The 72,089-nt window shown below is 47.0% G+C and overlaps 1 protein-coding gene across 1 annotated transcript; it reads left to right on the forward strand.

Annotated features, from left to right (window-relative positions):
• The first annotated feature begins 259 nt into the window (after positions 1 to 259).
• LOC144798141 (cocaine- and amphetamine-regulated transcript protein-like) lies at positions 260 to 37,193 on the forward strand. Its single transcript, XM_078668893.1, has 5 exons — positions 260 to 266; positions 8,410 to 8,436; positions 9,108 to 9,118; positions 18,261 to 18,341; positions 34,633 to 37,193. The coding sequence occupies exons 1-5, from the start codon at positions 260 to 262 to the stop codon at positions 34,738 to 34,740; spliced, it is 234 nt and encodes a 77-aa protein (XP_078525019.1). The 3' UTR covers positions 34,741 to 37,193.
• Positions 37,194 to 72,089: the final 34,896 nt, after the last annotated feature.

Genomic DNA, 72,089 nt, shown 5'->3' on the forward strand with positions numbered 1-72,089 from the left:
AAATGCGCCTCCTGGTCGGCTGCTTGTTTGGGGATGAAGTCCCCTTCCCTCCTGAGGGTCCTTACAGGCCAGAAACCCCTCCTTCTACCTCTAGTAAGTCCCACACAGCCGCAGTGGCGTAGCTATCCCTCTGGCCGCCCGTGGCGGTCCCAGTGTTTGGCGCCCTGCAGCGGCTGCAACGGGGAGCGGGGGTGCTGGTGAGTTTTCTTAATTTGCCACCCAGCGACAAATGCATTGAGGAGGCTTTTGACGCTCCGAGATGGCAGGTAAGACAGGGGAGAGGCCGCCTCCCAAAAACTCGTACCCCCGGGGGCAGACTGCCCCCCCCCCCCCAGCTATGCCACTGCACAGCGGGATTGCTGAGTGGTTGCCGGAGGCTCGCCCCCTTTTCCCACCACTCTGCAAACGCACCTTCAGGCACACTACAAGTTAGGGGTTGAAGTCTCCTTGGATGCTGAGGGTCCTTGGGTGCCAACAAGCCCTCCTGTTACCTCCAGTAAGTTCCAAACAGCTGGATTGCTGAGAGTATTTCTGAGGCCACGCCCCCTTTTTCCACCACTCTACAAACACGCCTCCTGGCGCACTGCTGGTTGGGGGATGAAGTTCCCTTAGCTGCTGAGATTCCTTGGGGGCCAACTACCCCTCCTGTTAACTCCTACGCTGCGGGATTGCTGGGAGGTTGTCGGAGACCATGCCCCCCTTTTCCCACCACTCTGCAAACGCGCCTCCTGGCACCCTGCTGGTTGAGGGATAAACTCCGCTTGGATGCTGAGGGTCCTTGGGGGCCAGGAACCCCTTCTGCTCCCTCCAGTAAGTCTCAGATAGTGGAATTGATGAGAGCAGGTCGAAGTCCCTGTCCCCTATTTCTCCACCACAGTGCAAATGTAACTACTAGTTAAAAAAAACATAGAAATTCACTGAAAAAAACAAAGATTACAGGGATGTTATAGTTAGGAATTAGTATTTAAAAAACCTTACAAATTAACTGAGAAAACCAAAGGTTACAGGAACATTATAGTTAGGCTCAAATTTCACTCCTATAAAACCAGCGGTATTCAGCAGTTATAGTTACCTGAGCTAGCTATAACTCCCCTCCCCGCAATGCACTGCTTTTGACCGCCCATATTACATCACTCATGACATCATTGATGATATCTCAAATTACATCACTGATGACATCATCTACAGAACCACTCACACCCCCATAGAACCTCTCATACACCCACTCCCACACAGCCCCTCACATACCCATACCAGTACTCACACAACCAATCACTTATCCATAGAGCCACTCACACATCCACTCACTCATACAGCCACTCACACACACTCACTATCTCACCCATACAGCCACTCATGCACCCACTCACCAATACAGCCGCTTACACATTCAATCATTCATACACACAGACACTTACACACCCACTCACACACTCTTACAGCCATTCACACTCCCACTCAATCACCAATACAGAAACTCACACAGCCACTCTCTAATTCATACAGGTACTCACACAGCCACTCACTTACCCATACAGCCACTCACACAGACATTCACTTCACTATGGTTGTGAGTGGTGTAATATGGGCAGTCATAAGCAGTGCATTGAGGGTGCAAGTTATAGGTAGCTCAGCTAACTGTAACTGCTGAATTTCACTGGTTTTGCACGAGTGAAATCTTAACCTAATCATAACATCCTGTAACATTTGGGGAAGGGGTGAGAGAAAGTAAGAGAGAAAGAGAGAGAGAGAGGGAGAGAGAAAGAGAGAAAGAGAGAGAGAGAGAGAGGGAGGGAGAAAGAGAGAGAAAGAGAGAAAGAGAGAGAGAGAGGGAGAGGGAGGGAGAAAGAGAGAAAGAGAGAGAGAGAAAGAGAGAAATAGAGAAAGAGAGAGAGAGAGAGAGAGAGAGAGAGAGAGAGAGGGAGGGAGAGGGAGGGAGAAAGAGAGAAGAGAGAGAAAGAGAGAGAGAGAGGGAGAGGGAGGGAGGAAGAGAGAAAGAGAGAGAGAGAGAGAGAGAGAGAGAAAGAGAGAAAGAGAGAGAGAGGGAGAGGGAGGGAGAAGAGAGAAAGAGAGAGAGAGAGAGAAAGAAAGAGAGAAAGAGAGAGAGAGAGGGAGGGAGAAAGAGAGAAAGAGAGAAAGAGAGAGAGGGAGGGAGAGGGAGGGAGAAAGAGAGAAAGAGAGAAAGAGAGAGAGAGAGAGAAAAAGAGAGAAAGAGAGAAAGAGAGAGAGAGGGAGAGGGAGGGAGAAAGAGAGAAAGAGAGAGAGAGAGAGAGAGAGAGAGAGAGAGAGTGAGAGAGAAAGAGAGAAAGAGAGAGAGAGGGAGAGGGAGAGGGAGGGAGAAAGAGAGAGAGAGAGAGAGAGAGAGAGAGAGAGAGAAGAGTGAGAGAGAAAGAGAGAAAGAGAGAGAGAGGGAGAGGGAGGGAGAAAGAGAGAAAGAGAGAAAGAGAGAGAGAGAAAGAGAGAAAGAGAAAAGAGAGAGAGGAGGGAGGGAGAAAGAGAGAAAGAGAGAAAGAGAGAAGAGAAGAGAAGAGAAGAGAAGAGAAGAGAAGAGAAGAGAAGAGAAGAGAAGAGGGGAGAGGAGGGGAGGGGAGGGGAAGGGAAGGGAGGGGAGGGGAGGGGAGGAGAGGAGGAGGAGAGGGAGAGGAGAGGGGGGAGAGGAGAGGGAGAGGAGAGGAGAGAGAGGAGAGAAGGGATGGGAGGGGCGGGAGGGGAGAGGGGAGGAGAGGGTAGGAGAGGGGAGAGAGGGAGAGGGAGAAGGAGAGGGAGAGGAGAGGAGAGGAGAGGAGAGGGGAGGGAGAGGAGAGGAGAGGAGAGGGAGAGCAGAGGAGAGGGAGAGGAGAGGAGAGAAGAGAAGAGAAGAGAAGAGAAGAGAAGAGAAGAGAAGAGAAGAGAAGAGAAGAGAAGAGAAGAGAAGAGAAGAGAAGAGAAGAGAAGAGAAGAGAAGAGAAGAGAAGAGAAGAGAGGTATTACCCAGCTCAATGGAACTTGCATTACGAGTTTCAAATCTGTGGTCAGCTCAGCCATTCATCCTTTGTGAGACTGATAAAATGAGTACCATTGATACTTTTTCGCTGCAGACTAATCTGCTGCCACGTCTTGGAGCGCGGTTTGGTGTCTAGAGAGTGTGTGTGTGTGATGGGGGAGCATATTTAAACCATTTCTTCTCAATGTTCCAAGTACCACCACCCCTGCGCACGAGGGGGCGGGAGGAGAAGAGTCGGTCCTCTTGGGGTGGGGGAGGGGTGAGCCAGGGGGAGCTGAAGTATAAAAGGATGGAGAGAGAGCCATGGTTCACTCCAGCTCTGCTTGAAGACGCCCCGCTCTCCTCACGCAGGACCAGCGCTGCCAGCCTCTGATGGAGCCCAGAAGCGCCCGCCCCCTGGGGGGCCCCTCCGCGGGGCTCCGCGCCCTGCTGCTGGGGCTGCTCCTGTCCTTCATCCTCCTGGGCTGCCGGGCGCAGGGGTCCGAGGAGGGGGCGTCGCAGGAGGACCAGACGCCGCAGCACGGCTACCCGGCCAGGACCCTGGTGAGTCCGGAGGACCGGGGGAGAGGGGTGGGGGCACGCAGCGGGAGACGGGGAGGGGGGGGGGGGGGGGTGCGTCCGTTCTGAAGCCTTGAGAGGACCCGGTGGAGTACCGCGGGGTGGGGGGCGGCTAGGAGACAGCTGATGGTGAACAGCCAAGCTGCACCCTTGTGTGCGGGGTAATAGTGAAACTATTGGACAGCCGATAGTGAACAGCTCAGCTGCACCCACGTATGCCCAGTAATAGTGAAACTAAACTATGGGGCAGCTGATGGTGAACAGCCAAGCTGCACCCTTGTGTGCGGGTCGGGGTAATAGTGAAACTATGAGGCAGTTGATGGTGAACAGTGCAACTGCCCCCTCGTGTGCAGGGCAATAGTGAAATTATGGGAGAGCTCGTGGCGAACAGCGCAGCTGCCCCATCGTGTGCTCCGTGGCGTACACTCACCTGGTGGTTAGTTGGCATGGTTTGTTCATTCGTTCTGTCGCTTGTGACTGGAGCGTGGTCACTGCTGGTGAGCAGCGCACCTGCACTGCCCACTTTCCGAGATTAGTGAAACTGCGAGCAACTGCTGGCGCGTGGTGCACGTTCACCAATTTCCATCTGCAGTGTCAGCGCCTTGAGACCCTCGCGGGTGAGCAGTGCGCGCTACAAATCCTATTCTTGACTGTGTGTGTCACGAATGTAGTGCCTGCGGGTCGTGTAGTACGAGGAGGGCACAGGCCGCGGACCCAGAGAGATCCCAGCGGCTGAAGGCACGGGGTACAGCGGCGCCACTGTGTGATCTGAGGCGGAGGGGCGCAGTGACTTCCAGTGTCCGCTTGCATCCTGGGGGGTTTTAAAGCTCTCTCAGTACCGTTTACACATTGAAATAAATGGACTGGGTTTGCCTAAGATCACAACGTGTCGCCGAGGCTACCACAGGCTCGCCATGCGTCCTCGATGCCAGCAGTAGGAGCCCCGTTGGTGACTACTTTTAAGCGCCGCGAAGCCCCTCTCCATCATCATATAGGAGCTTCCAGGGCCCAGTCCATATATCCATAGGATAAGGCTGCCGAAGGGCCCTAGAGCCCCCCCTGAGGGTGAGTATAGCGCCCCCGCGTGAGATCTCACTGCCTCCCCCGCCCAAAACTGGGCGCTGCTCTCCACCGACCACCCGCCCCCTGTGCGGCGTTTTTTTGTAGCGCCTAGAAGCAGGGCGCTCTTTAGTGCACATTCCTTAATTACTGCACGCGCAGTCCAGCTTCACTTTGGAAGGCGCACAAGACATTTCAATCTAAAAAGGTAAATTGTAATACTGAATTTTTTAATCAGCTGGAGGCTATCAACAAAATAAATAAAACACATAATAACAATAGTAATACAATGTTGATCATATTTGAGCGCTGGTAAGTTAGAAGCATTTTCTTCGTATTTCTGTCGTTGTCTGGGGAGTCTTAGCCCCTAGTATCATCAATATACGTGTTACTTCTATGATTAGGGAACTTTATTAATAGTTTAAGGAGTAGGGCGGTAATATTAAAATATATGGAACAGCAGCATTTAATAATCATTTTAACGTTGTTGGTATCATGATAATGAGATGGATTGGAAACAAATCCCCTGCTCACCGACACTTCTTTTATCAACCCCAGAGGATGAGAGGCTGAGCAGGAACCCGTCATCAGCAGGACCACCAACCCGCCATGCCGCCGTGCCCTATATCATATGATGTGATAGATATGGAATGGGATTATACACTATAATGATCTGATCGAAAAAAGCTTCCTGCCAATGACGAAAGCTTTGGATTAATAAAATAGCGCTTTCTTATGACACCCACATAAATGTCTGATCCCACCTGTGCTCCCCTTCATTTTACAGTGGCTTTTTTCCAGAGGCGTAGCTAGAGCTTGAGGCGCCCGGGGCTAAAATTGTTGCAATTGTTTACCAATCACCGGTTCTTGGTGACATTTTTCTTGGTATTATCGTAAATGTCAGGTGCTTTGAAAGTCTCACAATGAGGTTGTGGATATCTGCATGCGTGCTTCCTAGGTTTAGAAATTCTAATTCGCTAGAAGCATGTGGAAATCCCGCCACCACACAATTCTGTACTGCACCTCTCCTGAAACACAAACTTTCTTTTAAGTAATGTGTTAGTAGAAAGAGGAACATGAGGCACTGTAAAAGTATACTTCATTCCAAACAAATTTTTAACATTGCCCATAATGTTGTTAGCTCTAAAATTTGATGCGTCAATTTCACACTTTTTTTTAAGAAATATTGATTTATAAGTCGCGTAATTGAAGCCAGTTTCCTTTTAATATGTTATATGCCTTAATGACAAAACAGGCAATTTGGCAAATCCAAGTAAATAGTAATACATGAGTGTGCACTAGGTTATTCGTATACTGAGCAGATCACAAAAAATTTAAAGGGATATTCTGCACGCTTTACATTCACAGCAGAGTTGTAAGATATATTGGTCTGACAGTACAGCATTCTGTGGTTTGGGGTAACAAAATCTTGAAAGCACCGGATTGAAACGGATTTCTTTCCCTCAAAAGAGATTCAGAAACATCTTTCATCTTTTTAGCAAATCCCACAAAGGCTTGTCTTTGCCACTTACAAAGCCAAAGGGCAAGAAGTCGCAAAGGGCAACAGCTTATTAGAGACAATTATGCCTTGTGGATGGAATATTTTGCTAGGAATTATTGTCAGACTCTTCTGTTGTGCACATCCATCAGAAATGCGAAAGTCAGTGTCTACTTTATTTGGGGACACTGTGTTCGAATCGTTCCCAAATAAATTATAAAGGCCGCCGTGGCCGCAACGGGCCTCCAGTGGCGGACGCCTCAAAGATGGTGCCGCCTGGGGCAGACCGCCACACCCCCTAGCTACGCCACTGCTTTTTTCCCACTTAGGGCCCGATTCTGATGCGGGTTGGAAAGCTCTCCCACCTAGGGCCTGATTCTGATGCGGTTAGGAAGGCCTCCTAACAGCATTTGCTCCTTCCAAATCGGATCGGGAACGTGTCTTCCCAACCCAGGGCCCAATTATGATGCGGCTAGGAACATATGCTCCCATTGAAGTCAATGGGAGTTCAACCAAATCGTATCGGGAAGCATCCGGATGCATTGTACTCCGTCGGTCGGACTCTCCAGATCCGAGTGGGTCGGCAACCATTTCCAACCCGATTCGGTCGGGAAGCATTTCCAACCTGCATCAGAATCAGTCCCAAAGTGTTAGGTGGCTTACAAAACGTGTCCTATAGTGGAAATAATTATTTACACATTTTATACATGTATTCACCTGTTTAGAAGATTGGGCCTGTGTGTTGCAATATTTTGTACACACCACATGTCACATAACCTCTTTTTACGTAAACTGCAGGTGCGTCACTCTTTGCAATGGCGCTCCTTTTCTCTACCTCGAGGTGCAGGGGCTGAAAGGATGAGCCTGTTCTGCCAGGGTTCGAAGTGCAGACAGACCGAAGACTTGCTGCTTACACAAAATTCCCTTCAGCAGGCGCATTAACCCACTCAGCGGTCTGGCCATCTAGAACCTCTTTATGGATTCACTTTTAAGCTGACAGGAAGCTCCGGTGATTGGCCCCGTATGCGCGCAGAGTCAGCGGCTCACGAGCCCCGGGGAGTTGTGCACTTTGAAGGGTTTCAGTTATTTAATAATGTATTTTATGTTTAGTGCTTTCGCCAGCCCCTGGCGTCACCCTTCAGCACAGCACGGTAAATTAAGGACGTCGCGCCTTCCTAATGTGTGTACTGATACATTTTGAAAGCTTCTCACAACAGAGCTAATGTGCCTCAAACCCTCACACATATATTACAGAAGAAGGGAACCCCGCCATTTCAGAGACTCTGGAGAAATGAACAGTTTAGTAAACAAAAGTAATTCACTTAGGCCATTAATCTCCTGCACAGTGGAGGCTGCTATGGGGCAGGGGTGGTTGGAAGGAAGAGGGGGATAAAAAAATCACTTACCTGCCGGCCGCCACTTCTCCTCCGCGGTGGCGTAATGGAACTTGAGCCCCCCCTGCAAACTACATGGAGGGGGGCCCCCCTCCCATCCTCCGTGCCAGTCTAGAGCTCTCAGGCCAGCGACCCGCCATACTGCAGGGGATGCGGGGCAATTATTACGCCACTGTCACCAATCCAGCCGTTATAAGTAACACTGGATGGTGGAGTCAAAGGTTGGGCTTAGTCTGCCAGCAGGCTGTCATAGGTGGTGGCCAATTCATTACTGGGTCCCTGCCATCAGTAGGCCGGGGGGGGGGGGGAAGTTTGCCCAATTTTAGGTGGGTTTCCTGATGCAGACTCCTGTCATGATATACAACATCGGGCCCACTCATCGTTCAGTTTTGACAAAAGTGCATCCACTGCTCCTTCTCGTTTCCGTTTTAAAACATTAGACAATGCTTCAATGCAGTATTTCAAAAGCAGATGTAACTATAAAGAGCACATTTTGAAAATACATTTTTATTAGTAGACAATAGCAATCTTAAGAGGCATTGCATAGCTCCAGACACACTGTGACCCCAATTCCATCACAGTCTCTCTCTCTCTCTCTCTCTCTCTCTCTCTCTCTCTCTCTCTCTCAATGTGTCAGTCTCTCTCGCTCAGTCGGTGAGTCTCTCTCAGTCAGTCAGTCTGTCAGTCAGTCAGTCTCCCTGTCAGTCTGTCAGTCAGTCGGTCTCTCTCTCTGTGTCAGTCAGTCTCTCTCAGTCAGTCAGTCTGTCAGTCAGTCAGTCTCTCTCTCTGTCAGTCTCTCTAAGTCAGTCCCTCTCTCTGCCAGCCAGTCTGTCAGTCTATCTCTCTCTGTCAGTCAGTCTCTCTCAGTCAGTCAGTCTGTCAGTCAGTCTCTCTCTCTCGCTCTCTCTCTCTGGCAGTCTCTCTCTCAGTCACTCTCTCTCTCAGTCAGTCTCTCTCTCTCAATCAGTCTCTCTCAGTCAGTCAGTCTCTCTCTCTTAGTCTCTCTGTCAGTATCTCTGTCAGGCTCTCTCTCTCAGCCTCTCTATCTAGGTCTCTCTCTCTCAGTCTCTCTCTCTCTCAGTCAGTCTTTCAGACAGTCTCTCTCTCCCTCTGTCAGACTCTCTCAGTCAGTCATTCTCTCTCTCTCGCAGTCAGCCAGTCTCTCTCAGTCAGTCTCTGTCTCTCTGTCAGTCAGTGACTCTCTCTGTCAGTCAGTATCTCTCTCTGGCAGTCAGTCTCTCTCTCTGTCAGTCAGTCTCTCTTTGTGAGTCTCTCTCTCTCAGTCAGTCTCTCTCTGTCAGTCAGTCTCTCTCTCTCTGTTGGCCAGTCTCTCTTTCTCTGTCAGTCTCTCAGTCTCCCTCAGTCAGTCTCTCTCCCAGTCAGTCTCTCTCTCTCTCTTAGTCTCCCCCTCTCTCTGTCAGTCAGCCTCTCTCTCCCAGTCAGTCTCTCTCTCTCCCAGTCAGCCAGTCTCTCTCAGTCAGTCATTCTCTCTCTACCTCAGTCAGTCAGTCTCTCTCTCTGTCAGTCTCTCTCTCAGTCAGTCTCTCTCTCAGTCAGCATCTCTCTCAGTCAGTCTTCTCTCAGTCAGTCTTCTCCGTCAGTCTCTCTCAGTCAGTCAGTCTCTGCCGCGCTCTCTCTGTCTCTCTCTCTCTGTCAGTCAGTATCTCTCTACCTCAGTCAGTCAGTCTCTGTCAGTCAGTCAGTCTCTCTCTCTCTGTCAGTCAGTCAGTCACTCTCTCAGTCAGCCAGTCTCTCTCTCTCAGTCAGTTTATCGGTCAGTCAGTATTCAGTCTCTGAGTCAGTCAGTCAGTCTCTACTCTTTCTCCACTCTCTCCATTCTCTCTCTCAACTCTGTCCACTCTATCGCTACTGTCTCTCTCTCCACTGTCTCTCTATCCACTTTCTCTCTCCACTCTCTCTCCACCCTCTCTATACTCTTTCTCTCTCTCTCCACTCTCTCTCTCCAATGTCTCCCTCCACTCTCTACTCTCTCTCCACTCCACTCTCTCTCTCTACTCTCTCTCTCTACTCTCTCTCTCCACTCTCTCTCTACTCTCTCTCCACCCTCTCCACTCTCTCTCTCTCCTCTCTCTCTCTCCACTCTCTCTCGCTCACTCTCTCCACTGTCTCTCCACTCTCTACACTCTCTCCACTGTCTCCCTCCACTCTCTCTCTCTACACTCTCTCTCCACTGTCTCCCTCCACTCTCTCTCTCCACTCTCTCTCCACTGTCTCTCTCCACTCTCTCTCCACTGTCTCCCTCCACTTTCTCTCTCCACTCTCTCTCCACTGTCTCTCTCCACTCTCTCTTTCTCCACTCTCTCTCCGCTGTCTCCCTCCACTCTCTCTCTCCACTCTCTGTCTCTCTCCACTCTCTCTCTCTCCACTCTCTCTCCACTGTCTCCCTCCACTCTCTCTCTCCACTCTCTCTCTCTACTCTCTCTCTCCACTCTCTCTCTACTCTCTCTCCACCCTCTCCACTCTCTCTCTCTCCTCTCTCTCTCCACTCTCTCTCGCTCACTCTCTCCACTGTCTCTCCACTCTCTACACTCTCTCCACTGTCTCCCTCCACTCTCTCTCTCTCCACTCTCTCTCCACTGTCTCCCTCCACTCTCTCTCTCCACTCTCTCTCCACTGTCTCTCTCCACTCTCTCTTTCTCCACTTTCTCTCTTTCTCCACTCTCTCTCTCCACTCTCTCCCCACTCTCTCCCACTCTCCCTCACAAAGTAGTGTGCGTTCCATGGGCGTCCGCAGAAATGTTTGGGGCGGGACATTTTTAACTTCATCACCATCCCCCTTGCACCCTTCTCCCCTCTGCCTTGCACTCTTCTCACCCTCCCTCTTGCACCCTTCTCCCCCTTCCCCTCCCCTTGTACCCTACTCCACCTCCGCCTTGCACCCTTTTCTACCATGCACCATTCTCCCCTCTGCCTTGCACCCTTCTCCCCTCTGCCTTGTACCCTTCTCCCCTCTGCCTTGCACCCTAATCCTCTCTGCCTTGCACCCTATTCCTCTCTGCCTAGCACCCTACTCCTCCTCCGCCTTGTACCCTTTTCTACCTTGCACAATTCTCCCCTCTCCCTTGCACCATTCTCCCCTCCCCCTTGCACCCTTCTCCCCCCCTTGTACCCTACTTCACCTCCGCCTTGCACCCTTTTTTTTACCTTGCACCATTCTCCCTCTGCCTTCACCCTTCTCCCCTCTGCCTTGCACCCTTCTCCCCCTCCGCCTTGCACCCTTTTCTACCTTGCACAATTTTCCCCTCTGCCTTGCACCCTTCTCCTCTCTGGCTTGCACCCTTCTCCTCTCTGCCTTGCACCCTTCTCCCCGGATGTATGACGTTACAACGCATACTTTTACAGCGCCTACCTTTATATCGTAAGTTTTACAACGCATACCATTACAACGCATAATGCTTTTGGGCGCTGGATAGTGAATAGTTTAATTTACTATTCCAACTCCAGTCCCCGTGGATAGTAGGGAAGGTGTTGGATAGTACATTAAACCTATTCCCTATCCTAGAGCGCCCCCCAGCGCTATGCGTTGTAATGGTTTGCGTTGTAAAAGTTGCGTTGTAATGGTAGTTCGTTGTAAAAGTTTCGTTGTAAAGGCTGTATACCTTCTCCCCTCTACCTTGCACTCTTCTCCTCTCTGCCTTGCACCCTTCTCCTCTCTGCCTTGCACCCTTCTCCCCTCTACCTTGCACCCTTCTCCCCTCTACCTTGCACCCGTCTCCCCTCTACATTTCACCCTTCTCCTCTCTGCCTTGCACCCTTCTCTACCTTGCACCCTTGTCCCCTCTACCTTGCACCCTTCTCCTCTCTGACTTGCACCCTTCTCCTCTCTGCTTTGCCCCCCTTCTCCTCTCTGCTTTGCACCCTTCTCCTCTCTGCCTTGCACCCTTCTCCTCTCTGCCTTGCACCCTCCTCTACCTTGCACCCTTCTCCCCTCTGCCTTGCACCCTTGTCCCCTCCGCCTTGCACCCTTCTCCCATCTACCTTGCATCCTTCTCCTCTCTGTCTTGCATCCTTCTCCTCTCTGCCTTGCACCCTTCTCTACCTTGCACCCTTCTCCTCTCTGCCTTGCACCCTTCTCTACCTTGCACCCTTCTCCTCTCTGTCTTGAACCCTTCTCTACCTTGCACCCTTCTCCTCTCTGCCTTGCACCCTTCTCTACCTTGCACCCTTCTCCTCTCTGCCTTGCACCCTTCTCTACCTTGCACCCTTCTCCTCTCTGCCTTGCACCCTTCTCTACCTTGCACCCTTCTCCTCTCTGCCTTGCACCCTTCTCTACCTTGCACCCTTCTCCTCTCTGCCTTGCACCCTTCTCCTCTCTACCTTGCACCCTTCTCCTCTCTGCCTTGCACCCTTCTCCTCTCTACCTTGCACCCTTCTCCCCTCTACCTTGCACCCTTCTCCCCTCTGCCTTGCACCCTTCCCAATCCCCCTTTCCCCCCTGCGGTGCTTCTAACAGTGCTTACCTGAGTGCACCATTTGCTGCCTCATCCCTTCTCATATGAGCTTTGCCCTGGAGAATGCTCTCTCTGGGGGCCCCCCCTCCCACCCTTGTCAGGGTCTCGAGCAGTGCTCTGTGCTGTCTCCTGCTCTCTGGGGCCCCCACCCCACCCCATCCTTGTCCCTGTCTCTTCTCTTCTCTTGTGGGGTGGGCTTTGCTTATGGAGAGGAGAGAGTGGGGGCCGGGCTCTGGGCTGCCTCAGAGGAGCAGTGTAGACTGCTGTCTCTGGGCCCCCACCCCCATCCTCTTTCCGGGCCTTGCACACTAACTGAAGAGAAACAATGTATGTTGATACTTTGTTTCTCTTCAGTCAGAGGGAGGGGGTGAGGGGCTCCGAGCAGGCTGCACCTGCTTTAGACCAGATGGAGGGAGGCTTAAGCCTCTCTCACATCTCTCAGAGGAGCTGAGGGGGGCCGGCCCCCTTCATTAACTGAAGATAGTGGCCCCCCCACATCGTGGGGGCTGCGGGGGGGGGGGGGGGGGGTTTGTTACACCCCTGCTCCTCCGTCCTCTTCGGGCGAAGCAGGAAGCAGACTACCTTAAGCCAATAGCTATGCTGCTGTCATCAGCATGTCAACAGTGTCATGATTGGTCTGAGTGCTGTGGGTCTGCTCAGATGGGCAGTGGGAGCCGGGGCATGTTCTCCACCCTGGCTGTTCCACCCAGGCTGTGCAATACAGCGGGGTGGAGAACATGCTAAGTCCGCATGACAGTTTGGACCTGCCCAAGACAGCCAGCCAAACCGTCATGCGCAGTAAGAAGTGCTCACGACTCCTCCCCCTGGTCTGTGGGCAGCCCCGCCCACACCTTCAGAGCCAGTACAGAAAAATCAAATGATAATGTGGTGTTATTATTATTTTATTTTTTCTGTGGGGCGCCGCTTCTCGTAAGTGTGAAAACACATAGGGCCCGATTTGGATGTCGGGAGGAGAGCCTCCGACCAGCGGTCGGAAGGTCTCATCCCAACATCCTGAACTTTCCCTCCAACCCCTGTATTTTGATTTTGATTACGGTGGTCGGAGGGAAACCGCTAGGGGATTCAGCTCCTCTTCAATGACGGAGGAGCCAGTCTCGGCTCTGCCATCGGGATTACGATGTCAATTTCTGTCAACCTTTCCATGTCGGCCTTTCCAACATGGGAAAGGCTGTCAGAAAGCGACATTGTGGCCCCCTAGTGGGCTCCCTTCCCCCTGGCTCTCCGCTGAGGTGCCTTTGGGGAACCTACGGTGCCCCGCTGAAAATCCCTCCACCGTTTCTCAATGGGAGTTTGTGCTGCGGGCGGTTTCCGCTTGTCCGCCCGCCGCACAAGCTCTCATAGAGAAATGGGACTTTGCTGCTGAACCAGGTCTGCGGAACCCCGGATCTATGGTTGGGCGGTTCCCTCACCAAAAAGGTGTCGGTTGGAGGCAACTTTGACCGACATCGCAATGAGGGCCATAGTGTCCTAGTTAACATGATGATCAAACAGTACATAGTTTCCAGGCTAAGCAGAGCAGCAGGTCACTGAACAAATTAATTTATTCATTGCATATTATTGAAGCAACATTGCAAATGTATGTGCAGATCTGGTAATGTTATACGTGAGAGGAGAAAAATGATGGGGTATGGGGGGGATCTGCAGCGAGGCTAAGTTCTCGGGACTTGTTATGGTGAGATCACGAATAAGAGTACGGATTAAGGATACGCTTATTGGAGGGTGAGGGTTAAATGTTGTTTCTGGCTCAAGGTTACTAAATTAGAAGTGACACGTGCCGCTGCACAGTGCATGATTCTATGAAAAGGTTGACTTGTCACCTTTATGGCACTTATTCCTGCATTCGGGTGTCAAATGGTACTAATGATGTGAAACCTTCGCCCAGATAATGCACTGCCAGCATGAAAAATTGACGAAATAATGAGGTTATACTGTCACAATATGTGGCGCTATATTCCGCATAATTTGCTTTTCCTTGCCACACAATTCCGTCAAATCTGCCACATAACGTGTTCCTCCCTTGCCACATAATTCTAGTGGCCCTGATTATGCAATGTAGATATTGACATTGCTCAGACCTCTATATGAAAGCAATAAAACTGATCTGAGTGAGATCTTTTTATATTGGCTGGGGCAATATTTGTCTTTTCTGAAACGATACACCGTACTTACAGGTCACTTTTTTTAATTATGACAAGCAGGGCCGGACTGGGAACTGAAAGCAGCCCTGGCAAATTTTGCAAGACCAGCCCCCGTCCGGCGCGTAGCAGACCAGCCCCCGTCCCCCCAAGAAAATTTTGAAAAACGACAGACCAAAATGGTGAATTTTACAGCATATTTTTCATTACATATTTAAATTGTATCAACTTTCAAAGCACAGTAAACAGTAGATGATGACCTTAAAGAACATCAGGTTACCCACCCAGTCATATGTATTCATAGGCATTCTTTCAGAGAGCACCAAAAATAGACACAAGTAGTGAATCAGAGAGAACAAAGTAAAAGTGAGACCAACCCCCACATGGTGTGTAGGGAGACACGCAGAGTGACGCATGAACTTGTCATGGAGTGCCTTCGTGTTTCATTTTAGTGGTGTTTTTGTTATATATTACAATAGAGGACTATTCCCCCCGTTACCACACAGAAGAATCAAATTGCTGTTCGGGGTCGCAGATCCATGTAATTAGAATAAAGCCATCTTTCATCCCAAGTTTCTGTCCGTTGTGAAGTTATGACCAGCATACATTGTAACTTCATAAACTCCCACTCCTGGCTGGCTGTGAGGCACTGCCAAGCACAGGCTGATCACGTGAAGCCATTTTCTTTGTTGCAGTCCATTTTATGAATTATGGGAAAAAGCCATTTTGTAGCAGAAAGAACATTTGTGTTTTTTTCAATCAAAAAGCAATGCACGAAAAATGGCCCTTTGTGATGTCATTTTAACATTGCACCTTAACAAAAATTTTCAGAAGGCATTGCAACAAAGAGGCTTTCTCATGAGCGAAGAAAATGTGGTTAATTGTTAGGGGTCAGGAGACGATCTGTAGAACCGGCCACATAGCCCCATTGGTCTAACACATCTACTGCCAAAATGGCTGCATCCTGCAGGCTACATGCTTAAATGCCGTCCTGCTGACTCGGCCTGTTACCCTCACAAAGTCATTAAAACGAGTACAACTCAGTTGTGTTATCGAAGTAACTGTCATTAAAAGAGCTTTAGGGCTGTCGCAGCAAACGCTACAATACACACAATAAATATTTGCATTGTTTTACAGCGCTTTAAAATGGGGATTAGCCTGTTTTTAAGCACTCCTAGGTTTCTTTGGATGCGGACTTTCAACCAGGCAGAGGTCTAGTGTCTGCCTTAGCATCACACAATTTGGTCACCTGTGGGTCCAAGGGTGTCTGTCAGTTGTGCTTCCACAGCTGGGCTGTTAGAACACGAATTTGCCATAACAGATTCACTATATTGGAGTGAACCGCCTCAGAAAGTTTCCCTTCGACCCTTTCCCTGGAAATACCAGGCGTATGAATTTGCATGCTGTTCAGATGAGCTGATGCTGGTTGGCATGCAGCCCGCTTTAAGGCATGGCATTGCATTTTCTTTTAATGGGTAACTCTAGACTTACTAAAAACAAGCCTCTCTCTGGACTTTGCTCTTCTCTTTTTTAGGTCTGGCATTAACCAAGACGGTTTGATTTTATTACAACAATGCATATCATTTTGGGGTTTTACAAAGAAAGTGACAAACCAAAACACTAACTCAAAGCCAAAAGACTGTCAGCCACAGCCTAGGCCTGTTGGATTTGACAATGCTTATTTAGTCTTGCCTCTGGGCAGGCCTATTGCCCGTGGATTAGGGGCTTAGACAAGGATGAAGAAGATGACATTGGCATTGGGTTGAGTATTCCAGCGGCAGGCACACTGCTGCCAGCGCAGTCCTAAAGCACAACGCAGTGAAGCAAGCTAGATTGGTGCACAAAGGGCAACAAACGGTTTAATTGACGGTACAACGTCACAACGTTAATTTATATTTATACAGTTTGAACATGGCTTCAAGGTGTTTGATGGCATGATAGGATATGATGAGACCCATGATTTTTTTTGGGGGGGGGGGGAAGGGAGGGATCATATTTCCACTATTTTCTACAAACAAAACGTAGTTTTAGAGCTGGACAGTAAGTTGCAGCAGCTCATGCCAGCAGCCACTTTTTCCTACAGCACGTTTTGTAGTTATTAAAGTTAAAGAGGAAGCTGTGGTGGTACACGCTCGGTGCCATTTTGAAAATCCACCTGTTGTTTGAGGCCTTTGTGCGATGAGCAGGTGGAGGCTGTTCACCTATGCACCCCACAGCTACCACATGGCGCACATAGCAGAGGCAATATTTAATGCGTCCAAAAGCATATTGAAAACGTTGGACCTGCCAGATATGAAATGACTTAATCTGCGCGGAACAAGAGGTCAAAAATAGAGGTGGCATTTTGATTTTAAAAAAAAACAAAACAGGGACTGCCCCCGAAAAACAGGACGATTAAGTAACATACGAGCAGAGGCCTCCCCTCCTGATCTTACATGCGGTGGCCCGGCTTTAAAAGTTAGTCATTGGACCTAGCCCTACTTAGGTGGAGCAAAAGATAAAACATGTTTTCATTAGAAAAGTTCGAATTGTAATCAATGCGTGACGTTGAAGGGTGTCATGGTTTCTAATGCAAATAAGGTACCACCCCCGTTAACCTGTTTGGTACTAAAATACATCCATAGTTATGGTGCAGTGGACCCCTCTCACCACTGCTCCAGTGCCACTGCACCTGGTGCACTGATGACCACTGCTCCCCTACACCATAAACCTGTAAATATGCAGTAATGGTTTAATTATATCTGATATCTTGGTGAACAATAGCATATACCTGTGCAACAAAGCCTCAAATGCTGTCTCTCGTCCCATAAGTAGTTGCATTTCAGCTAAGTTGCACGTGCATGCGGTCTTATTTGTAAATGTGCAACTCTTAAAAAATGCCATGTTTAAAACTTGACACGATGTGTTTCTTTCTGACAGAAATGCATTTCCTGCGCAGCGACAAATGCACTGGGACTCCCAGTGTCTGCTGTTGGTGGTGGGGTCGGTCAGTGTCGGGTCACGGACGGTGGCACAGGCAGAGGGGGGTCGGGCTAGGCCTAGGCGGCGGCGCTAGTAGCCAGTCCACTGCCAGTAGCCAGCCATTAGAATAAAATTAATTTATGGGCCTGGGCCTGGCGGGACTCACGTAGCGCTGGAGAAGCAAATGCCAGCCTGCTTCTTTACTTTCAAGTTTCTTGGGGGGGCCAGGGCCGGGCAGAAATTTAAAACTGACTGACTGACTCACCTCGGCGCCGGCGGCCTGCTGTCCAGTGTCTGCTGACTGCTGTTGGTGGTGGGGTTGGTCAGTGTCGAGGGTCACGGACGGTGGCACAGGCAGAGGGGGGTCGGACTCGGGCTAGGCCTAGGCGGCGGCGCTAGTAGCCAGTCCACTGCCAGTAGCCAGCAGGTTTTAGAATACAATTAATTTATGGGCCTGGGCCTGGCGGGACTCTCCGACTCCGTGCGCGACTGCAGACTCCTCTCGTCAGTCACGCGCAGGCAGTCACGCGCAGTAAATTGCCAATGCGCATGCGGGAAGGAGGAGAATTACACCAGCCGCACCTAGAGAGGCGCGCCGCGGCCCGCGCGCAGACGCGGCAGAGGAGGGGGCAGGCATTATTCTGCGCGCTGCGCATAGGCACCTCCCCCCTCATCCTCCATTTGTTTACTGTTAGGTAACGGGCCCCTGACGGCCCGGTTTGCATTACATGCACATACTGGGCGGCTTGCAGTTGCAGCGCTTGCTTGGGGGGGGGGGGGTAGTGACAGTGTTCGTGCACGGTGCGGTGCAGCATCATCATGCTTGCATAGAGTGAGTGAGTCAGACACAGGATGATGTGCGAGTGCGCCGGCCATGAACAAAGAGTGTTGTGACGCACGCTGCCGCCTGCCGGGGGCGAAATCGGCCCCCAGACACAAAACCGGCCCCCTTTTCGGAAACCGGCCCCCTAAACCCTCCAGCCGACCGGGGGATTGCCCGGTGCCCGGATTCACCAGTCCGGGCCTGATGACAAGGCAAATTCAACCCTCCATCCTCTAAGTGTTCGTGATAAACAGTACTGGGATGGTAACAATAAACTCTAATATTTAGAGCACTGTGAAGCAGCAGTCATGGATAGAAAATGTAATTTATTGACCAATTTGGGTTTTAATTTCTAGGTCGATGCGTTGGAAGAACTTCTGGAGAACAATCAAGATAACAGACTCTCTGTGGAGAAGAAAGCCAGCATGCTCCCCAGGGTGAGTATTATCCTAAAGTGCAGACTCGACATTGCTCAGCGGGTTGAGTGCCTGCTGCAGGTATTGATTGGGTCATGGTGCGGCTGAGACCGCCTTTTATCCTCCCTCAAATGGGGTCAGAGGATTTCTGCCACCCTACATTCACATATAGGCTGGCTCTTTGTCAAGGGACTGAGACACACACACTGGCTGGATGGACACAAATCACATGAATAAGTGTGCTTGCAACCGGTTTGTGTAGGCAGTGGCGGCTGCCATAAACAAAGGGTGTTGGGGCGGGTGGAGGGAGCGCGGTGGAGGTAAGCACGGGGTGAGGGGTGTTAATAATAATAAAAAAATAACTTACCTTAAGGCAGGGCTTTAAGTGGGCCGGGTCTCACCGGTTCTGAGCACCAGCAGTTGTTTGAAGGAGGCCTCAAAACGGGTGTCTATCGGGCTCTGTTTTGTGCCCTGGCACAGGCGGTCCGTTTTTTTCCGATAGATACATCGATGTGCGCGTGCTCACACTGCTCACTTCTCACTAGTGGAGAAGTTACGGCATGACGTCATGCCAGGTGAGCGTTGTAGGGGAAGGGAAATCCTTTAAAGAGTCATTCTCTTTCTGGATTTCACTTCTCTTTTTGAAACTCAGGAGCAACAACATTGTTGTGCTGTCACCATGGCTGTAAGTGGAAGCTTTTTCAATAATATATACAAGCCATAGTTGGTGCTTATTTATCTTATGCAACTAACAACCATTGACAAAGCCAATAGTCCTGACTTATTGTAGGTATAAAGTTATTTGTTGTATCATATATATGGATGCATTGACAGAAACAGCAATAAACAAGCCGGGGGCAGACTATGCTAAGCACAGATTTTTAGTTTACGTGTTTTTAGGCCACGTCCTTAATTACATTGGCCACACCCCTTTTAGAGAACCCCAGTTTTTTCTTCCTACTTAAAACCCTGCCTTAAGGTACCAGCCCCCTCCCATGTCACATCTCCTCTGCTCTTCTTGTCCCAGTAGCAGCCCCTGGGACAGACTCCCATCCAATCCCCGCACTGCTCTCATGCTATGAGAGCAGCCGGGGATTGGCGTGAGTGGGTTGAAAAGACGCTCTGCTCAGGCCAGGGAGTCTGTGGGGTTTCTCCAGCCCGGCTGCCCAAAACAGCGGGGCTGGAGAAACTTAAGTGCGCATGTGAGTTGACCAGCATGAGGCGGCTGGCCAAACACACATGCACACTTAGAAGTGCACAAAGCACTCCCCCTCCCCCTCCCATGCCTCAGCCCTGCCCCTCCCTGCGCAAGCTGGCTAAGAACCGGCAAATGAAAAATAAAACGATACTAGAACATTATTTTAGTTTTCATTTGCTGGCTTTGAGCCAGGCAGTGGGGCCACGCTCCTACGCCATTGCGGAGGAGCCGCCGCTGTGTGTAGGTGCTTCTAAAATCAACATGTGCACAGATGAAGAGTAATTTACAATTTTTTCAACCAATACCATTTATCGATCAGTCTGATCATACATAATGTGAACAGTAGTTTGGACCAGGTTGTGAGTTTGGAGGAGAACTCTGAGCCCTACACTAAAATGAGATCGCCAAAGAATTTAAAAAAAAATGTTTTATGAAGCGCGAACTTGACCCTAATCAGGTATCAGAGCGCCCTATATGAGCACCAGTTGTGTTACATGAGAACACATTCGTTTTTGTTAGGCACAGGTAGATTTAATGATTTACTCAGAATCACAGGCTGTTGAGCGTCTTTGCCAAGACTTGAACCCGGGTCCCCAGACCTAACCGTTAGGCTACATCCTCTTAATTTGCCTCTGACTGATTTTGGCATATCAAACCTTCTAAAATGTATTGATGTGAAATGTCCAGAGAAAAGGCAAAGCATGTAATTTAAAGGCCCTCATTACGAGTGGCCTAGTAATTAGTGTGATTTGTATTGCACATGAAAAAATCCAACTCCGCTGAGTCAGGATGTATTGAGCCCTCCAATTACAAGTTTTTGGGGAATAACATGCAGATTTTGGTGCCAACTGCACCCAAATCAGGATGGTCTGCTTAATTCCAGGTATTTTCCTTCTGATAAATATCAGCAGGTTTAAGCGGCTGACATCTTTCACAAAACTCATGATTGCGATTTGTGCGGTAACAGCATTTATAGCACATATCTCTATTTACTAGGTCGCTTGGGACTTGGCGCGTTAAATACCAATTCAGCATGTTATCTGTCATTTCCGAACTTAGACTTGGAGGTAGTCTGTGAACATGATAAGTACCTCATCCCGGGATGATGGTATTTACTGTTTGCGGTAAGTCCCACTGTTCTGACCACCTCCGAATCAGGGCCTAGCGTGGCCTCTTGGTGCTGAGGCCGATAGTTGACGGCAGGATTAGCAGTTGAGGGCCAGCAGCAGTCAGCCGTGAAGGGTCGGAGGGCCGTCATTGTATTTTGAAATATTTGATTACTCCGTGCCTTCTCTGTATGGGTGATGGGGTAAGCACTAGCACCTACTAAACGGTATGCACCTCTGTCACGTATAACACCTTCAGCCAGCCCTGACTTTAAAGCCAACAGCGATTGGTATCCTGGGACTTGTAGTTAAGCTGAACTTCCACCAACCATCGAGAAGACTACGCTCCACCTCCCTTTCACTTGCCCATACTCCCCGCATCTACCGAAGCAGAAGGGGAGGACGCTCCTCCTCCCACATCGCAGCAAAGACCTGGAACAGCCTCCCCACACACCTCCGGACCCTCACCTCACTTCCAGACTCCCGAATGGCCCTCAAGACCTAGAAGCCTCTGGGGCCTGTTAGCGCCTGGATACCCTATCGGGTGATCAGAAGCGCTTTATAAATCCCGATTGATTGAAGCTATCAGATTTCGAAGGCATTATGTATTGCCTTCAAAGCACTCCACAACTCAGGCCCTGACTATCTTAAACGCAACTTCTCCTGGTATATCTCATCCAGGCCCTTGCGTTCTTCTGCAACCAAGAGTAATTACCCCTAATTTCAGGAAATCCCTTTGGGGAGGCAGAAAGAAGCGTTGTTATCTGCACCCCAAACCTTTGGAATATCCTCCCTCTTAAACTTTAGGTAATGACAGATATTCGCCAATTCAGGAGAGCTTTAAAAACTTGGCTGTTTAGCCAATACTCCCCTTCGATCTTGACAGCTCTCCCTACATAAATGCAGTTCTTTCTCTTTTCAACTTTGGTAAAGCCAGCGCCAAGACGCCTCTGGGGAATCGAGCGCTTTATAAATATATTTTCCATTTCAAGTAGGGACCACACAGTTCTAGTTTGAAAATCGCAGCTGGATACAGGGCCAGGACGGTGTGTAGGTGTTATGTGGCAGGTGTTCCTGGGCAGTCACAGGGGTTTAGTGGCTAGCTGAAGTCAGAGGGGGCAAATCAATGTGGGACAGCTAGCTCGAGTTAGGGAAGAAATGGAAGGACTGAAGGAAAGACTGCGAGAGTGTGATGGTGACAACGGTAGGGAGATTGAGACAGGTCTGGGAAGTTGAAAAGAGAGAGAGATGGAGAGAAAGAGGAAGAGAAAGACACAGCGTGATGGGCTTAAACATAAAAAGAGAGGGGGAAAAAGAGATAGATTAATTAGTAAGGGAGGACGAAAAGAGAGCGCGTGTGAGAGATGGTCAGAAAAAGTGAGAGGGAAAAAGAGTCTCAGAGAAGAGTGCAAAAAGAGAGCAGACAAGAGAGGTGTGTTGTGAGAAAATGTCAAAAGAAAGCAGCGAACTAAGGTTAAACCTCAGTAGATGGGGAGAGAGAGAGAGAGCGAAAAGAGAGAGAGTGAGAGAAGAGAGAAGAGAAAGAGAGAGTTATCAATTTTCCTGGTTCTACATTTCACTTTTATATCTGCCAACTCAAAAAACAAGCATTTGCAATGCAATAGGTCTCGCATTAGGAAAGTGTGAGCTATTGGTATTGTAAATGACAATTTTTTTTAATATGTGTAGGCTTTGAAAATATATAAATTAATAGCATTGTTATTCACAAAGCCAATAGCTTACAGTTTCCTAATACTAGTCCTATTGGCTATGGCAGTGCTTGTTGGTAGCAAGCAAGGACAGTGCTGTTGTGGTGCTGAGTGATGATGTGGTTGGGCTGAGTGATGTGGTGGTGTCCCTGAGTGATGTGGTGGTGTCCCTGAGTGATGTGGTGGTGTCCCTGAGTGATGTGGCGGTGTCCCTGAGTGATGTGGTGGTGCCCCTGAGTGATGTGGTGGTGCCCCTGAGTGGTGCCCCTGAGTAATGTGGTGGTGTCCCTGAGTGATGTGGTGATGCCCCTGAGTGGTGTCCATGAGTGATGTGGTGGTGTCCCTGAGTGATGTGGTGGTGTCCCTGAGTGATGTGGTGATGCCCCTGACCCTGAGTGGTGCCCCTGAGTGATGTGGTGGTGCCCCTGAGTGATGTGGTGGTGTCCCTGAGTGATGTGGTCCCCGAGTGATGTGGTGGTGTCCCCGAGTGATGTGGTGGTGTCCCCGAGTGATGTGGTGGTGTCCCTGAGTGATGTGGTGGTGTCCCTGAGTGATGTGGTGGTGTCCCAGAGTGATGTGGTCCCCGAGTGATGTGGTGGTGTCCCCGAGTGATATGGTGGTGTCACCGAGTGATGTGGTGGTGTCCCCGAGTGATGTGGTCCCGAGTGATGTGGTGGTGTCCCCGAGTGATGTGGTGGTGTCCCCGAGTGATGTGGTGGTGTCCCTGAGTGATGTGGTGGTGCCCCTGAGTGATGTGGTGGTATCCCCGAGTGATGTGGTCCCCGAGTGATGTGGTGGTGTCCCCGAGTGATGTGGTGGTGTCCCCGAGTGATGTGGTGGTGTTCCTGAGTGATGTGGTAGTGCCCCTGAGTGATGTGGTGGTGTCCCACTTGTCCGAGACCAGTGCTATGGCTGTGCTATGGGGGAAGAATAAATGAGCTGTGACTGTCCCTTGATGTATGATGCTGGCACAATGCCCAGTTGATTTTTTTTGTTTACCTTGCATAAATCAGATTTTTGACAATATTATCATTTATGGTCTTTCAGTATAACCTCATTTGTGCTTCCAGCACAGGCACAAATGCCCGGATCAGAGTATTAAATCGCAGAAATTTTGCATAAATTGGAATTATGTAAAAAAAGAGCAGGCAATATTCTCAGAGACCTGGGCAAGCCGTTCTGTTATTGTCGTAGCAGCTGCGCCAGCCGCGGTGCAGCTGCAGGTAAAGCGTCTCCTCTCCTAACGACACCAGTCCGCAAACTTAATTTAGCAAAGGCCGCAATCGATATTTACATCTTGGATCTAGCCCAGGATGCATTGAGGCGGCCTGAACACTCCCATTGGTCGGTGTGCCACAACACCCCAGCTTTTCAGTCATTGTTGTTTTTGTTATTTGGCATTTGTATATTGCACAATCTGCCATTAATATGGCATTATAGCACCATCTCTATCAGAGGGTAACTTGCCAGTGCTCTCTCTCTAAAAATGATGTATGTGAGTTGACAACCCCAATTGGTAAGGACTTTAACCCCCTTATACGTGCCTGGTAAGTAGTACCAGTGGTACCCAGGACATGGGTACTAAAGGGGTCACCAGGGGCTGAAGCATTGATTGTGCCAGTCTGAGTGACTCAGGTAAACCGATGACAGTAGGGCTGCCTCATAATGAGTGGCAAGGTCACAGCATTATTTTTAACACCATGCGCGCTACGCGTTTTCCCGCTGTGCGCTGACTTTTGCGAAAACCCGCGGTTCATGACGAGCTCAGCTCGTCATGAGCGTACGAGAGGCGTAACTCATGATGAGCTGAGCTCGTCATGAGCGTCGAAGGGGTTAAAATATGTCAGTCACACCTAAGATGGGCCTCCTGAGCCCAGAAGCCACGGTGCATTATATTAAAGGTGTGGACATATAAGTGCAAGCTTAAATGTCCCTTTAGTAGCCTCCTTCCATTAGGGGCTACTATAAGTGTTCAGGGGTCAGAGGCTAACACGGGCTAGCACCTGGGCACCCAGGTTGCCAGGTCCATTAAGGTCCAACTGAAATATGTCATTTTTAATGTCAAACAACTTGTCTAATTAAACCTGAGCTTATTTTAAAGCTGGGTGTAATGTGACATGCACCCAGGTGGCTACCTTAGAGGTTGCCCACCTGGTTGCCCCAGCCTTTCCTGTGCCCTGGCTGACAGCCTACAGCTGGTGAACCAGGTTTGAGTCTCGCTGGAGGCTCAAACATCTTGTTTCTGGGCAAATCACTTAATTTCCCCCTGCCTACCAAAAATGAGTGTCCCTGTGCAACGTAGGTGGTGCTCATGTAAAGTGCTCTGATACCTTCAGGCCGAGCTCGCACTATATAAAAACGGTAACAAAAAAAAGACAGGAATCTGATCCTCTGCCAGGAGGTGTGAATACTCCCAGTAGTCATTGACAAAGGCCTGACCGGGAAGGAGGTGGCACCTCCCTCCCTGACAGGATGGCTAGTGAAGTGGCACATGAAGGCGGGGAGCTTCAAAGTCTTCAACAACTCCTCGCCCAGACATCAAATTAAGGGATAGTACGTGTCTAGATGTAGTACACACCCTCATACAAGGAAAGGAAAATTATATTTTTGTGTGTAAACAACCTCGCAACACGGCACCCACTGGAACCACAACAGCTTTTACACTAAGGGGATAGAGCAAGTGAAGAGATAACATAGAACCACTGCGCTTTAATATACTCACCCCATACTGGTGCAAATAGTCAGTGAACAACACAAAGGGTCTGAAAATCGCAGGTTAATCTCCCCTTCAACTAAACTAAACTGAGAGCAGATGTACCACAATACATTGATTCCTTAAGCCGGGAGATTAACGCAAGGCATCTGGGTGATCCAAATGCTAATTTTCTATACTAACAACAACAACATGGAGCCTTCTGGTAACCTGAGTCATATATGATATCAGCTACTTGACCCTTTTCATCTCAACAGCACTTTGCAAGCCAAAAAAAGGACCATGCCAGAGCATGAAGTAATTCTGGCCATATAAAGACAATTTACAGATTTCCTGCGGCACTCCTAATACGAAGGGAAATGTGCATTCTGGCTAATAGATGGAGTGCCTCTAATGAAAACAAGAGGTTTGTGCACATTGAAATGTTACCCGCCAATGCACAGCGGGTCTGCTATAAATAATGTGTTAATGTACCCTGAGCAGACACCCCAGTTATCGAGCTGGCTTCGGTCATTACGCTGATACAGTATACAGGGCGTAACAGTAAGGTACATACCCGTCACAAACAATTCTTGTGCTACTGTACACTCAATGGTTATTTATCCTATCTACCTTCAGGTATCAGAATGCTTCTTCTCTAGCACTCCACAGACAACTTTCAAAGTTTGGACGTTTAGCAGTGATCATTTAATCAGAAGCTCGTAATGTGCGTGAGGTTAGGGTTCAAGGTTCAAACTAGCCAACCTGAGCGGTAGCAAGACCCATACGCAAATCGAAGGAGACATGGGCTGAGATCTCCTTGCGCAGCATGCTATCACAGGGTGCGGAGTAGCGACTGTTGCAAGTCAGGAAATGTAGTCAACTGCAAATGCCTTTCGGAACCTCTGATGCGCATTGCTTCCTTTTTTATCTACTGTAACACGCGTCATGCAAACACATTGTACGGCTCCAGAAGTGCAAACTGCAGGTATTTTCTACAATTTCCTTACTGAATTCAAATATTGACATTGATTCCCGCAATGTATTTTGTAATATACTGCAGGAAGCCAAGAATGGTTGTAATTCAAGACTCATGAATTAGTGTTTCATGTCTGGCTTGCACGCGCTCTGTAATGGTTAAAACATTCAACCGGCATGCATGCTTGGGCTCATGTCAGAGCCAGTGGGGCGGGCGGATGGAACGCTGTTGCTGGTGGTTCAAATTGAGAGGCAGCGGCTGGGGGCGGCGCAATGCGAGAAGCGGTGTAGCCCCGCACATCTTTTCCAGTGGTAGATGAAGTTGTACAAATGCTAGTTAACAATACGATTTACACAAAAATACATGGACACATCTATTATTTAGTGCGGACACATCTATTATTTAGCGTGATTTAGAAAAAGTAAGTATTCATCTTTGGAGCAGCAGCGTTTGAGGCGTGATAAGAACAAGATTTACAGATTTACATTTGGCTAGGAGTGAGCGCTCATGTGAAGTGCTCAAAATCAATTAAAAAAAGTAGTTCCAAAAGCAGTTGCTTTACTGGGAGCTGTGGAAGGATTGTAGTAATAAGTCCTTACTTTAGGGGATGGCTAAACCCCGGAAGAGGTATGAAGCATGCAAGCTGTGGCAAATGAGGAGAAAGAATAGGAGAGCGATAATGGAGCCAGCAAATGGCAAGCCTATGGGAGGGCTGAAGCCCGCAAAGTATATACAACATGTATCTTTGAGACAGCACTTACGCTGTCTAGAGCCAAGACCTAAAAACGGAGGAGAAAGCTTGTGAGAACATCTGTCCTGGGGGGAGGGGTCAACTCAGAAAGTGAACATTTAAGGGGGGGAGCAGCAAGGACAAAGGGGTAATATTCAAAAACATATATAGCTTTGAAAGTAAAGCACAATATATCTTATAAAATAGGAGTGTTCAGTGAGTTGAGAGGAAAAGAAATGAACAGGGGAAGGTCAAAAGCAGACTATTTTTCACCACCAAAGAGCAGCTTGGCTGCAGAGTAAAGCATAAAGTTTAACAGAGCCATAAGGTCCCATTTGCTTTTATATTAACCCCTTCCCCGCTCATGATGAGCTGAGCTCGTCATGAGTTACGACGCTCGTACGCTCATGACGAGCTGAGTTTGTCATGTAACGCGGCTTTTAAAAAATCGCAGCGCACAGCGGGAAAACCGCTAGCGCGCAGGCGGTTAATCTCAGACTCCTCATTATTGACTTTAAAAAACCTTGGGGAATTCTGAGCTTTATCTAGGAATTCATTTTTCTTATATTCATGAATTGCATAGGGAGAGTCCTCAGGTAACTATCTCACATTTTTTACTTCACTCTTTACCATTACACTTATTTATTGTGACCCCCAAGACTTTTGTACTCTGATGTAATAGATCCAAGCAAGCATTTGCAAAGCAATAGGTCTCGCATTTTCAAGTGTTAGAGCTATTGGTGTTGTAAATGACAATGTATTTTACCTATGTGTTTTGGTGCAGTGGCCTTTGGGACCTTATAATTGTTTATTGATGCAGTACATTATCCTGGGTGTTGTGCCACCAGGCATTGAATAGCTATACAATTACTATACACTGGCCCATGCAGTCTGATTCAGGAATACATGGTTGCCCCTGGAAACATTTATGGACACATTCCAAGGCTTTTTAATGCACAAACAGAAAGGCGAGTGCCTCGATGCAAGTTAACAGCACTATAAAATGGTGTGTGCAAATGCATCACAAGAATATTGAACAGCCTGAAGAATCAGTGTTAGGGGCAAGTTATGCTTTACACAATAAGATGACAGATTTAAAATACCTTCCACTGAAAACCATGCATTGAATTTATGAACACAATTGTTTGAGCAGTGCATGGACCTTGCTCTATATGAGTTCATGGACTGCAACTGTTCACTGTGTGTATTGCAGATTCAAATTAAATGTACCTTCATTACCCTGTCTCCACTTTAAATGAGGACACAAGATGTCTAAATGAAATGTGACTCCTATGGCTCCCTCCATGGCTGTAAAGGCCATAAAACAATAAAATATACATTTGCTATTTCAAGTCCTGTCTGGCAAACACCATAAAAGGAGGCCATCTCCTGAAAGTGCTACTGCTCACTCAGGCTCTGAACTGGGGGCTATAAATACCTTCAGTTTTACAGGAGGACAAAAAACTGTGCATTATTGCAAAATAATGAAATGCACATATTACACTGTCATTTGAGAGTTAGAGTGTAAAAGACTGATCAAGAAATCCTAACGCTTAACAATACAATTTTCGTTATAAATATTCACATTTTAAGTAATTATTAGATAGATCCTAACGCAAAGTTTTTTAAATTAAAACAAAAAAAACAGTCAACGTTGTATGACAGATGTTTGAACCATACACCCTCCCATCACCTCTACTCTGCTCAAAGAGACTTGGGTGGTATGGAGTACACTATTAAGGCAGGAATAAAACAACTTAAAACTATCTACCAAAATTAAGTGTTGCCTAACAAAGGTATGAACGTATTTTTTTACATAACTAATATTTATACTGGGCAATCGCGGTATTTAACTTACCTGAAAAAGCAAAGAGATTTGGCTTAGCCACAAAAAACAACACAGGTATGTGAGGCATGGCCATAAAGCTAAGCAGATATTAGGGATAACATCGTTAAATAAAAGATACAGTATGTTAACATTAAAAGCAGTAGGAAATAATTTAATTGTGTGCGCAGAGCACAAGCCAGCCCCTAAACAGAATATATGAGCTGTGAGAAATGTTTAAAATACAATATATGGCAAGCTCCATGCAAGGGTCCTCGGTTAAGATTGCCAGAAGTAAATCAAAAGGTAAGCCTTGATGTAAAACTGGTGTGAGGGGTATGAATGAGGCTGGGCAGCATTGAACAGGGAAGTAAAGCGAGTATGAGGCAGGTGGAGAGGTGCATCTGTAGCACAGCTACGACTGAGGTGTGAGTCTACGTCAGGCCTGTTGTGAATGAGTTTGAACCAGGAGGTAGGGTAATGACCCTAAGAGGATTATGGTGAGCGCTTCTTCCACACGCGACCCCTTGGTCCCGATCTGTCCCAGGCTTGTTTCAGTGCAGCGAGCTCTCACCTGGATGGGGCATGGTCATGGTCTGATTAGCGTTGGTAGAGCCAACATTGAAGGAAACCACGACTGACGCGTTGTGCATTGCTACGTGCCGGATCTTGTCCCGGTAGGTACAGTTGCCTTTGGGGATGAGAGCACTCAGCTGAGGGCATGGTTTGGCAAGGGGAAGTGTATGTTGTGCAGGCCACGGGCCAGCCTGTCCTGGGCCGTGGGCATGACTGCAACCCCTTGGGCATCCTGCTTGTGTGAGTGTTCCCCATAGTGGCCGCACTTGCTTTTCTCGGAGCACTGCTCTCCCAAGACAGGGTCTTCCTTTTCAGCCACCATGAAGTCCAGGCACATTAGATGCATGAAGCAGCAGGACGACAGCAGCCATGCTGAGGGCGCCAGAGACACCGGGGCCATGGCGGGCTTCTGTCTTCCATGTCGATGTCTGGGGTCAGGGCTAGCTGCTGCATGGCTGTGTGGCTTGTCGAAAGAATGCTTCCTGCCCCGATGGAGAGCAAGGAAAACATTGAGGCGACATGTGCGCATCCTCTTGCTCATTTTTATGCAGGGTTTGAAATGCATTAACAGAAGCAGCCAAGGGGGGGCAAATTGGCAACAGGCAAGCAGCGACTTGGGAGAGGTGTTGGGGGTGGGTCGCATAGACCGGTGATGGTGCTGTGCTGGGGCAAGTGCAGCTGGGTGCGACTATAAACACAAAACAAGCCACAGACAAGATTAGCGCGAATCGTGTTGTTGTCCAAGCAGCTGACAAGCCACAAAAAAAGAAACAGTGCTCACAGAGTATCATAAGAAACTGTAAGAGGAAGAGCACAGTTAACAGAGGCAATCTGTATGGGAGGTTACATAGCCCAAAAGGAGGGACTAGTAAGCTATTTAACCAAACAAAAGCTGCCACTTACGAAGGACAGAAAGAGGAACCAATTAAAAAGATGGGCAGTGCTCCAAGTCCATATTCTAGATACAGGATGTCTTGAAGAGACAGCGCATGCACTGCCTAGGCGAGACCTAAAAACACAACATTCCACCAAGATATGGTGGCTTTTGACAGCCAGGGCTGTGTTCCGGGAAATACTTCATGAACGGAGGGCGAGGAAAGAGGAACCCTGAGGGGGTGAAGCTAACCAGAATAGAGACTCAGACTATTTAGGAGAGTCTTCGGAATTTGTCTTATCTATGGATGATTCAAAATGAAAGTCATGATTAGAAAGATCCTGGATCAAGGTGTGCTCAGAAAGCATGGTGCACTCACGGAATACAATGCTGGCCAGAGGGTGTTTGGATAACACAGGACATGTCAGATGGTGCTTAGGGACGCGAGGTTGAAAAGGATGTTCTCATGGGCATGATGTATTTCAGAGGCTGTTCAGAGGGCATGGTGTAGGCCAAAGGATGCTCAGAAGGGGTGATGAAAGTCAAAGCACCTCAGAAGAGAAAGTGCAGGCAGAGGGTGGTCAGTGGGTACAGTACAGATGAAAGGGTACTTAGAGGGCACATTCAAAGGGAATCAGAGGAGACAGTACTAGCCAATGGAGGCCCAAAATGCATGGCACATTTCCAAGGGTGCTCAGAGTACACTGTGAAGGGCAGTGTCCTGGGAAGAGGCAGTGCAGGTTATTGGGTGCTCAGAGAGCACTGCAGGTCAAAGGGTGCCCGGAGTACATTGTGATGGAAAGGGACCTTAGTGGAAACAGTACCGGTCAAAGGGTGCTCAGAGGGCACTGTGAAGGCGAGTACGCCTCAGTGGTGAAAGTGCAAGTCAACGCGTGCTCAGAGGACACATTGAAGAACAAAGGATCCTCAGAGGATCCAGGGAAGAACAAAGGATGCTCAGAGGACACATTGAAGAACAAAGGATGCTCAGAGGACACATTGAAGAACAAAGGATGCTCAGAGGACACATTGAAGATCAAAGAATGCTCAGAGGACACATTGAAGATCAAAGAATGCTCAGAGGACACATTGAAGAACAAAGGATGCTCATAGGACACATTGAAGATCAAAGGATGCTCAGAGGGCACTGTGAAGGCGAGTACGCCTCAGTGGTGAAAGTGCAAGTCAACGCGTGCTCAGAGGACACATTGAAGAACAAAGGATGCTCAGAGGACCCATTGAAGAACAAAGGATGCTCAGAGGACACATTGAAGAACAAAGGATCCTCAGAGGATCCAGGGAAGAACAAAGGATGCTCAGAGGACACATTGAAGAACAAAGGATGCTCAGAGGACACATTGAAGAACAAAGGATGCTCAGAGGACACATTGAAGAACAAAGGGTGCTCAGAGGACACATTGAAGATCAAAGAATGCTCAGAGGACACATTGAAGAACAAAGGATGCTCATAGGACACATTGAAGATCAAAGGATGCTCAGAGGACACATTGAAGATCAAAGGATGCTCAGAGCACACATTGAAGATCAAATGATGCTCCGAGGACCCATGGAAGAACAAAGGATGCTCAGAGGACCCATTGAAGAACAAAGGATGCTCAGAGGACACAGGATGCTCAGAGGACCCATGGAAGAACAAAGGCTGCCCAGAGGACACATTGAAGAACAAAGGCTGCCCAGAGGACACATTGAAGATCAAAGGATGCTCAGAGGACACATTGAAGAACAAAGGATGCTCAGAGGACACATTGAAGAACAAAGGATGCTCAGAGGACACATTGAAGAACAAAGGATGCTCAGAGGACACATTGAAGATCAAAGGATGCTCAGAGGACACATTGAAGATCAAAGGATACTCAGAGGACACACTGAAGAACAAAGGATGCTCAGAGAACACATTGAAGAACAAAGGATGCTCAGAGGACACGTTGAAGATCAAAGGATGCTCAGAGGACACATTGAAGAACAAAGGATGCTCAGAGGACACAATGAAGAACAAAGGATGCAAAGGATGCTCAGAGGACACATTGAAGATCAAAGGATGCTCAGAGGACACATTGAAGAACAAAGGATGCTCAGAGGACACATTGAAGAACAAAGGATGCTCAGAGGACACATTGAAGAACAAAGGATGCTCAGAGGACACATTGAAGATCAAAGGATAGTCAGAGGACACATTGAAGATCAAAGGATTCTCAGAGGGCACATTGAAGATCAAAGGATGCTCAGAGGACACATTGAAGAACAAAGGATGCTCAGATGACACATTGAAGAACAAAGGATACTCAGAGGACACATTGAAGATCAAAGGATGCTCAGAGGACACATTGAAGATCAAAGCATACTCAGAGGACACATTGAAGATCAAAGGATGCTCAGATGACACATTGAAGATCAAAGCATGCTCAGAGGACACTTTGAAGATCAAAGGATGCTTAGAGGACACATTGAAGATCAAAGGATGCTCAGAGGACACATTGAAGATCAAAGAGGACACACTGAAGATCAAAGGATGCTCAGAGGACACATTGAAGATCAAAGGATGCTCAGAGGACACATTGAAGATCAAAGGATGCTCAGAGGACACATTGAAGATCAAAGCATGCTCAGAGGACACGTTGAAGATAAAAGCATGCTCAGAAAGCATGCTCAGAGGACACATTGAAGATCAAAGGATGCTCAGAGGACACATGGAAGAACAAAGGATGCTCAGAAGACACATGGAAGATCAAAGGATGCTCAGAGGACACATTGAAGATCAAAGGATGCTCAGAGGACACATTGGAGAACAAAGGATGCTCAGAGGACACATTGAAGATCAAAGGATGCTCAGAGGACACATTGAAGATCGAAGGATACTCAGAGGACACATTGAAGATCAAAGGATGCTCAGAGGACACATTGAAGATCAAAGAATGCTCAGAGGACACATTGAAGATCAAAGGATGCTCAGATGACCCATGGAAGAACAAAGGATGCTCAGAGGACCCATGGAAGAACAAAGGATGCTCAGAGGACCCATGGAAGAACAAAGGCTGTCAGAGGACCCATGGAAGAACAAAGGATGCTCAGAGGATCCATGGAAGAACAAAGGATGCTCAGAGGACACATGGAAGAACAAAGGATGCTCAGAGGACCCATTGAAGATCAAAGGATGCTCAGAGGACACATTGAAGATCAAAGCATGCTCAGAGGACACATTGAAGATAAAAGCATGCTCAGAAAGCATGCTCAGAGGACACATTGAAGATCAAAGCATGCTCAGAGGACACATTGAAGATCAAAGCATACTCAAAGGACACATTGAAGACCAAAGGATTGTCAGAAAGCACAGTGAAGGTCACATGGAGGTTAGAGGCGGCACTGCAAGTCAGAAGGCGCCCAGTGGGTGCAGTGCAAGTGAAAGGGAACTCAGAGGGCACGGTGATTGTCAAAAAGCCAACGAACAGAAAGTGCGGGTCAGAGGGCAGTCACAGAAAACAATGGAGGTCACAGGGTCTGCGGAGCCCACAGTGCAGTACAAAAGGTTACTATGTTTGGGTTAGACGGTGCCTTGAGGGCACAGTGCAGGCCAGAGAGGAACCTGATGGGAAGCCCTGTGCCAGCAAGGGGTGCTTGGGGTTTGCAGTGTAGGGCAGAAGGCATCTCTATTAACGTGAAGCACATCAGCAGGCGGAAATCCACCTGACGGCATGGCTGGCAAGTCATGTATGGGGTAATCACAACACGCTTATGGGTGGTGCCTGAATCAGAAGAAAGGACGAGGTGGGACTGCTGGGTGACGGATCTGATAGAGATGATCTCAGGGTAAGGGCAATCCCCAAAGTTTTTTTGTTAAATGTAAGGATCTAATGGGGTCGCCAGTTTCGTGTCACAATTGCATTCATGCCAACTGACCTGATTCAAGTGGGAGAATCCCTATTCTGTAAGCACAGAATGACTTTATATTAGCAGTCGCTCGCGTACAACTGCCTCTGCTTCAATGTAAGTCAATGAGAAAATAAATCCCCGCAAATGGTTATTTTTTTTTAAAAAATAACTTTTTCCATTTTCAAAATATTGGCACATATACCAGTAATCTGCTATGATGACTGTACTCTTGCCACAAGGAAGGATAAACAGGTAGTGCGCTCCATACTCCCTGTTCATAATTAAATGTTAAAATGTTGATATTGGTGGTGTGAAACTGCATTATTCGAGACTCTCTTCCCTATTGATTTTCATGCTCTAGGGCTGCCACTTTCAGAGTAGCGGAAATGGAAGTGACATGTGGCAGTGTGTAAGCAATGAGGCAGGAGACTACACTGGGGGGGGGGAAGCAAACACGACACCGTATATTTACAGACCATTTTCTGACTGTTTTTCTCTTGCTAACCGCTTATCAATCTGTTTTTTCCCTCCTCCCCCATCCAATTTTTCCTTTTTCTTGTATTTCCTCTCACTTTTTTCTATTTCCTCTTTTTCTTTCCTTCCCTATCCAATACATTTAATGCACCTTCTCTTCCCCTTTACCTTTTTATATCTTTGTTTATTCTGTCCTCCCTCCTTACTGCCCTACTGCCCTGATCCCTCCTCTATGTGCCTCCCTCTGCCCCAATCCCACAGTGCGATGTAGGAGAACGCTGCGCCCTGAAGCATGGACCGCGAATTGGAAAACTCTGTGATTGTCTTCGAGGCGCTTCCTGCAACACCTTTCTAATGAGATGCTACTAGGACTTCCCCGGGCGGTGTTCTTCGTGTTATATCTGTACCTGTGGACTTCTGTGCCTCATATCTGTGTCTGTGATGACTATGTCCCCCATGAACTTCTCCATTTAGCACCCCCTGCTCTTATCCCAATCTCCCACAGGTCCCCACCTCTTTTGAGACACTCCTTGCCAATGCCCTGTGGCATTGGCAATGCAGTTAAGAGGTAAGTATGTAAGTGTGCAGAATCGCATGATCTCCTCAACAGGCGGCAGGAGTCGGCTCCCGATAGCAACGACGCCAGGTCTGCGCCCCATGACAATGTTGCAGGATCTGCTCCCTGGATCCATGTTACAGGATCCAGTGCATGCACCTAGGATCCACTCCCTAGATTATGGTTCATGCCATGTGCTTTTATACCAGAGATCCCAAGATCACCTGTGTCGCACCAGAGTTCGAACCTTAGTTTCATTTTCCTACGCACCAGTCATGGAGTTACCTTCCACAGTGCAACACTGCATAGCTACCAAGGGGGCGGAAGAGCCCTTCTGCAAACCCAAAAGTCCAGAGCAATGCCGCCATTGGACCCTTCAACCCTTGCCTGTAAGAACCAACCAATCCCGTCAAGACTTGAGAGCCAGCAACTTGAGTCCTTGTCGGTAAGATCCAAACCAACAGGCCCTCATGGAAGGGGATATGGGATTTCCGTTTCCAAAATCCAGACTGTGAGGATGCAACCACTCATACTCCTCCCAGGAGAATAATAATGAGTTTAGAGAAGATAACCACTCAAACCCTTACCCAGATGGTATTACATATGTCACACGGTTAGATACACATTCATATCAAACAGTTATGGGGCACTGCTCCACAAATCACAGAACTGATTGTATGTACAGAAAGACTTGCCTCTGCATCGTCAATTGGTTCTCTTTTGCTTTTCTCTTTACCAATCAATGGATCTCCTTTGCTGTCTTATAAATACACTCCCTTTAAACATAAAGAAATCTGGGCCTTTTCTATTAAAGTCTAGCTCCTGTGAGTGGAACACTAAGTTCACAACAGCATCTGAACCATTTACTGTCACAATATTGGAGTACGCTCACACCATCAACTTTAAAAGTCACTAAACTTCACACTATCAGTTGACAAGCATTTACAATGCAATAGGTCTCTCATTTACGAGAGTTTGAGTTATTGGCATTGTAAATGACAATGCCTTTTATTTATGTGTTAATGATCAAAACAGATAAATAAAAGGCATTGTCCTGTACAATGCCAATAGCTTAAACTCTCGCAAATGCGTTTGTTGCCCGTGCAATAAAAATAAAAAAAGAGCATTAGGAGAGAGCGCGTCTTGCCTGCAACAACAGGCAGGACCAAGTTATTTGCTAAAATAGTGCTCGGAGGCTGTAAATAAAGCCTACTGAGTAACAACACTCGTAACGGGGGATGTAGCAATGGGAGGTTACAAAATGAGACAAGGCGGTACTAAGGAGAGACTATTAAGCCTATTGACCAATGAACAGCCACAGTTTACAGTGGACAATGACACAAGCCAATGAAAAATATGGGCGGAGAGTGGGCAGAGCAAGTCCCTACCTGAATACAGCATGCCTAGCAGGGCAGCGCATACGCTGCCCAGCTCGACCCAAAAACTAGCCCCTGGAAGTTTGATATAAAATACTGTTTTTTTCCCAAACTGTTCTACTACGGAATATCAAAGTGAATACTGTTCTAGGAACTGCTGTAAGCAATTTTCTGTTTCAAAAACATGTTTTTTACATCATAAAATATGTGAAACTATGTAATAACAAGCATTAGCAATTCCAATGTGTGTGTAGCTTGCATTGTAATGTATTCCTGCAATACACTCAAGTGGGTACAGATTGGTGCCATTATTCCATGCATGCAAAATTGTGAAATAGAAAATTACAATAAGAAGAAGTACAGGTGTATCACTGATTGTTCACATTTTGTAACAATCAGTGACACACCTGCACTTATCTTGATGAGATTAGCACCCACTTCAGACACCTAAGCCTGTCTATAAAAATGGCCGGAATTTTGGTGACAACTTACATTGTCATCTTGCGGTTACACAAATAGGGGCCTTGAGCTTTCACTGCAAGAAACAGTTGTTCAAACCTGCTTGAGAGGTAAACACACAAAATAGATTGAGATACATACACATATTATCTTTTTATCTATAGGATTCATGTTGTTCTCTGTTATTCATAGTCATTGACTTGTACATAAAGCCTGGAATACAAAAAACACAAGTCCTCTTCCTCCCCATGCTCCTCTACACCCTGAGTGTGGCGAGACCTTACCCAGATGTCTGTTCCTCCAGCTGCTGTTTCCTGCCACTTGACTGTTCTGTGCCTGTTTGTTCACCTGTTACCAATGGATCACGTTTTATGTATGTGAAAATGTTTTTTTTGTTAAAAAACCCAAATAAATGAGACTGTAAGACCCCATCAAAGATTCTTATTTCTTGTTCTAAATGAAGACTTAATAACTGCTTAAACATGTCTAATTGCCGTTTCTCCTATTGTTATATTAAAGAAACAAAGTTCGAGATAACCTCTTTATTTTCAGGTACACGGTTTGGTTTTCATCATGCTCAGTTTATATAGCAAAACTGTTTCCATAATGTCCAGTCCCCTGATTGACAGTTTCTATTATGCCCAGTTAGCACCACATTGCCTGTTTTCATTAGGTTCAACAATCATTTTCTTGACTGTTTTGCTGCATGTCCATGGCCACCTGGCACTATGTTCACCACAGACACCTTTACCAGTTGCCATTGTGACGTGGTAGCCCGTCTTGACTAGTAGCCATGGTGCCCATCGTGCGCTGTATCCAGGTTTACCTTATCCCCAGGCAGCACATCACCTCCATTTCTGATACTTTCTCACTATATTAAAGTTTAAATTAAGCTGTTTAATTACCATTGGTCCTTTGTGCTCGTTTCGCCCATCACGCTCAATGTTCAATATGTCCATTTAGCCAAGGTTGTTGGATTTCCATCTAGCTGAGCCAGTTGCGTAATGTTTGATTATATTACAACAGTTTGCATTACTTCCACTTTTAGCATCACTAATACTTTGAAATATGCCCCATTGTGCCCAGTTAGCAGAGCATGATCACTTGCCACGGTGTCCAATTAGCGCATTATGACTAGCTGCCACGGTGTCCGGATAGCACATCATGCCTTGTTGCCACTGTGTCCAGTTAGCACATCATGACTAGTCACCACTGTGCCCAGTTAGCGCATCATGACTAATCGCCACTGTGTCCAGTTAGCACATCATGACTAGTCGCCACTGTGTCCAATTAGCGCATCATGACTAGCTGCCACGGTGTCCGGATAGCACATCATGCCTTGTTGCCACTGTGTCCAGTTAGCGCATCATGACTAGTCGCCACTGTGCCCAGTTAGCGCATCATGACTAATCACCACTGTGTCCAGTTAGCACATCATGACTAGTCGCCACTGTGTCCAATTAGCGCATCATGACTAGCTGCCACGGTGTCCGGATAGCACATCATGCCTTGTTGCCACTGTGTCCAGTTAGCGCATCATGACTACTCGCCACTGTGTCCATTAAGCGCATCATGACTAGTCGCCACTGTGTCCAGTTAACACATCCTGATTAGTCGCTACTGTGTCCAGTTAGCACATCATGACTAGCTACCACGGTGTCCGGTTAGCACATCATGACTAATCGCCACTGTGTCCAGTTAGCACATCATGCCTTGTTGCCACTGTGTTCAGTTAGCGCATCATGACTACTCGCCACTGTGTCCATTAAGCGCATCATGACTAGTCGCCACTGTGTCCAGTTAGCACATCATGCCTTGTTGCCACTGTGTTCAGTTAGGGCATAATGACTACTCGCCACTGTGTCCATTAATCGCATCATGACTAGTCGCCACTGTGTCCAGTTAGCACATCATGACTAGTCGTCATTGTGCCCAGTTAGCGCACCATGACTAGTCGCCACTGTGTCCAGTTAACACATCCTGATTAGTCGCCACTGTGTCCAGTTAGCACATCATGACTAGCTACCACGGTGTCCGGATAGCACATCATGACTTATCACCACTGTGTCCAGTTAGCACATCATGCCTTGTTGCCACTGTGTTCAGTTAGCGCATCATGACTACTCGCCACTGTGCCAATTAAGCGCATCATGACTAGTTGCCACTGTGTCCAGTTAGCGCATCATGACTAGACGCCACTCTTTCCAGTTAGCACATCATGATTAGTTGAATCAACCGCAATGGATCGCACACCGCTAGCCCCTCCTCCGGATCGCCCCTAAGGATTCTGGTACGTATAGTTCTTGAGTGGTTCACCTCAGTAGGTGCAAGTGAGTACTTGTTGTTGTGAAGATCTCTAGACCCGAGACATGGCCCGGGTTTCGGGATATCTTCCCTCATCAGTAGAGAACGTATTTGGGGTGGAGAAGAAGGCCGCCAAGCAACCGTCACAGGCCTCGATGCCTAACCGGCACGCAGGTGCGTCATCCAGAAGCTCGTCAGCTTAAAGGCTCAGGGGAGCCCATTTGTAGAATCAACCGCAATGGATCGCACACCGCTAGCCCCTCCTCCGGATCGCCCCTAAGGATTCTGGTACGTATAGTTCTTGAGTGGTTCACCTCAGTAGGTGCAAGTGAGTACTTGTTGTTGTGAAGATCTCTAGACCCGAGACATGGCCCGGGTTTCGGGATATCTTCCCTCATCAGTAGAGAACGTTTTTGGGGTGGAGAAGAAGGCCGCCAAGCAACCGTCACAGGCCTCGATGCCTAACCGGCACGCAGGTGCGTCATCCAGAAGCTCGTCAGCTTAAAGGCTCAGGGGAGCCCATTTGTAGAATCAACCGCAATGGATCGCGCACCGCTAGCCCCTCCTCCGATTCGCCCCTAAGGATTCTGGTACGTATAGTTCTTGAGTGGTTCACCTCAGTAGGTGCAAGTGAGTACTTGTTGTTGTGAGATCTCTAGACCCGAGACATGGCCCGGGTTTCGGGATATCTTCCCTCATCAGTAGAGAACGTATTTGGGGTGGAGAAGAAAGCCGCCAAGCAACCATCACAGGCCTCGATGCCTAACCGGCACGCAGGTGCGTCATCCAGAAGCTCATCAGCTTAAAGGCTCAGGGGAGCCCATTTGTAGAATCAACCGCAATGGATCGCACACCGCTAGCCCCTCCTCCGGATCGCCCCTAAGGATTCTGGTACGTATAGTTCTTGAGTGGTTCACCTCAGTAGGTGCAAGTGAGTACTTGTTGTTGTGAAGATCTCTAGACCCGAGACATGGCCCGGGTTTCGGGATATCTTCCCTCATCAGTAGAGAACGTTTTTGGGGTGGAGAAGAAGGCCGCCAAGCAACCGTCACAGGCCTCGATGCCTAACCGGCACGCAGGTGCGTCATCCAGAAGCTCGTCAGCTTAAAGGCTCAGGGGAGCCCATTTGTAGAATCAACCGCAATGGATCGCGCACCGCTAGCCCCTCCTCCGGATCGCCCCTAAGGATTCTGGTACGTATAGTTCTTGAGTGGTTCACCTCAGTAGGTGCAAGTGAGTACTTGTTGTTGTGAAGATCTCTAGACCCGAGACATGGCCCGGGTTTCGGGATATCTTCCCTCATCAGTAGAGAACGTATTTGGGGTGGAGAAGAAAGCCGCCAAGCAACCGTCACAGGCCTCGATGCCTAACCGGCACGCAGGTGCGTCATCCAGAAGCTCATCAGCTTAAAGGCTCAGGGGAGCCCATTTGTAGAATCAACCGCAATGGATCGCACACCGCTAGCCCCTCCTCCGGATCGCCCCTAAGGATTCTGGTACGTATAGTTCTTGAGTGGTTCACCTCAGTAGGTGCAAGTGAGTACTTGTTGTTGTGAAGATCTCTAGACCCGAGACATGGCCCGGGTTTCGGGATATCTTCCCTCATCAGTAGAGAACGTATTTGGGGTGGAGAAGAAGGCCGCCAAGCAACCGTCACAGGCCTCGATGCCTAACCGGCACGCAGGTGCGTCATCCAGAAGCTCATCAGCTTAAAGGCTCAGGGGAGCCCATTTGTAGAATCAACCGCAATGGATCGCACACCGCTAGCCCCTCCTCCGGATCGCCCCTAAGGATTCTGGTACGTATAGTTCTTGAGTGGTTCACCTCAGTAGGTGCAAGTGAGTACTTGTTGTTGTGAAGATCTCTAGACCCGAGACATGGCCCGGGTTTCGGGATATCTTCCCTCATCAGTAGAGAACGTATTTGGGGTGGAGAAGAAGGCCGCCAAGCAACCGTCACAGGCCTCGATGCCTAACCGGCACGCAGGTGCGTCATCCAGAAGCTCGTCAGCTTAAAGGCTCAGGGGAGCCCATTTGTAGAATCAACCGCAATGGATCGCACACCGCTAGCCCCTCCTCCAGGTCGCCCCCAAGGATTCTGGTACGTATAGTTCTTGAGTGGTTCACCTCAGTAGGTGCAAGTGAGTACTTGTTGTTGTGAAGATCTCTAGACCCGAGACATGGCCCGGGTTTCGGGATATCTTCCCTCATCAGTAGAGAACGTATTTGGGGTGGAGAAGAAGGCCGCCAAGCAACCGTCACAGGCCTCGATGCCTAACCGGCACGCAGGTGCGTCATCCAGAAGCTCGTCAGCTTAAAGGCTCAGGGGAACCCATTTGTAGAATCAACCGCAATGGATCGCACAGCGCTAGCCCCTCCTCCGGATCGCCCCTAAGGATTCTGGTACGTATAGTTCTTGAGTGGTTCACCTCAGTAGGTGCAAGTGAGTACTTGTTGTTGTAAAGATCTCTAGACCCGAGACATGGCCCGGGTTTCGGGATATCTTCCCTCATCAGTAGAGAACGTATTTGGGGTGGAGAAGAAGGCCGCCAAGCAACCGTCACAGGCCTCGATGCCTAACCGGCACGCATAGCGTCATCCAGAAGCTCGTCAGCTTAAAGGCTCAGGGGAGCCCATTTGTAGAATCAACCGCAATGGATCGCACACCGCTAGCTCCTCCTCCGGATCGCCCCTAAGGATTCTGGTACGTATAGTTCTTGAGTGGTTCACCTCAGTAGGTGCAAGTGAGTACTTGTTGTTGTGAAGATCTCTAGACCCGAGACATGGCCCGGGTTTCGGGATATCTTCCCTCATCAGTAGAGAACGTATTTGGGATGGAGAAGAAGGCCGCCAAGCAACCGTCACAGGCCTCGATGCCTAACCGACACGCAGGTGCATCATCCAATAGCTCGTCAGCTTAAAGGCTCAGGGGAGCCCATTTGTAGAATCAACCGCAATGGATCGCACACCGCTAGCCCCTCCTCCGGATCGCCCCTAAGGATTCTGGTACGTATAGTTCTTGAGTGGTTCACCTCAGTAGGTGCAAGTGAGTACTTGTTGTTATGAAGATCTCTAGACCCGAGACATGGCCCGGGTTTCGGGATATCTTCCCTCATCAGTAGAGAATGTATTTGGGGTGGAGAAGAAGGCCGCCAAGCAACCGTCACAGGCCTCGATGCCTAACCGGCACGCAGGTGCGTCATCCAGAAGCTCGTCAGCTTAAAGGCTCAGGGGAGCCCATTTGTAGAATCAACCGCAATGGATCGCACACCGCTAGCCCCTCCTCCGGATCGCCCCTAAGGATTCTGGTACGTATAGTTCTTGAGTGGTTCACCTCAGTAGGTGCAAGTGAGTACTTGTTGTTGTGAAGATCTCTAGACCCGATACATGGCCCAGGTTTCGGGATATCTTCCCTCATCAGTAGAGAACGTATTTGGGGTGGAGAAGAAGGCCGCCAAGCAACCGTCACAGGCCTCGATGCCTAACCGGCACGCAGGTGCGTCATCCAGAAGCTCGTCAGCTTAAAGGCTCAGGGGAGCCCATTTGTAGAATCAACCGCAATGGATCGCGCACCGCTAGCCCCTCCTCCGGATCGCCCCTAAGGATTCTGGTACGTATAGTTCTTGAGTGGTTCACCTCAGTAGGTGCAAGTGAGTACTTGTTGTTGTGAAGATCTCTAGACCCGAGACATGGCCCGGGTTTCGGGATATCTTCCCTCATCAGTAGAGAACGTATTTGGGGTGGAGAAGAAAGCCGCCAAGCAACCGTCACAGGCCTCGATGCCTAACCGGCACGCAGGTGCGTCATCCAGAAGCTCATCAGCTTAAAGGCTCAGGGGAGCCCATTTGTAGAATCAACCGCAATGGATCGCACACCGCTAGCCCCTCCTCCGGATCGCCCCTAAGGATTCTGGTACGTATAGTTCTTGAGTGGTTCACCTCAGTAGGTGCAAGTGAGTACTTGTTGTTGTGAAGATCTCTAGACCCGAGACATGGCCCGGGTTTCGGGATATCTTCCCTCATCAGTAGAGAACGTATTTGGGGTGGAGAAGAAGGCCGCCAAGCAACCGTCACAGGCCTCGATGCCTAACCGGCACGCAGGTGCGTCATCCAGAAGCTCGTCAGCTTAAAGGCTCAGGGGAGCCCATTTGTAGAATCAACCGCAATGGATCGCACACCGCTAGCCCCTCCTCCAGGTCGCCCCCAAGGATTCTGGTACGTATAGTTCTTGAGTGGTTCACCTCAGTAGGTGCAAGTGAGTACTTGTTGTTGTGAAGATCTCTAGACCCGAGACATGGCCCGGGTTTCGGGATATCTTCCCTCATCAGTAGAGAACGTATTTGGGGTGGAGAAGAAGGCCGCCAAGCAACCGTCACAGGCCTCGATGCCTAACCGGCACGCAGGTGCGTCATCCAGAAGCTCGTCAGCTTAAAGGCTCAGGGGAACCCATTTGTAGAATCAACCGCAATGGATCGCACAGCGCTAGCCCCTCCTCCGGATCGCCCCTAAGGATTCTGGTACGTATAGTTCTTGAGTGGTTCACCTCAGTAGGTGCAAGTGAGTACTTGTTGTTGTAAAGATCTCTAGACCCGAGACATGGCCCGGGTTTCGGGATATCTTCCCTCATCAGTAGAGAACGTATTTGGGGTGGAGAAGAAGGCCGCCAAGCAACCGTCACAGGCCTCGATGCCTAACCGGCACGCAGGTGCGTCATCCAGAAGCTCGTCAGCTTAAAGGCTCAGGGGAGCCCATTTGTAGAATCAACCGCAATGGATCGCACACCGCTAGCTCCTCCTCCGGATCGCCCCTAAGGATTCTGGTACGTATAGTTCTTGAGTGGTTCACCTCAGTAGGTGCAAGTGAGTACTTGTTGTTGTGAAGATCTCTAGACCCGAGACATGGCCCGGGTTTCGGGATATCTTCCCTCATCAGTAGAGAACGTATTTGGGATGGAGAAGAAGGCCGCCAAGCAACCGTCACAGGCCTCGATGCCTAACCGACACGCAGGTGCATCATCCAATAGCTCGTCAGCTTAAAGGCTCAGGGGAGCCCATTTGTAGAATCAACCGCAATGGATCGCACACCGCTAGCCCCTCCTCCGGATCGCCCCTAAGGATTCTGGTACGTATAGTTCTTGAGTGGTTCACCTCAGTAGGTGCAAGTGAGTACTTGTTGTTATGAAGATCTCTAGACCCGAGACATGGCCCGGGTTTCGGGATATCTTCCCTCATCAGTAGAGAATGTATTTGGGGTGGAGAAGAAGGCCGCCAAGCAACCGTCACAGGCCTCGATGCCTAACCGGCACGCAGGTGCGTCATCCAGAAGCTCGTCAGCTTAAAGGCTCAGGGGAGCCCATTTGTAGAATCAACCGCAATGGATCGCACACCGCTAGCCCCTCCTCCGGATCGCCCCTAAGGATTCTGGTACGTATAGTTCTTGAGTGGTTCACCTCAGTAGGTGCAAGTGAGTACTTGTTGTTGTGAAGATCTCTAGACCCGATACATGGCCCAGGTTTCGGGATATCTTCCCTCATCAGTAGAGAACGTATTTGGGGTGGAGAAGAAGGCCGCCAAGCAACCGTCACAGGCCTCGATGCCTAACCGGCATGCAGGTGCGTCATCCAGAAGCTCGTCAGCTTAAAGGCTCAGGGGAGCCCATTTGTAGAATCAACCGCAATGGATCGCACACCGCTAGCCCCTCCTCCGGATCGCCCCTAAGGATTCTGGTACGTATAGTTCTTGAGTGGTTCACCTCAGTAGGTGCAAGTGAGTACTTGTTGTTGTGAAGATCTCTAGACCCGAGACATGGCCCGGGTTTCGGGATATCTTCCCTCATCAGTAGAGAACGTATTTGGGGTGGAGAAGAAGGCCGCCAAGCAACCGTCACAGGCCTCGATGCCTAACCGGCACGCAGGTGCGTCATCCAGAAGCTCGTCAGCTTAAAGGCTCAGGGGAGCCCATTTGTAGAATCAACCGCAATTTTGTGTGGCGGCCTTCTCTTCCACCCCTAACCATCTTTCTCTACTGATGAGGGAAGTTATCCCGAAACCCGAGACATGTCTCGGGCGATATCCTAAAACCCGGGACATGTATCGGGTCTAGAGATTCATCAGTCCAACAAGTACCGACTTGCACCCACCTGGTTGATCCACTAAAGAACTACAAGTACCAGAGTCCCGAGGGGCGATCCGGAGGAGGGGCTAGCGGTGTGCGCTCCATTGATGACTAAACACAATATGGCTCCCTTGAGCTTTGGGCCGACGGGCTCTTGGACGACGCACCTGCGTGCCGGTTCTGGCATCGAGGCCTTTGACTGTTGTGTGGCGGCCTTTTCTTCCACCCCTAACGATCTTTCTCTACTGATGAGGGAAGTTATCCCGAAACCCGAGACATGTCTCGGGCGATATCCTAAAACCTGGGACATGTATCGGGTCTAGAGATTCATCAGTCCAACAAGTACCGACTTGCACCCACCTGGGTGATCCACTAAAGAACTACAAGTACCAGAGTCCCGAGGGGCGATCCGGAGGAGGGGCTAGCGGTGTGCGCTCCATTGATGACTAAACATCATGATTAGTTGTCAGCGTGTCCAGTTAGCGCATCATGAATAGCTGCCACTGTGTCCAGTTAGCGTATCATGGCTAGCTGCCACTGTGTCCAGTTAGCGTATCATGGCTAGCTGCCACTGTGTCCAGTTAGCGCATCATGACTAGGTGCCACTGTGTCCAGTTAGATCATCATGAGTAACTGTTATTGCGCTCACTTATCACTTCATGATGATTTGCCAATATCAGACTTGTTACATGTGCTATGTTTAAAGGGAATGCCGGATTTCCTGTCTTGGAACGTGACTGGCATGGATGGTGAACAGACATATTACAAGCATTGGCAAAGCCAATAGGTTTCACCTATGTGAGAGCTATTGACTTTGCCAATATGTTTTAGCAATGTTGTGCACCAGAATGGCTAAAAGGTATTGGAAAAAAGAGAGTGGCATGGAGTGGAGTGCCATAAAGTGGAGTACAATGGAGTGTTATGGAGTGACGCAGAGTGGCATACTGTAGAGTTGAGTGGCGTGGAGAGGAGAGGAGTGAAGTGGAGTGTCATGGAGTAGCCTTCAGTGTTGTGGAGTGTCGTGGATGGGAGCAGAGTGTTTGAGATGGAAGGGCATAGAGTTGAGTGGCATAGAGTGGAGGACAGTGTCAGAGTTGAGTAGAGTGTTGTGGAGTGGCATATAGTGTCATGGGGTGGGGTGGAGTGGGGTGGCATAGAGGATGTTGCTTAGAGTGCAGTAGAGTAGAGTGACATAGAGTGGAGTGACATAGAGTGGAGTGGAGTAGTGTGTCATAGAATCGAGTAGAACAAAGTGGCATGGAGTGGCATAAACAGATTTTTGCAGAGCTTCACAGAGTAGAGTAGTGTCATAGAATGCATAGAGTGGAGCAGAGTGCTGTAGAGAGGAGAAGCATAGAGTGGAGAAGAGTGTCAGTGGAGTAGAGTTTAATGGAGTAGAGCATCATAGAGTGGAGTGTCGTAGATTGGTCTAGAGTAAAGAAGCGTATAGACAGTGGTGCAGAGTAGATTGTTGTAGTGTAGTGGCGTAAAGTGCATTGGTTTTGAGTAAAAGTAGTGTAGCGTGCATTGGCATAGAGTGCAGCGAAATAGAGTAGCGTAGAGTGCAGTGGCATGAAATAGAGCAGGGCAGAATGGATTGCAGTGGTGTAGAGTGCAATGGTGTAGAATGGAGTGGCGCAGAGTGGAGTAGTGTGGAGTAGAGTGAAGCGGCATAGAGTGTAGTGGTACAGGATAGAGTGCAGAGGTGTCGAGTAGAGTTACACAGAGTGTAGTGACATAGAGTGTAGTGGTGTAAAGTGCAGTGGTCTAGAGTGCAGTAGAGTGGCGTAGAGTTGAGTGGTGCAGAGTAGAGTGCAGTGGCATAGACTGCAGTGGCGTAGAGTGGCATAGAGTACACTGGCATAGAGTAAATTGTTCCAGAGTAGAGTAAACTGGTGTAGAGTGGAGCGGTGCAGAGTGGGATGGTGCAGGGTAGAGTGGAGTGGCATGAAGTAGTGGTGTAGAGTGCAGTGTTGCAGAGTGGAGTAAGGTGAAAGGGTGCAGAGTTGAGTGGCCTAGACTGGAGGGGTGTGGATTGCAGTAGTGCACAGTAGTGGCATTGAGTGCATTGGTGTAGAGTGCAGTAAAGTGGTGTAGAGCAGACTGCAATGGCACAGAGCAAAGTGGCATCGGATAGAGTGGCATAGAGCTCAGTGGCAGAGAGTGCAGTGCTGCAGAGTAGAGTGTCATAAAGTACAGTGGGGTAGAGTGCAGTGGTGTAGAGTAGTCCAGAGTAAAGTGACAGAGTACAATGGTGTAGCGTGGCTTAGAGTGCAGTGTTGTAGAGTATAGTGGAGTACAGTGTGTGGGACAGAGTAGATTGGTATAGGGTGCAGTGGGGTAGAGTTTATTGGTTTTGAGTACGGTGGTGTAGAAAACATTGGTGTAGAATGCAGTGGCATAGAGAGCAGTGGTATAAAATTGAGTGGCATAGTGTGGAGTGACATAGAGTGGATTGGCACAGAGTGGAATAGAGTGGTGCAGACTTCAGTGGCATAGAGTAGATTTTTCCAGAGTAGAGTAAAGTGTTGTAGAGGGCAATGGTGTCATGTGCAGTGGTGCAGAGTGTAGATTAAAGTGTCTTGAAGTAGATTGGATAGAGTACAGTGGCGTAGAGTGGAGCGATGAGGAGTAGATTGGCAGAGAGAGCAGCGTTTCAGAGTAGAGTCACGTAGAGTGAAGTGGCATAGAGTGGGGTGATGTGGTGTAGAGTGCACTGGCATAGAGTAGAGTGGTGCAGTGGTGTAGAGTGCGATGCTGTAGAGTGCAGTTATGAAGAGTAGAGTGTCGTACCATGTAGTGGTGCTAAGTGGTACAGAGCAGGATGGTGCAGAGAGCAGTGACACAGAGTACAGTGGTGCAGAGTAGACTAGAGTGATGTAGGCTACAGTAAGGTAGAGTGCAGTGGTGTAGAGTGACGTAGCATGCAGTGGCATAGAGTAGAATGTTGTAGAGTATAGTGGTGTAAAGTGCAGTGGTGCAAAGTAGTTGGCAATGGTACAGTGGCGCAGGGTGCATGAGGTTTGAGTAAGGTGGTGAGAGCAAATTGACATAGAGTGCAATGGATTAGAGTAGAATGGTGTAGCGTTGAGTGCAGTGGTGTAGAGTGATGTAGCATAGAGTTCAGGAGCGCACAGTAGAGAGCCACAGAGTATTGTGGTGCAGAGTTCAGTGGCTGAGATTTCAGTGGGAGAGAGTTCAGTGCTGCAAAGCAGAGTGGCGTAGAGTCCAGTGGTGTAGAGTAGAGTGGCGAAGAGTGCATTGGTGTGCAGTGCAATGGCATACAGTGGTGCAGAGTAAAGTGAAGTAGAGTGCAATGGTGTAGAGCAGAGTGGCGTAAAGTGCAGTGGTGCAGAGTAGATGGCATAGAGTGTAGTGGCGTAGGGTGTATTGGTTTTGAGTAAAGTAGTGTGGAATCCCGTGGCATAGAGTGCAGTGGCGTGGTGTGGTGTGGCGGTGTGTAGTGGTGCAGAGTGCAATAGAATGGTGTAGACTGCAGTGGCAGAGTAGATTGTTTCAGATTAGAGTGAGGTGGAGTAGAGTGCAGTGGTATAGAGTAGAGTGTTGTACCTCTGTCTTTGAGTGCAGTGCAGTAGTGTAGAGTAGATTAGAGGTACATAGAGTGCAGTGGTGTAGAGGTCAGTGGCATATAGGGCAGCGGCATACCGTGACATAAAGTTGCATGGCAGAGAGTGCAGTGTTGCAGAGTATACTGTTGTAGAGTGTAGTGGTGTATAGTACAGAGCGGCCTGGAGTGCAGTTGCATGGAGTGCAGTGGCTCAGAGTAGAGTGGCATAGAGGGTAGTTGGTTGGAGTGCAGTGGCTCAGAATAAAGTGACATAGAGTGCAGTGGCGCAGAGTAGAGTGGTGTAGAGTGCAGTGGCATACAGTGCAGTGTTGCAGAGTGGTGTGGGATGAAGTGATGTGGAGTGGCTTAGAGTGCAGTGGTGCATAATAGAGTAGTGCGGGGTAGAGTGCATTGGCATAGAGTAGAGTGGATTAGAATAGAGTAGAGAGGCGGAGAGTGGAGTGGTACAGAGAAGAGTGCAGTGACGCAATGTGGCGTGGCACTGTGTGGAGTTGTGCAGAGTAGAGGTCAATGGTGTGGAGGGGCGCAGAGTAGAGTGGAGTGGTGTAATGTGCAGTATGCAGGGTATGGTAGCGTACTGCTATTACAGGCAACATATCTTCATTACGTTTGCACTCACATGCAGTTTTACTGATAAAAGCATACAGCACACAAACGATGTGTGGAAATGTCATCACCCAATGTATTGGTTTGATGTCACACATAGTTCATTTACAGACATTTAAATGTTGTCTTGTGCTAGAATGTAGAAAATAGCATGTGAACAGCCTTCCTTAAGCAGCCCCCCACCAGCCAGCATGATTGTCACTTCAATCCTCTCGGTTTGAAGTCAGAGACAGAAAAATCAACACCAACATCCCTGAAGACACAGCGTGACCTTTGACCTCTGTCTTTGAATGCACAGCAAATGTGACAAGATAAGAACAAGATTTAAAGACCTGTTTACAGAAAGCGAGTTCGTGGAAGAATACAGTAAGCAAGGTTTGGGCAACAGGAGGTACGAACTCGAGCTGGACAGCCTAAAACCAGTAAAGCCAGCAAATAGAAAGCCAGAAAATGTGAGTTACAAACCACAATGCCAATGGTAAGCAATGGGCAGAATAGATTCCCAGGGAAGCTTTCAGAATGCTCACAAGATGTCTTTAGCAAACCAGACAGCTGCGCTATCTGGTAGGCTGAGACCTAACAAAAGGATCAAAGACCAGATAGTTGTTTTGGGGCAGTGGAAGAAATAGGATGCAGACACAGTCAAACCTTAAAAGCCATTCAGATTGATTGCACCTCATTCAGCATAGCATGTGTGCGATAAGCCTGCGTCCTGAATTAATGTAAAAATAAGCCCTATTCAGTGTATTGTGGATAATAGGGTCAAATCAGACCCTTTAAGCAGTTTGACCTAAAGAGGCGAAAATCTGAAACTAGATCTGGCCTAAATCATTTATCTTTATTAAATGTGCAATATTGCCTGCCTGAGACCAACTTAAAATTATCAATATTTTTATGACACCTTCTCTAGTATGGAGCGATTATACCCATCTCACTCTTTCAAGAGTCCTGCCACCTAGAAGTTGTTTTTTAGTGTATTGGATGGGATTACAGTCCATGTCTTCTGAGAGTGGCAGCAACGAAAAAAGGGCATTCAACCCTTCAAGTGCCAATTACTTCACTATCTGAAAGGGCTGTTCCTTGGGGAGGGATCCCAGGCGGGTAAAGATTGGCTTTAAAGATTACCACATTAACCTGGATGAAAGGAAGGGACTGTCGCTGGGATGGGAGTTTGTCTCCGAATTTAAACATGTATCAATAGCAGACTGAGCCTTTGTAAAGGATGCTGGAGAATGTGGCAGCTATTAGATCCAGCCCAAAGGCAGGCTGTATAGGATGAAAGGGTTGTTTGTAGGAAATATTTTAGGAATGGGTCAATGTAAATGTTTAATGACAGACTAGAAGGCATTTTAAGGACCCCAGCTCATACTATCTCCTTTTCAAAAATGACTGTAAACCAAGGAACTGCGATCAGGATGTCTCCTGTAAAAACATATCCTTGATTCAGTTCTGATCCCAGGAAGCAATAATAGAGGATATATTGGCTGGGGTCCAGGCGGTGAGTCCAAATGCTGGGGACAGGAACTGCCTCCTGGGGCCCTTGGAGCTGGAGGAAGACAAGAAAATTGGTGTGAATAAACGTTGACCAGAGTGGACCATTTCTCAGATTTTTTAACAATTAGATTTGGGGATCCCCTTTAACTCTTTTTTCATGAGGACAAGAATCATTGAGCTGACCCCAAAATAACCAGCATAACCCAGTGTTTGAGACCTATGGCCTGTGTTGCAATGCTTGTCTTCACAACACCAGTGGAATTCTCACTGAGAGGCAGCCTGCAGTACAGAGGTGACTGACTTCATCCAACCCTACCAGCCTCCCTGAACACACCAGTGACAAGCTTTCTGGGCGTGCTGATGCCTCCCAGTGGACACTAATGTTAATGCTTTATTTGGGTGGGCTCCAGTTTTGTTTTCCAATCATGATTTATTATCTCTTGAACTGACTTTCTCCATGTTCATGTTATCCTTCCATTAAAACATTCACTTTTTATTTAAACTTTGTGTAGGTTGCTAAGTTTGTTTTCCCTATTGGGTTGCTGTTTGATGATGATACATGTTGGAATAATTACTGCCACACAGGAGATTGAAGTAGAGCAGCTTTATTCACGTCTTGGTCTCTCTGCTGCCAGCCTCACACACCGCGTTCTAACACGAACGCCGCTCCAACATTCCATGGGCCAGATTAACAGTACACAGGGGAAGGGGTGATTGGGGCATACCAAAACTCATGTGAATTAACTGAGGGATATTACAACACATCTCCCTCTGTAAGGAATATAACAACAGTTGAAGAACAGTCCTCCGGGGGGAGGAAAAGTATACTGACATAGCTCTATTTTACATAGTCCTTTTGCCAACCTGGTGGCTGACGCACCCTAGTTTCTCTGGCTGCTTGAACATCCGGGAGAGCATCATCTTGGTTTTCCTTACAGCCAGCCATTGGAACACACACATCGGGGCAGCCACTTACATTGTCTATGCTCCATGTGCTTCCATCTTCCAGAACCACTGAGTTACTGTTCACCCTCTGTATTCTCGCTGGTTTGGAGAAGGAGGACACTTTTGCACGTCCTATAACAGGTCTTTTGATTACTACCCACTGTCCAACTTGGAACTTCCTGCTAGTGGTGCCCCACTTCTGGTCGTACCTGGTTTTGTAATCCGCTTGATGTAGATCCACCTTTTCTCTCACAGAATCTCTATCCACCCACACCGGAACGCCACCATTTAACCAGTTTGGGTTGAGCTTAGATCCTGGATTCCTCCCTTTAAGGGATACAAAAGGAGGTACTCCTGTCACAGCATTAGGGGAAGAATGATAAGACCATAGTGTTTTCCTTATTGCTTCTTCGGCAGGTTCATGCATTGTAACAGCCATTTGAATAGAGTTCTTCAACATTCTATTTGCCCTTTCTACCATTCCATTCGCTTTTGGACAGTAAAAAGGAGTTCTTATATGTGAGATGGCCAACTCTGATATGAATTTTTTCATTACATCTGACGTAAATTGAACCCCGTTATCTGTCACCAGAGTGCTCGGTATTCCTTCTGTTGCGAACATCTCCTGCAAAAACTCAATTAGATCTTGTGTAGTTATTGAAGGTACAAATTTGGTACTGATCGAATGAGAGTGATAATCAATGATTACGAACATAAACCTCTGGTTGATGTTAAGTAGGTTCAAGGGGCCTATTATATCAATTCCCAGCTTGTCCCATGGTTTAGTCGGTACCCCCACCGGAATGAGTGGTGCTTTGTGTAACACCTTGGATTTGTCACACCTTCCACACGCCTCACAGTCCTTTACAGTGATCTCCACAACCCATCCATCTTAGGGAACCAATAATGTTATCTGATCTTACTCTTGGTCATGCTTCTCCCTGGGTGACCTTCATGTGCTAATGCTATAATCCTGTCCTTCATGTTGCCGGGAGGAATGACTTTATTTCCTCTGCACACTTGACCATTCATGTTAGATAACTCATTTCTCACTGCCCAATAAGGTTTGAGGTTTTCTGATAGCTCACTGTTATGCTCAGGCCACCCTTTCTCAATAAATCTCCTCAATTCCCTTAACACCTGGTCATTTTGAGATTCTTTCTCCCACTCCTCTTTACTAATGGCCGGGTGTTCTACTGCGAGAATGACCTCTTCTGGTGGGCTGCACAATTTGTCCTCCCCCTGTACTGGCAATCTTGACATGCAGTCCGCTATAGTGTTCTTTTCACCGGCCACATAACACATGGTGAAATTGTAACCTTGCAATGCCAAGACCCATTTAGAAATTCGTGGAGTGGCCCTCTCGATGTTCTTTGTGGAGAATAAAGGAATTAGTGGCTTGTGGTCGGTCCTCAGGGTAAAGGGGATTCCCCACAGAAAGAATGTAAAACGATTTATTGCCCAATAGCACGCTAAGGCTTCTCTTTCAATGGTTGAGTAATTAAACTCTGGGTCCTTCAACGCCCTGGAAGCAAAAGCAATTATTCTCTCACATCCACCAACCATTTGAGTGAGGGATGCCCCCAGGCCCTTACTGCTAGCGTCAGTAGTCAGTGTGGTTTTCTCATTGGGATCAAACATCCCTAAGGTGGGTGCCTTGGCAATGGCTGACTTTACATATTTAAATTCCTCTTGGCACGCAGAACTCCACACAAAGGTGCTACCCTTCTTCAAGAGTGCCCTCATTGAGCATGTGTGACTAGAAAAGTTTCCAATGAATTTGGTCATGTACTCCACCAAACCCAGGAAGGATCTCAGCTCATCTTTGTTAGAGGCTGCAGGAGCTAATATCACTACATCCACCAGGCTAGTTTTCGGCTTGATTCCCTCTCCTGAAATGGTGTACCCTAAGTAAGTCACAGACCTCACCCCTATCTTGCACTTGTCCTTTTGGGTAGTAAAGCCTGCTTTACTCAACTTGCCTAAAACCTCTCTCAAGTTCATGTTATGCTCACTTTCTGAGTCTCCATAAATTAGTATATCGTCCTGGAAGCATAAGACTTTTCCAAGACCCTCTAAGATGTGCTGCATGATGCGTTGGAATAAGGCAGCCGCAGATGCCAATCCAAATGGCATGCGGTTGTATTGGTATGCCCCAAAGGGCGTAATAAAAGAAGTCAGGCTTTTAGACTCCGGATGAAGGGCGACCTGGTGGTAAGCCGCCGAGAGGTCTAAAACACTGAAGAATTTTGCACCTTGTAACACACTAAGCATCTCATTATTCTAGGGAGAGGATGCCTCTCCACCCAGATGTTAGCATTGAGGTCCCTGAGATCCACACACAAACGAATCCCTTTGCCACCTCCTTTTGAAGCTACCACAATGGGGGCGAGCCACTCCGAGCTCTCAATTTTTTCAATCACCCCAATGGACTCCAACTTCTCCAGTTCATTTTTCAGGGAATCTCTCACCACTAACGGTACAGATCTTGCTTTATGTACAGTGGGCTTGCAATGTTTCTTCAATTTTATCTTATGGAGGAAACCCTTCAGCAGTCCTAACTCATTTGAAAATACCTCGGGGAAATCCTCACACACTTCTGTACCTATGCTTGGTTGCTCCACCAAGTACACTGGCTCAGGGGCATTGGGATCTAACTTGATGCCAAGGTCTTCTTGATGTTTCCACCCCAGTAAGCACGATCCCTTTTTGGTTAAATATACTTTGCCCACAGTGACTCTATCCTTGAATTTGATGTACATAATGACCATTCCTACCAAGGGTATGGTGTCATGGTTGTATCCTCCTGGGTTGATGTCTGGAGGTAATAGCTCATATTCTTTGTCAATAGACCTTGTCTTCAAAGTGGTTTCATTTATGAGTGTATAAGGTGAACAAGAATCAGCATATACATTATAAGGTACATTGTCAAGCCAAATCTCACACTCAGGGTAATTACAATCAGAGCTCTCAAGAAGTTCATTAACTTGGAATACGATGTCACCTCTAGGTTCCTCGATTCAGAAAAGGGGGTGGTGATGAACAGAGTGCCTGAATTAAGCAGACCACTCTTACCCAGTCCAAAGATCAGGGCTTGATCCATCACCGTTTTTTAGCTCACTGCACCATCCCAGCCCAGAACTTGGCTATATGCAAATTAGTCTGTTCCTGTCCCAGTGCATGATGGGAACAGGGCAAACCAAACTACCAAGCCAATTCTTATACTGGGAAGGAAACAAGCTTCCGGGGACCGGTTTCTGCCATTTCAGGCGTCGTCGGCCCGGCTTGCTTGAATCCTGAAGGTGCAATGAGCAAGGGACTCACATCTGAGTATACCCTTCCACGCTTATGGTGGACAAAATGATTCAGAAAAGGGGGTGGTGATGAACAGAGTGCCTGAATTAAGCAGACCACTCTTACCCAGTCCAAAGATCAGGGCTTGATCCATCACCGTTTTTTAGCTCACTGCACCATCCCAGCTCAGAACTTGGCTATATGCAAATTAGTCTGTTCCTGTCCCAGTGCATGATGGGAACAGGGCAAACCAAACTACCAAGCCAATTCTTATACTGGAAAGGAAACAAGCTTCCGGGGACCGGTTTCTGCCATTTCAGGCGTCGTCGGCCCGGCTTGCTTGAATCCTGAAGGTGCAATGAGCAAGGGACTCACATCTGAGTATACCCTTCCACGCTTATGGTGGACAAAAGGATTCAGAAAAGGGGGTGGTGATGAACAGAGTGCCTGAATTAAGCAGACCACTCTTACCCAGTCCAAAGATCAGGGCTTGATCCATCACCGTTTTTTAGCTCACTGCACCATCCCAGCTCAGAACTTGGCTATATGCAAATTAGTCTGTTCCTGTCCCAGTGCATGATGGCAACAGGGCAAACCAAACTACCAAGCCAATTCTTATACTGGGAAGGAAACAAGCTTCCGGGGACCGGTTTCTGCCATTTCAGGCGTCGTCGGCCCGGCTTGCTTGAATCCTGAAGGTGCAATGAGCAACCTCTAGGTTCCTCATCATCAAAAATAACATGGGCCACATCCTTTCTCATTTCATGACACACCTTGGTAAAATGTCCCTGTTTGTTACACTTCCTACACATAACACTTCTTGCTGGACACCTCACATTATTTGCTAGATGGTTAGGATTGCCACAACGGAAACATTTTAACTTTTGGGTTTCAGTCCTTTGACCAGAACTCCCCATTGATACACTTTTGCCTTTGTCATGCTTTGTAGATACCTTCAGTATTTCTTCATCACGCACTTGTTTTACTCCAACAGCATCCTTCATCTCACTCATGCAGAAGGATGTGTGCTCAATACTTTTGGATATATCCACAGCCTGTTTCAAATCTGGGGCATCTGCTAACAACTTTTCTTGTATCTTTTTATCTGATGTACATTTAACTAATTGGTCTCTGATCAGAGAATCAGTAAGGTTTCCAAAATCACAAGTGGAAGATAGGCCTCTAAGTACTGCTATGTAATTTACCACTCTCTCATACTTCCCTTGAGACCTTGAGAAGAATTTGTGTCTCTCCAAAACCACATTAATTTTCTTCCCAAACTGAGCATCTAGTTTCATCAAAGCAACTTGATATACATCAGGTGGAGCATCACCATCCACACCTCCACTACTGCTATCGCTAGCAATGTCAGGTAAATTGTCATATATCTCTCTAGCATGCTTACCTAAATTATGTAGCAATATTTGTAGCTTTCTCACAGATGAGAACCTATTACCACCAATAGCTATTAAATAGGACTCAAATATCCTTACCCAATTCTTCCAGGGAGTGAGGGGTTCCCCATCCTCATTTAGGAAGGGAGGTGGTTGGGACATTGACATCGCAGTTGCCATTAAATGAGTTAATCTTGTAGTAAGCGCTGAGAATATGTATTTTAGTAGGCACAGTGAAGAAAAGTGGCAGTGAAGGTACGGCTACCTAAGCCTTTTACAGACTCAAATACTCACATACAATAACCATTAAATAATTCGCATAACTTTTGAATGAACAAGAAACATTACATTTTATTTTTTTATTGTTTTTACATTCCCACACCTTCACAGGGTTGCAAGAACACAGGCTGAAAATATTTACTTTTGAATTAAATACTTAGTTTGTCAGCGCACTCAGTTTCCAATGTCAATGTCAAAACACTCCACCTTATGGTCCTCCAACAAGCTGTGCCTATCAGCGTGATCTAACAGGGATATGGACCCTGACAGGCTTCCTGAGTCTAGCTGTGCCTGTCAGCGTGTTATTATTTACTTTTTTTTTCAATACCAATAGGCTTCCCTTCAGCTGTGCCTATCAGAGTGATGCCAGCGTGTACAATCATACAAGGCCTCCACCTCAAATTGTGCCCAAGCTCTCTCTCCACGATCGGATGCTTCCTTGGTTACACACGCCTTACCATCCGAGCGCCGCGATATTCTCAGTGTGCCCTCTCCTGGCTGGAATGCACTCGCACACACTCCTTTGCCTCACTATGCGCAGCTGACGGAACACCAAGGAACGCCAGGCTGTCAACGCTGACAGACTTCATGCGCCGAGGTATTCTCAGTGTGCCCTCTCCTGGCTGGAATGCACTCGCACACGCTCCTTTGCCTGAGTATGCGCAGCTGACAGAACACCGAGGAACGCCTGGCTGTCAACCGCTGACAGACTTCACACGCGTCCTCAATCAAGCACTTCCCCTCATTAAGCCTCTCCGCAACACAACTGGCTCACTTTATGGGGAAAACCGAACGGTCTCCTCAGAGCTTGGATGCCGCTTTTCACTGACATCACCAAAAGCCGTGATAAACGTCGGACTCACGTTTCGCCGACTTCCCCAGCTGGGTACCTTACCCTCGCAGCCGCTTCTCAATAATGTCTCAAAGGCTGACACTTCACGAAGCGAGACGATTAGCGTTACGTGGACACGTTTAAGTATACGCACCGCGTTCTTAAGCTTAGTCTCTAACTGTATGCTGGCGAGTTCAATCATGCGCTGTCAATTTCAGTGTGACTCATGGCTATTCTTCAAAAACGGTGTCTCGGCTTGTCGGCAGCGCTGTAGAAACGGGGGAAGACCAGGACCTGCCCCCTGCGCAGCCCCGTCGCCAATTTGTTGGACTAATTACTGCCACACAGGAGATTGAAGTAGAGCAGCTTTATTCACGTCTTGGTCTCTCTGCTGCCAGCCTCACACACCGCGTTCTAACACGAACGCCGCTCCTACATTCCATGGGCCAGATTAACAGTACACAGGGGAAGGGGTGATTGGGGCATACCAAAACTCATGTGAATTAACTGAGGGATATTACAACAATACATACAGGGCTCTGATACATTCTCACTATGCATTCCAGGCTAAGCTACTAAAGGTGAGTTAAAGTCACACGATTTGTAATTGGTTTATCTCAAATGGGGCACCCTATGGGTGAAGGGGACAATGGGTTTAAAACAGTTTCATAAGTGTTAAGCTGCATGTGATGTGTACTTTGTAACAGCACAATGTGACCTAATAGAGCATCTTAGCCATGCTTGCCCTATAGGAACATAAAAGACAACAGATAACTCAGTCTGGAACCCCGGTCCACTCTACCGCCTACCCTTTAAAATCTGAGAACACCACATTATTAGTGAATGCACAAGTGCGATAACTCCGAATTCTTCTTGTGTCCACATCTTGAGGAATTTCAAAAGTGGTCATACAAATAGTGATGGGAGGAATGCTTGCAAATAGTCGAACCACTGGCACCAGTCAGAGTTGCCTTCCAATCCATTGTTTTTTGCCCACTGTGCCACTCTAGATAAAGGCTTCATCTTATGCAAATCAGTAATGCTCCGTCTACTCATGGGAACAGCCTATCCGCAACTGCCAAGCGAGGCCCAATTCAGACGGGGACACAAGCAATCCCAGAAGGGGTTCTGCCTACTTACATCTCATCAGTGAGGTGCAGCTTGTAGACTATGGCACAGTGAGCAAGGGACCTCAGTCTGGCCATACCCTTGGCCACCTAGGAACTTACAACAGTCACACATAAGGTGATGGGGGGAATTTCACATGTACCCACCACTGAATTCAGTAGTGACCATCCAAAGCTTTACGTCTTTGTGTGGTACGTCAATGTGATGTCAATTCTAGCAACAACTGCAATAAGGGGGATCAACCGCTGAAGAATTTTCCAATTTGCATAGTGAAGTCATGCAACATCTTCTCCAATGTCAAAATGACCCAAAGTTTATGAAACCCGCACAGCATAGTGGGAACTTGGGGATAAATAGAATAGAATAGAAGTAGCATTTATAGAGCGCATGGCTACCCATGGGCATCCTACGCTAGATAAATCATGATCCCATCTCCCGTGTTGCACCGTCGAAAAGGGATCTGTGCGCTTCTTTTGCTCATCTATTAAATCGAGAAATCAGAATTAGTGTATGCTTTTGTGACAACAAAGCTCGGGAACACAAGGCAGCAATTGTCCCTTTGTGTTTCAAGGTTCTGCTGTTAGCAGAACATGCACTAACCCAGAGATATTTCGAGTTAATGTATGTGCTCAAGACACCAAAAAGAAATGCACAGAGTCCCTCTGCACCGGCGCAGTGCAGAAAACAGTATCATGACCCCTCGTTTCTGGTAGTCGTGCACAATCAGAAATGTGACCGCTACCAAAGGTGAGCAATGAATAGTTTACCTCTATTGGATAAGCCGGGGCATGCAGTAACTCTCGGTATTCTATCTTTACAACTAGGGTGAATGAATATCCGATCTTCGAACTTAGAGTCTACCGGAGTCCTCAGCAAACTCGCCTCCATAAACACCACTCCACCCTGTCAAATGCCTTTCTAGCATCTAAAGGCATTGGATCACAGGAAAGTAGTAATGTGCAAATGACCATGCATGTGGTGCCCTGCTACAAAGCCAGGCTGCGCCCCGTATCTCAGTAAGTGGAGAAAAGTGTCTAGACTAATTGCTAAAAATGTTGAATTTATATTTATCGGGTGATTGGTTGTGTAGTGTTTCAGTCCGTGCCCTAACTTCTTTATTAATGTTACATCAGCTTATGTCATAGAGACAAAGGGACCCTCATGTAATAGGGTATAGGGGTAGTAGCCCTCGATAATACCCAGTTTTCCACTTTGTACCATACTAGTGGCAGCCAATAATAAAGGGTAACCGAGGTACGAACTAGGTACTTTTAATACATATATTTGTCCCCGTTAGATTAGGAACAATATCCAAAGTGCTCCCTGGAATATGGTTGAGCCCACCCTGGTTTTTAGTCGACCGGGGTGCAACCCGATAATAAAGCATGACACCAATAGGGTGCGTGAGGGTCGATAAAGAATTGGCACAAGTGCTCATCTTTAGGGAAAAGGCTGAGCTGAGGATGAGGTGAAAGGGCATTAGGATACTTTTGATGTTGTCATTGTAACTAGGGAGACTGTATCCTTCGGTTCCCATTGGAAATTGTGTCCCTATCCCCTCATCCACACATACCAGTCTGGTTTACACTAATAGAGACAAAGGGGACATTGGACAAAGTTCACATTGAGGCTGCTGTTTCTCTCTCTCTCATAGCCTGAAAGGGAATTCCATTTCATTGGTCCCAAATTCTGGAGATTTTGTACTAGGGCACACAACAAGAGCTAGACAGCCTTTGGAAAAGAGACATACAGTTACTCCCAAAGTTAATGGTGCACTTTTGCGTTCGTGAAAATGGAGGTGAAGCTCGCTATACCTCGTGGCCCAATGACTTTTGCTCTGAGACACAGGAGCATGACGAAAGGCCCTCTGTGTCTCTAAGATGAAGAAACTGAGATGGAAGTCCCCCTGATGCAGTGGTGTGCGCTATTTACCAGGGGTGGCAAGGCGGGAAGATGGCGAGTGTTCTAAATTAGATTTTTTTTTTTAAACCCAACTTACCTTCAGGCCGGCCACCCGTCCGGTCTGCCGCCTCTCGCTCTGCCGTCTCTCACTCCTGGAAGCAGGAACAGGAAGCACCCAGGCTCTTGATCCCTAGCCAATCACAGCGCTGTGATTGGTCTGAGCGCCATTGTTAGGGGCAAGTTATGCTTTACACAATAAGATGACAGATTTAACACACCTTCTGCTGAAAACTATGCACTGAATTTACAAACACAATTGTTTGAGCAGTGCATGGACCTTGCTCTATCTGAGTTCATGGACTGCCACTGTTGACTGTGTGTATTGCAGATTCAAAATAAATGTACCTTCATTACCCTGCCTCCACTTTAAATGAGGACATTGGCTGTCTAAATGAAATGTGACTCCTATGGCTCCCTCTACGGCTGCAAAGGCCATAAAACAATAAAATATACATTTACTATTTCAAGTCCTGTCTGGCAAACACCATAAAAGGAGGCCATCTCCTGAAAGTGCTTCTGCTCACTCAGGCTCTGAACTGGGGGCTATAAATACCTTCAGTTTTACAGGAGGACACAAAATTGTGCATTATTTCAAAATACTTAAATGCACATATTACACTTTCATTTGAGAGTTAGAGTGTAAAAGACTGATCAAGAAATCCTAACTCTTAACAATACAATTTTCGTTATAAAATATCTTCACATTTTAAGTAATTATTAGATAGATCCTAACGCAAAGTTTTTTAAATTAAAACAAAAAAAACAGTCAACGTTGTATGACAGATGTTTGAACCATACACCCTCCCATCACTTCAACTCTCCCCAAAGAGACTTGGGTGGTATGGAGTACGCTATTAATGTAGGAATAAATCAACTTAAAATGACCTACCAAAATTAGGTGTAGCCTAACAAAGGTATGAATGTATTTTTTACATAACTTATTTTTATACTGGGCAATCACGGTATTTACCTTACCTGAAAAGGCAAAGAGAGATTTGGCTTAGTCACAAAAAAATAACATGGGTATGTGAGGCATGGCTTTAAAGCTAAGCAGATATTAGGGATAACATCGTTAAATAAAAGATACAGTATGTTAACATTAAAAGCAGTAGGAAATAATGTTATTGTGTGTGCAGAGCACAAGCCAGCCCCTAAACATAACATATGTGCTGTGAGAAATTTGTAAAATACAATATAAATCACAGGCTCCATGCAGGGGTCATCGGTTAAGATTGCCAGCAGTAAATCAAAAGGTAAGCCTTGATGTAAAACTGGTGTGAGGGGTATGAATGAGGTTGGGCAGCATTGAACAGGGAAGTAAAGCGAGTATGAGGCAGATGGAGAGGTGCGTCTGGAGCACAGCTACGACTGAGGTTTAGGTCTACGTCAGGACTGCTGTGAATGAGTTTGAGCCAGGAGGTACGGTAATGACCCTAAGAGGATTATGGTAAGCGCTACTTCCACACGCGAACCCTTTGTTATGTCCCAGGCTCGTTTCAGTGCAGCGAGCTCTCACCTGGATGGGGCATGGTGATGGTCTGATTAGCGTTGGTAGAGCCAACATTGAAGGAAACCACAACTGACGCACTGTGCATTGCTACGTGCCGGATCTTGTCCCGGTAGGTACAGTTGCCTTTGGGGATGAGAGCACTCAGCTGAGGGCATGGTTTGGCAAGGGGAAGTGTGTGTTGTGCAGGCCACAGGCCAGCCGGTTCTGGGCTGTGGGCATGGCTGCAACCCCTTGGACATCCTGTTTGCGTGAGTGTTCCCCTTAGTGGCCGCACTTGCTTTTCTCGGAGCACAGCTCACCCAATACAGGGTTTTCCTTTTCAGTCACCATGAAGTCCAGGCACAGCAGATTCATGAAGCAGCAGGATGACAGCAGCCATGCTGAGGGTGCCAGAGACACCGGGGCCAAGGCGGGCATCTGTCTTCTGTGTCAATGTCTGGAGTCACGACTAGCTTCTGCTTGGCCGTGTGGCTTGTCGAAAGAATGCTTCCTGCCCCGATGGAGAGCAAGGAAAACATTGAGGCAACAAGTGCGCATCCTCTTGCGCATGTTTATGAAGGGTTTGAAATGCATTAACAGAAGCAGCCAAGGGGGAGGGGGGGGGGGCAAATTGGCAACAGTCAAGCAGCGACTTGGGAGAGGTGTTGGGGGTGGGTCGCGTAGACGGGTGATGGTGCTGTGGTGGGGCAAGCGCAGCTGAGTGCGACTATAAACACAAAACAAGCCACAAACAAGATTAGCGCGAATCGTGTTGTCCAAGCAGCTGACAAGCCACAAAAAAAAAACCAGTGCTCACAGAGTATCATAAACTGTAAGAGGAAGAGCACAGTTAACAGAGGCAATCTGTATGGGAGGTTACATAGCCCAAAAGGAGGGACTAGTAAGCTATTTAACCAAACAAAAGCTGCCACTTACGAAGGACAGAAAGTGGAACCAATTAAAAAGAAGATGGGCAGTGCTCCAAGCCCATATTCTAGATACAGGATGTCTTGAAGAGACAGCGCATGCACTGCCTAGGCGGGACCTAAAAACCCAACATTCCACCAAGATATGGTGGCTTTTGACAGCTAGGGCTGTGTTCCAGGAAATACTTCATGAACGGTGGGTGAGGAAAGAGGAACCCTGAGGGGGGGAAGCTAACCAGAAAAGAGACTCAGACTATTTAGGAGAGACTTCGGAATTTGTCTTATCTATGGATGATTCAAAATGAAAGTCATGATTAGAAATATCCTGGATCAAGGTGTGCTCAGAAAGCATGGTGCGCTCACAGAATACAATGCTGGCCAGAGGGTGTTTGGAAGACACGGGACATATCAGATGGTGCTTAGGGACGCAAGGTTGAAAAGGATGTTCTCATGGGCATGATGTATTTCAGAGGCTGTTCAGAGGGCATGGTGTAGGCCAAAGGATGCTCAGAAGGGGTGATGATAGTCAAAGCACCTCAGAAGAGAAAGTGCAGGCAGAGGGTGGTCAGCGGGTACAGTACAGATGAAAGGGTACTTAGATGTCACATTCAAAGGGAATCAGAGGAGACAGTACTGGCCAATGGAGGCTCAAAATGCATGGCACATTTCCAAGGGTGCTCAGAGTACACTGTGAAGGGCAGTGTCCTGAGAAGAGGCAGTGCAGGTTATTGGGTGCTCAGAGGGCACTGCAGACCAAAGGGTACATTGTGATGGAAAGGGACCTTAGTGGAAACAGTACCGGTCAAAGGATGCTCAGAGGGCACTGTGAAGGCGAGTAAGCCTCAGTGGTGACAGCGCAAGTCAAAGCATGCTCAGAGGACACATTGAAGAACAAAGGATGCTCAGAGGACGCATTGAAGATCAAAGGATGCTCAGAAAGCACAGTGAAGGTCACATGGAGGTTAGAGGCGGCACTGCAAGTCAGAGGGCGCCCAGTGGGTGCAGTGCAAGTGAAAGGGAACTCAGAGGGCACGGTGAGGGTCAAAAGGCCAACAAACAGAAAGTGCGGGTCAGAGGGCAGTTGGTAATTGGGGTTGTGGGGAGCACTCCGGAATATGTCCAAATCCTTTAGGTTTATCCAATGGTGCTATGATTAATCAGGAGAGTCACTCCTGAATACTTTAGACAATGGTTATGGTGGGTTTTAGCTCACCTAATCATGCACTGTTCACTTGGTGCTCCGCACCTAAATAACTTTAATATTTAACACCACTCTTTGCACTTTGTATTTGCACTTATTTTCACATTTATTTTCAACTTTTCAATTATGCTTATGAACCTTCTTGGCATTTGTTATTTTCATTATTCATAACAATTTCCATACGTATCTACAAATACACATAAATCATTGTTGCATTGAAATTATTAACATGACATTTCTTTTTCAAACATTTGTCGATAGGCCCAATGCATTTCGGCACCCGAGTGGTGCCTTCTTCAGGGGCAACTCTGAAAAAAATGAAAAGGTACTCAATGTAAGTGTCTAGTATTTGGTTGATCATGGGGGTATTTTTATATATTTAATAAATGGCGTACCTGAGGTCAACTGTTGTTCAATGTTGATATACTTGTGTGATCGCCCGGATGACTATAATGCTATGTGAACGAAAAAATGGTGATGAAGGCTTATTTTGTAGCTATTTATTTACTCCAAACTGAAAGTGCCTATGTTGGTAAAAAGACATACCTGCTTGTCTTGCTCTTTATTAGCTGTAACAACAAGCACATATCTAATGAGATCTCCGGTTATATGAAAAAATCAAAGGAGCAGTGTTTCAAAAATTAAACACCCTACCTTATCTTCGTTGTTGTTCTTGGTCTAGAAATTTAAGGAAAATGCCGCTCTGTTATTACCGCGTTAAAGCTTGACTTTCCTAGTACAAGGAAATCTGTCTATAATGGACTGTACCTGTCATGTCGAAAATATTGGCCGTCACGAAAAACCGCTGCCCTGTGAATATTCGATCGGCTGGGTTCAGGAAGTTAACTCCATTTGAACTTAGCCTTCTCCACACGATTGCACAACTATGGTAACGAAAGACGGACTTGCTCTGTAGAAAACGCTCAGTGTGGTGATCACTGTGCGCGCCATATTGGAGTGGTTACTCTGTTAGTAAACCTGCTCTTATTAGTGTAATATATGTATTGGCCTTCCAATTGAATGAGGTTACATTTAGATGATTTCTAACCTCGCGTATGTGAATTTTGATGATTTAATATTGACATTCTCTTGCGAACTTCCAATCGTATGTCAGGCTTCAGAGTTTTCTAACGCGATTATTGTGTTTATATCAAGTAGGATTGGGAATGGGATATTATTTCAATTTTATTCACATGTTTAAGGTCACTGTCTACGCGACTAGGCTGTTATGATGATTAGTGTCTGTGTGCAGTATTACGAGTTGACGCAAACCTCAATTAGACATATCGTGCACTAGTCTTCAATACAATAAACCATGTGATGACATTCTCTCTATGCACTGGTTATGATAAACAAACATTTACATGACTACTGTTCAAATATTTCATGCACTAAGTTCATTCCTTAGGGTGTGTTAACCATTGTCTAGACAATTTAATTATGAGGACATGATGACAGCTGGTACTAATGTCAAATCATTTAGCCTGCAAATATCAGTTCACGCAAACCATTATTAAACGTATCCTTCACTAGTCTCCAATTCTATGAACCAAATAATGACATTTTGTCTATGCATCTATTGTAATTAATGAACATTACATGATTAGTATTCAGACATTATGTACACAATGTTCATTACTTCAGATGTTTTATCCATTGTCTCTGCATGTAATTTTGAGGAGCCAATAATAGATAATGCTAGTGTCAAATCATAAAACCTACAGATAACATGCCAGATCGTATTTGTCATTAAGGCCTGTTGGTACCAAGGTCCTTAGATACTTAATCCAGAATTGTTCTCGTTGCATCAACCTCTGGTGGTTATCTATGCCTTGTTTAATTTGTACTTGTTCAATGATGAACAACCTTAATTGTGAGATTGGATGTCTTTCTTCTCTCCAATGAAACACCAATGGTGAGGTCAAATTCTCATTGCGGATACGACTTTTGTGTTTCGTTATACGTGTTTTTACTTTGCGTTCCGTCTTACCAATGTACATCTTGCCACATGGACATTTAATGGCATACACAACATTTTTTGTGTTGCAATCACTCGAGTGTTTTAGATGGATAAGTTTGCCAGTTGTGGGATGTGTACATGTATTGCCTGTGATCACATTGTTACAATTTGTGCAGTTAAGGCATCTGGTTGTGCCCTTGTTGGTGGTCGATGCTATAGGTTGTTGTTTCCGTTTAAGTCTTTCCCTCAAGTTTGGTCCTCGCGTATATGCATGTAGAGGAAGTTCTTTAAAAATGCCATGAAAATCTGGTTCCAGAGATAAAAGTTCCCATCTCTTATTAACAATGTTTTTAATCCTTGTGGATAAGGTTGTGTATTTTGTTACAAATACCATCCTGTTCTGTGTTGCTTTCTTACTTTGTTTTAACAGATCCAATCTATTCATTTGTTGAACTCTGTTTAATTGTACTGCTAGTACATCCGCTGAATATCCTCTGTCTTTATACTTTTGTACTTGATTGTCAAGTGTAGTTTGGCATGTTTGTTCATTAGACATATTCGTTTGATCCGAATGAACTGAGATACTGGTAGGTTCCTGATAAGGTTCTTGGGATGAAAGCTTGTATATTCAAGTGCACTGTTCCGATCTGTGGGTTTAGTATACAATGCTGTTTCAAATCCATTGACTGTTTTGGTGATTCTAACATCTAAGTAGTCGATGGTGTCCTTGCTTATTTTGTATGTGAATTGAATTCTGGCATCAATGTGGTTTAATGTGTTGATTAGTTGTTCAAGAGTTGCTGGAGTATCATCCCAAATTAAAAAGATGTCGTCGATGAATCGACTGTACATTTTCACGTGTGTCCATTCTCTCAATGACATCAGATTGTTTGCTTCATACTGGGCCATAAAGGTATTCGCGTACGCAGGAGCCCCTGCCAAGCCCATGGCTGTTCCATTCAATTGTGCATAAAACTCATCTTTCCATATGAAGTGACTGTTGTGTAGACAGAATTTCAATAGCTGTAGCAAAAAAATCTTTTTGGTGGTAGGTAACTCTTCCATTTTGAGCAATGCCCATTCGGTTGATTCCAATCCTGCTTGATGGGGTATGGAGGTGTAAAGTGCCACCACATCTATGGTGCACATGATCCAATGTTCTTGGTACCCTTCTTCTATCCACTTTAATTTATTCAGAAAGTCTGTTGTGTCCCGTATGTAGGATCCCCATTGCTGGACAAATTGTTGTAGATAATGATCAATATATTTGCCGAGGGGGTCAAAGATTGACCCGCATCCCGACACTATAGGTCTGAATGGTGGATTTATAGGATGTTTGTGAATCTTTGGGATCATATAAAGTGTTGGTCGTCTGGGATTCTTTTGTGTTAGATATGTTGATGTTTGCTCGTCTATCCATTCATTTTCTCTGGCTGTTTGTAGAATGGTATTTAACATTTGTTGCAATGTTGTCGTTGGATCCGCTGTTAGTTTAAAGTAAATATTCAGATCAGCCACGTGTTCGTTGACTTTATATTCGTAAAAAGTTGTGTCCATTAAAACTAGGGCACCGCCCTTGTCTGCCGGTTGTATCGTGATAGCTGCATTATTTGCCAAATTATTGATGATATTTAATTCTGATTTGGTCAAATTATTGTGGTAAGTTTTTTTGTGGTTTAATTCTTGCAAGTCTTTTTTGACCATTACCTCAAAAGTGTCCAACATCTTGTGTGATACTGGTGCTTGAAACACACGTTTGGGTTTAAATGTTCTCTCAGTTGTATGCTCACTCTGATCTGTAGGTTCTACCACGTTTTCAAAATAATGTCTGAGTTTTAATGTTCTCATGAATCTGAAGAACGCTCCTTCAGTCTCCATTTCATTAGTTGCCACTGTGGGTACGAATGTAAGACCTTTATTTAATGTTTTCGTTTGTTGTTTAGTTAATGTCATAGATGATATATCAATGATTAGATCACCGTTCGTCCGCTCCTCAATTCTTTTCCGGCCATTTCCTCGCCTTGTTTTCCTCTTGTTGCTGGTATTTCTGTTTGTAGCGTAGGCGGTTGTCCTTGAGTTTGTTCCTGTGACAAAAAAGCCACCTCTCTGCTGGTAGTTGCTTGATTATTTGCCTCAGTGGATAGTATGATGCCTTCTTGTGTTGCTTTAACTGGTCCTCTGCGTATGGATGTTTCTCTGTCAGTTACCAAACTTTCCTCTGAAGAGCGGGTAGATGGTGGTGTTTTTTTGGGGATAAATTGACGTCGGGCGTAGAAGTCTGCCCATGTATAAACTTCATTCAGTTTATAATCTATTGTGTCGCGTTTATATTTACGCAATTTGCCCTCCTGTAACTCTTTTTCATATTTGTCCAATTTGATGTTGATATTATCCAAACTGATTTTCCAGGTGTCCACTTCCATTCTAGCCTTCAATTCTGATTTAAGTGTATAGATTTCTTCTTCCAATTCACGGATTGTTTTGGCTAGTTCCTCTATTATAAGTAGTATAAGGTCCAAGGAACATTTGTTTAGTATACTAAACCATTTATCCATGAACTTTGAGTTTAGGTTGAAGCGAAATAGCATAGGTTTTATTGATAAGCGTAGCCCTCTTGGTATCCGTTTTGCTCGATGATATTGTATGAGCGTAGAAGCGTGCATCCTTTGGTTCAGTTGGCGTCGTGTCAGATACTCCAATTGTTTAAGTTGTTGGCTTATTGAGCCCCCATGAACATCCATGTTTTTCACTTCTTTGAATAGAGAGTAAATTTGGTCCGCCTGGTCATTTGTATAGAACAACAACGAAGATAAGGTAGGGTGTTTAATTTTTGAAACACTGCTCCTTTGATTTTTTCATATAACCGGAGATCTCATTAGATATGTGCTTGTTGTTACAGCTAATAAAGAGCAAGACAAGCAGGTATGTCTTTTTACCAACATAGGCACTTTCAGTTTGGAGTAAATAAATAGCTACAAAATAAGCCTTCATCACCATTTTTTCGTTCACATAGCATTATAGTCATCCGGGCGATCACACAAGTATATCAACATTGAACAACAGTTGACCTCAGGTACGCCATTTATTAAATATATAAAAATACCCCCATGATCAACCAAATACTAGACACTTACATTGAGTACCTTTTCATTTTTTTCAGAGTTGCCCCTGATGAAGGCACCACTCGGGTGCCGAAATGCATTGGGCCTATCGACAAATGTTTGAAAAAGAAATGTCATGTTAATAATTTCAATGCAACAATGATTTATGTGTATTTGTAGATACGTATGGAAATTGTTAGGAATAATGAAAATAACAAATGCCAAGAAGGTTCATAAGCATAATTGAAAAGTTGAAAATAAATGTGAAAATAAGTGCAAATACAAAGTGCAAAGAGTGGTGTTAAATATTAAAGTTATTTAGGTGCGGAGCACCAAGTGAACAGTGCATGATTAGGTGAGCTAAAACCCACCATAACCATGGTCAGAGGGCAGTCACAGAAAACAATGAAGGTCACAGGGTCTGCGGAGCCCACTGCGCAGTGCAAAAGGTTACTAAGTTTGAGTTAACGGGTGTCTTGAGGGCACAGTGCAGGCCAGAGAGGAACCTGATGGGAAGCCCTGTGCCAGCAAGGGGTGCTTGGGGTTTGCAGTGTAGGGCAGAAGGCATCTCTATTAACGTGAAGCACATCAGCAGGCGGAAATCCACCTGACGGCATGGCTGGCAAGTCATGTATGGAGTAATCACAACACGCTTATGGGTGTTGCCTGAATCAGAAGAAAGAGCAAGGTGGGACTTCTGGGTGAGAGAATATTTTGTTAAATTTAAGGGGCTAATGGGGTCGCCAGTTTCGTGTTACAATTGCATCCATGCCAACAGACCTGATTCAAGTGGGAGACTCCCTATTTTGTAAGCCCAGAATGACTTTATACTTGCAGTCTCTCTCGTAAAACTGCCCCTGCTTCAATGTAAGTCAATGGGAAAATAAATTCCTGCATATGTTTATTTACAACAACAAAAAACTTTTTCCAGTTTCAAAATGTTGGCACATATACCAGTAATCTGCCATGATGACTGTACTCTTGCCACAAGGAAGGATAAACAGGTAGTACGCTCCATACTTCCTGTTCATAATTAAATGTTAACATTTTGATATTGGTGGTGTGAAACTGCATTATTCGAGACTCTCTTCCCTATTGATTTTCATGCTCTAGTGCTGGCACTTTCAGAGTAGCGGAAATGGAAGTGACATATGGCAGTGTGTAAGTAATGAGGCAGGAGACTACACTGGGGGGGGGGGGAAACACGACGGCACTTATTTATTTAAAGACCATTTTGTGACTGTTTTTTTCTCTTTGCTGACCGCTTATTAATCTCTTTTTTTCCCTCCTTCCCCATCCAATAATTCCTTTTCCTTGTATTCCCTCTCACTTTTTCCTATTTCCTTTTTTTCTTTCCTGGCCTATCCAATACATGTAATGCACCTTCTCTTCCCCTTTACCTTTTTGTATCTTTGTTTATTCTGTCCTCCCTCCTTACTGCCCGACTGCCCTGATCCCTCCTGTATGTGCCTCCCTCTGCTCCAATCCCACAGTGCGATGTAGGAGAACGCTGCGCCCTGAAGCATGGACCACGAATTGGAAAACTCTGCGACTGTCTTCGAGGCGCTTCCTGCAACACCTTTCTAATGAGATGCTACTAGGACTTCCCCGGGCGGTGTTCTTCGTGTTATATCTGTACCTGTGGACTTCTGTGCCTCATATCTGTGTCTGTGATGACTATGTCCCCCCTGAACTTCCTCCCTTTAGCACCCTCTGCTCTTATCCCAATCTCCCACAGGTCCTCACCTCTTTTGAGACACTCCTTGCCAATGCCCTGTGGCATTGGCAATGCAGTTAAGAGGTAAGTATGTAAGTGTGCAGAATCGCATGATCTCCTCAACAGGCGGCAGGAGTCTGCTCCCGATAGCAACGATGCCAGGTTTGCGCCCCATGACAATGTTGAAGGATCTGCTCTCTGGATCCATGTTATAGGATCCAGTGCATGCATCTAGGATCCAGTCCCATTGGTTATGCTTCACGCCATGTGCTTTAATACCAGTGATCCCAAGATCACCTGTGTCGCACCAGAGATCGAACCGTAGTTTCATTTTCCTACACACCAGTCATGGAGTTACCTTCCACAGTGCAACACTACACAGCTAACAAGCCACAGGGGGCGGGAGAGCCCTTCTGCAAACCCTCAAGTCCAGAGCACTGCCACCATTGGACCCTTCAACCCTTGCCTGTAAGAACCAACCAATCCTGTCAAGACTTGAGAGCCAGCAACTTGAGTCCTTGTCGGTAAGATCCAAACCACCAGGCCCTCATGGAAGGGGATATGGGATTACCATTTCCAAAATCCAGACTGTGAGGCTGCAACCACTCATACTCCTCCCAGGAGAATAATAATGAGTTTAGAGAAGATAACCACTCAAACCCTTACCCAGATGGTATTACATATATCACACGGTTAGATACACATTCGTATGAAACAGTTGTGGGGCGCCACCCGATAATTCACAGAACTGTACCGTCAATTGGTTCTCTTTTGCTTTTCTCTTTACCAATCAATGGGTCTCCTTTGCTGTCTTATAAATACATTCCCTTTAAATGTAAAGAAATCTGGTGCCTTTCTATTCAATTCTAGCTCTTGTGAGTGAAACACTGAGTTCACAACAGCAGCAGAACCATTTACTGCCACAATAAAGGAGTACGCTCACACCATCAACTTTAAAAGTCAGTAAACTTTACACTACAAGTAGACAAGCATTTG

Source organism: Lissotriton helveticus, chromosome 12, assembly GCF_964261635.1.
Source record: "Lissotriton helveticus chromosome 12, aLisHel1.1, whole genome shotgun sequence".
Classification (NCBI taxonomy): domain Eukaryota; kingdom Metazoa; phylum Chordata; class Amphibia; order Caudata; family Salamandridae; genus Lissotriton; species Lissotriton helveticus.

Bases quoted from the DNA above. Each gene is read 5' to 3' on its own strand.
- LOC144798141 (XM_078668893.1), top strand. The intron at 18,342-34,632 runs GTGAGTATTATC...CCAATCCCACAG, and splicing joins AAGCCAGCATGCTCCCCAGG to TGCGATGTAGGAGAACGCTG.